Source organism: Rhincodon typus, chromosome 14 (assembly GCF_021869965.1).
Source record: "Rhincodon typus isolate 14 chromosome 14, sRhiTyp1.1, whole genome shotgun sequence".
Classification (NCBI taxonomy): domain Eukaryota; kingdom Metazoa; phylum Chordata; class Chondrichthyes; order Orectolobiformes; family Rhincodontidae; genus Rhincodon; species Rhincodon typus.
Window position 1 is genome coordinate 18,335,787 of NC_063345.1, and position 57,041 is coordinate 18,392,827.

General features: G+C 39.7%; 1 protein-coding gene and 1 long non-coding RNA gene across 5 annotated transcripts; one reads left to right on the forward strand and one right to left on the reverse strand.

Annotated features, from left to right (window-relative positions):
- The first annotated feature begins 14,866 nt into the window (after positions 1–14,866).
- Positions 14,867–18,367, forward strand: LOC125484805. Its single transcript, XR_007263625.1, has 3 exons — positions 14,867–14,957; positions 15,221–15,359; positions 18,246–18,367. It is a non-coding gene; the product is annotated as an uncharacterized LOC125484805 (long non-coding RNA).
- Positions 18,368–25,094: 6,727 nt separating this feature from the next.
- On the reverse strand, positions 25,095–51,066 carry LOC109914226 (tumor necrosis factor ligand superfamily member 13B-like). Of its 4 annotated transcripts, none has more exons than XM_020513808.2 (6): positions 50,741–51,066; positions 48,252–48,387; positions 44,324–44,380; positions 41,773–41,885; positions 34,302–34,452; positions 25,095–27,894 (listed from the first exon to the last, which is right to left on the reverse strand). In XM_020513808.2, exons 1-6 carry the CDS (start codon positions 50,984–50,986, stop codon positions 27,767–27,769), a joined length of 831 nt encoding a protein of 276 aa, XP_020369397.1. In that variant the 5' UTR covers positions 50,987–51,066; the 3' UTR covers positions 25,095–27,766. The 4 variants fall into 4 exon arrangements, with proteins under 4 accessions (XP_020369397.1, XP_048461385.1, XP_048461384.1 ...); XM_048605428.1 differs by having other exon boundaries at positions 41,773–41,888; XM_048605427.1 differs by lacking the exon at positions 25,095–27,894 and adding an exon at positions 31,283–31,847.
- Between the last annotated feature and the right edge of the window lie 5,975 nt (positions 51,067–57,041).

The following is a 57,041-nucleotide window of genomic DNA, read 5'->3' on the forward strand; positions in this document are numbered from 1 at the left end:
GTCAGCCTTCCTGCTCCTATGATGCTGCTTGGCCTGCTGTGTTCATCCAGCTCTACACCTTGTTATCTCAGTTGCTCCAGCATCTGCTGTTCCTACTATCTATGATAAAATTTTAACCTCCTGCAGTAGAAATAGTTTCTTCCTGCCTTTTTCAAGCAAAACCCCTCATATTTTCGAGCACATCACAAGGAGAACAATCCTAGTTTCTCTGGTTTGACCACACCATTTCTGGCACAATTCTAATAAATCTCCACCATCGCATCCAAGTCTTGCGATCCTTACAAAACTCTGGATTGGGACCTGATGTCACGACCAAGTGAGGAACTTTGCAACAACGTTGGCTCAGTATTCTTCTGGGAAACAATGTCATCCTGTTGTGGGCAGTGAGTATGCTTTTGGTGCTACAAGCCCGGTCGGATGTTGTAGACTGCAAAATTGAATCAATATGAAAGAATGCTTGGAGGCACACTTTTGATGTTAAAATTGTTAGTGCCTACACTGTTAGGCCCATTGGAACATAACAGAAACCACTGTTCTTGATCCACAGGAATGATACCATCATGGAATCTCTACAGTGTGGGAGCAGGCCATTTGGCCCATCAAGTCCACACCAACCCTCTGAAGACAATCCCACCTACATCCACATGCCCTTCCCTATCCCTCTAACCTTTCATCTCCCATGGAGAATCAACCCAGCCTAATCATCTCTAGGCAATTTAGCATGGCCAATCCACCTAATCTGCACATCTTTGGATTGTGGGAGGAAACCAAAGCATCGGGAAGAAATGTATGCAGACATGGAGAACATGCAAACTCCACACAGACAGTTGCCTGAGGCTAGAATTGAACCCAGGTCCCTGGGTACTGTGAGGTAGGAGTGCTAAGCACTGAGGCACAATTGCCATTAGGAGCAGAATGCTGGCAAGGCTACAAAACTGGAATCTAATTTGGTCCACAATTAACACAACCAACGATGTGCCTCTGTGATGCAGTCATTCAGTCAAAGCCCCACGATCCATGTGAAGCGTCTCTGGTTGGTGGAGTCTTTCTGAAAAGGCTCTGCCCTATTTTCCTCACTTCTGCCTCTGAACCTTGCTGTTACAGGGCTGGGAAAATTCAACCCACTACTCCAGCTGAAACCTCGCCAGTGACTTCTAAAGTTTTAACATAACTTCTTTGCTTTATGCATCTATGGATTCTTTGTGTTTTGATTTATCAGCCTTCTCAACTTGCCTTGCCCTAGCACCTTCAAAGACTTGTGTACAAAGGATACGGATTTATGTGTTACTGCACCTGTTTTAAAATTGTACCATTTAGTTTATATTGCCTCTCCTCACTTCTCCAACAAAATGAATCACTTCACACTTCTCTGTGATAAATTTCATCTGTCATGCCAGTGTCTATTTCACCCCATGGGAACAGCTGAATTAGCACAATTAGCAAAATAAAAGAGATCAGAGTTATTCCATAAATTGTATGCAATAAGTGACACATTTGGGCAAGTATTGAAATAGCTATAAAAAATTTTTATGGATCCTCAGATATTCAAGTTTATTTTTTGCAAAACTTGCCTTTAGCAGCGGCAGCAACAGCCAAATCCAAGGCGGCTTGTGTTATGGAGGGGAAATACTGTTTTAGCTCCTCATTGTTAATGAGAAAAGTAACATTGCAATGGCTCTGAAAATATCACATATTTAACAAGTGTAAAATTTAGTCCTGAATGTGTTCACCATCCTGGAATGAATAAAATGATAGGGAAAGGAATGTAAAATACAGCAATCAGAATGGAGAAAATGCAAGTACTCCCAAAGGAATGAACAGTGTGTAAAATGCAAAGAATATGACAGCTTAAAAGATTGACACTTTGAAGCATCGCTTGATGATCACTGTGAACTATTTGGCACTGAGCTTTTGACATTGAGAAAGCTATATAACAGGACCAGATGAACTCCCAATAATGATATAATGTGTGAAGTGATTTCAGTGACTGATGCTCTACACTGTCTCAATCAGAACACTTTGTACCTTACTGCTGTGCTCTTTTCAGCATTCTGTTCCACAGAGCCTGCTTCATTGTCCCTTTACAGTTTAAAAAAAAAACATTTAATTCTAGGAACATGCTGTGTCTGGTAAAGGTCAGGTTCAGGATGTGATTCTGCCAAGCAAAGCTTGGCAATAATACTGTGAATTAAGGGAGAACAGCAGAACTTTCAGTGCTAGAGTATTAGCTAATACGCCTGATATCTTTTCTTTGTTTAAATTTTCTTCCTCAGGTTCTTTCCTAGCTCTGCTGAATAGTGCTGTGAGATCACTCCATGGGTGCTGCTAGTCATCCAATAACTTCCTTAAGGGTTATTCATCATACGCGTATATTTCAGAGCAAATTCACTAGGTATCAGTCACGAGTAGAAAACTGGCAGAGATTTCCCTGTCAAGCGCTTAAGCACAGATGCCAATGCGAACTTACTTGTAAAACCAAAGGATCCAACTTGGAATTTTTTAGAAATGAACATAACAAGTGCTGGAAATATTCAGCAAAGTTTGGCAGCATCTGTGGAGAGAGAAAAACAGAGTTGATGTTTTGATTCAAATATGAGTCTTCCTCGGAATTGTGAATAAACACTTAAAGAAGTGCAAAAAGATTAGTTCCCGTTTTATCCTTTGTAACCAGGCCTTTTCAGGATATTCGAGGTCATTATGTCATTTGCCAGTATTGTCGCTTGCACTCTCAAAGGATTTCCTGTGATGTAATGAGTGTGCTGTATGATTCTAGCCCATTGACTAACCTCCATTACTTCTTATCTTAATATCAAAGGCACTCATCTTGAGACAACTGAAACATTTGTCTGCCACTCCATTTAACTATTCAGAAGGGGATACTGCAGTTATCATACTGTAGAGCCTTTAGAGGCATATTTATTTACTTAAAGCTGTCAGAAATATGACAACAATTGCCAATAATGAATATTGAAGCAACTCATCTGGACCATACCAACTGCATGCTTCTTTCTAACTTCTCCATATGATAATGTAGTGGGTAGCATTATTCCAGATCATACCAGGTGAAACTGAAATCAAGAAATTTTCGTTTTGTAAGCTTTTACCAGAAAAAAAATGTGAAAGCTGCTAGCTCTTTGTGATCAAAATCAGAAATTGGTGGAAAAACTCAGCCAATTCTGAAGGAGGGCCACTGGACCCGAAACATTAACTCTTCTTTCTCTCCACAGATGCTGCCAGATTGGTTGAGTATTTCCTGCAATTTCTGATTTTATTTCTGATTTCTGATTTAGTTGTTTGTAACCAACTGGTTCAACAATAAGTGAAGTCTGCCACACCTTTCTATACTTTACTGTATTCCCACACTAAAAAATTGGCACTTAATGACTCTGAAGTGATCTATCAAACCACTGTGTTGTGAGTAATTGCTGCAGAGTTCAACAGTAAGAAAAGATCTGACAGATATATTGACAATGACTCAGATGATATATCAGGAAAAGATTTTGGGAATCTCAGATCAGTTGCTCCATGAAAATGCTCCTCACTTATCAAGTTAGCAGAATTGTCCCAATAGAACAGGTTAATTACCAGTTTAATGTAGTGATGCTTAGCAGAACAAATGAAGTCAAACAAGATCAAGAAAACCCCCTGTGGATCCACTCAACAGATGAATCCATACTCCTCAATCTTGAACATAACTTAGAGCAGGCTTTGAGGAACACAAACACCTACAATGAGTTCTGGATGGTGGATTTTATCATTTACCGAAAACAATAGCTTGTTGGTTCTATCTCACATGAAGCTGATGGATGTGCTAAAGAAAAAGCTGCCAGATTTATTCTGCTTCTTATGATTAGGAAACCAAGATAAATTCCTCACTTGATCTCTTTTCTATCAAATTAACTGTCACATCAATCCGTTATAGTATTAATAGAGTGACAATTGCAAGGTCCTCCACAGTAAGTACAGCCTCCATAATTTGGCAATCATAATTGGAAATGGTCCTCGAGGTCTAACCCTAACCTTTTGTTCTTCAACTAGAAATGTTTTTGAGATGAATCTATCTGTTCCTTGGCAAGTTCAGCTTCAGTTTTTGACTCTTTTGGTCTTTCCTTTCTGTGCCTAAAGTGTTGTGAATTTGAAATATTAATTTGAATCTCCACTGTAATCAAATATATGTGGGAGACAAAGATACGGTTCATTTCTTTAAAAACGGAATCTCACTGCCATTTCAATCATCTTACAAATCCCGCATGTAAGAAGAATCTGTAACTTTGAAGGAAGTTTGGTGGAAATTGTGGATAGAATTGTAAGCAGAGTTACAGTGGCTGATCAGTAGAATCCCCAAGGAAATTTATGGCATTTGTTCAAATAGTAATATTGCTGAGGAAATTATTTGGAGGAGTTACTCAGCTGGAAATTAGTAATTTGCTATTTTTACAAAGAGTGTACATGTATCTACAGGAATAGAAACTGATGCAGGCACAAGCCATATGACACCAGGCATGAGAGAACTGTTACTTTTTGTCGGTATTTATGGGAATTGACACAGAAATACATGTGGATCATGCCATATGCAGGAGAAGTGAAATGTCTGCTGTTATTTGTTCAGATATAGGTCTTGAAACATGCAGCACAAAGTATGAGTGAATTGTCAGACTTTAGTCAATGTGCAATTTATACATGTGAAGTCATTAACACACACAAATGAATTGAAATTTTGGTTCAAAATTTCTGTGATTTTTCTTTGGCAAGTTCAATGCACAACTGACCAAGTAGCTGTAGCAATTAAACAAAGAACAACATTTGAATAAAATCTTAAGATTCCATTTTAGATTTGCATCAACTCACATGCAGTGGGTGACAGCCAATGAGGGAAGATGTTGCAGGCTGTAGTGGCATGAGCCTTGATACAGTAGCAGAGATAGACTGAGTGTGAGCTGATGGCACTTGCACTGGCAGACATTGACCTTCTTCCTACAGTGCCAGGTATTCCTCCAGACAGCTGCTACTGACCTAATCCAGGTGGCAACTTTACAAAAGGTTGGCATAGTCTGGTGCTGTAGTTTCTAGCGCTGGTCCTGGGAAAAGGAAGCCCTATCTCTGCACCACCCTACCCTTTAGGAGCTTTAAGACCCAGTCTGCAGAGCAGCACATTCAATTCCCCACCTCTGCCATGGCTAAGGCAAATGTCAGGAACTGTGCAGGGCATCTCCAGACTGACAGCTCTTGTCCAGGTGCTGAACCAGCTTTTAAAGGTGGCATGGATGTGACAGATGTCATTAATTCCAGTATATCCTGGTAGTGGAGAGCTGTTTCAGAGTTGTGGCTGGAATTCAATGTGAGGGATGTTATTGGGATACCTCACCCTAATACCATAACTCTGTAATTAATGAGACAAGTTTGGTAAGATATGCAAATGCCCTGGGACTTGTGGTAAAGTACACTTCAAAATACTTGTTGCAACTCACACCTAGGCAGAAAAACATAAGATATGGCCCATATCTCTGGCACACACAAGAGGACAGGTAATATTGTTGCCCTGTATACCACGAGCTTGGTTCTGGGTTTGAGATTTTGTCATCAAACATTCTGTTACTCAGCCAGCCAAAGGCTGCACTGGCATACTGGAGGTAATACATTTTATCAACAATTTCTGCCCTTTCTGAAAGCAGCTTCCCAGGGTAAAAGAATTGATTCATATTGTCGAGAGGTTCTCTGTGGATCTTGATAGTTAGGGGACTGTGTTGCAGTGTAGGCACAGGCTGGTAGAGGATGTTTGTCTTTTGAATGTTTAGCCAAAAGCCCATTTTGGGAAAAATATGGAGTTAACAGTAGATATTAGCACAAAGCCAAAAGGAGTTCATACGCTGGGTGAAAAATGTCTGTGTTATTAAAGAGACCTAAAGATAAAAACTTTACCCATAAATACTTTCACTGAATATTGTCCTTATCAAGTTAAGGAATGTTATTGCTGAATTTTTAAAAAGTGACTTTTGAACAAACTATGGTCAGCATCAAGAATTCTTAGGCCCAAGTTCAGGTACAAATCAAAGATATTTGTCTACTATGCCCAAACCCACCTCAATAAACAATTCCTCATAGCAACTGTGTGAATTTCTCACACCAACGATCCATTGAAACCCACCCCACCTCCACCCCAAGCTCAGATTGTGTGGTCAGTGCCAATTCACATCACATAAGGAGAGTGTCATCCTATGATCACAACACACAGGGACCTGGTATTGAAATTGCCCATCATTCATCACAGGGCTCCATCCAGCCATCAGTCATAATTAACTTTTGACCCCCTTAGTCTCTATAACAAGACATTATAGAGTGGACAAGAAACTTGAGTGTTGACACTGTGTTTCAAATTAACTTATAAAAGAACAACTTTGTCTCTACTTAACAATTAAGTCTGGACTGAATTATGAGCCCAGAGCATACAAGTGGAAGAAAAGGAGTATCAACCTCTACAATATCTCTCTGTATTCTCTGTCCAATTGTAAATATTAAAACTTCCCTTTATCTAAAAGGTCTCACAGACCACAAGCCCTCCCATGTTGATTGTCAGTAAGGTGCAACTTTGTGATATCATAATTCAAGATATCTTCTTAAACTGTCAGTCTTTCTATTGATGGTGCTTACACTACTACCTCATCTCAATACCACAGCTCTGTCCTTGAACAATGCACACTACATTTTCACTTGTTATTTCAATTGGCCCGCAATCCATCTTGAAAATTTCAACCCAGTGATCTTCTCAGCAATATCAAACCTTCAATCCTGTCTTAAAATCTCAGAACTCTTTTAAAGAAACTTAGGAACAAGCATTAAACTTCCTAAATTACATAAAAACAAGCAACATCAGCAGCATGAACTTATAATGGGGGAGCAAAAGGGAAATTCTGACAAGATATTTTCAGAAAAGACTGTCTTTCAAAAATTCCCCCATTTGTGTCACATCTTTCAGTAATATCTTGTGACTGCTTCTGCATGTTGCTAGGATGACAACAATTAAGGAAATTGTCACAGCTGAACCATGTTTAGCTGTCTAAACATTCTCCTCCTGCATCACCTCCTCCAGTCAAACCCTTTTCAGATCCTTGGTGTTGGTGAAGTTGCCAACTTTATCACTTGTGGTTCACACTTCAACACATTTTGAGTGGCAAAGCCAGCAAACTGCGGCAGGATCACAGTCTGATTTGGCAAGTCCTCGTTTATTTGCAAGGGGAATTAAAGTCTAGAGTAGTTTGAGGTGCTGCTTAACTAGTTTATTGACAACAATAGCTACTTCAACACATTGGTGTCACTCTAATGATAACTCCAGTGGTTTGTCGATCTGATTCAATCAGATGATTTCACCTAAACCTTAGTCCCAGCAACCAACATCAGGAGGCTGCTAGAATTATTTCGGTAATCATTGCATAGCAACAATATCAAGAAATGCAAATATAAATGACTTTGGATTGAGATTTTTAAGAATTTTCAGTCTAAATGAAACAAAAATATAAATACAAGCAGGAACAATATAGAAGACTATGTAAATCGAAATCTCAGTTGAAGTTTAAAGCTAGTGATTGACCATATCTCAAAAAGAATATACAATTAACTCTTTCATTATCGTGCCCAAAAGCAAAGCCCTTGAACACAATTTGCATTTTTAGTTGACTACCTCTATTGGTCATGTGATATATGAGACAGCATTGTTTTCCGTTTTCAAGGAGATAGGTACTAAACATAGTCTTCCAGCTAATGAAAATATACAGAATATATTTCTTTCTACTGTTCTATGAGAATGTATATATAAAATCGAAACTGTTAGGAGAATATGGCTTGGTAGTGACTGGTCCCTGGGGCATGTCACCAGTCTACGTGATAACGATTTTAAGGAGCTGATAATTACAATTCTCTCTCACAAACCTCTGAGCATAAAAGATGGAGGCTCAGGAGAAGGTTACACATCTGCTCCATCACGTGGAGATGCGGCGTAAGTCAAAAAATAAGATACTTTATAAAAGAAGGTACTTTATAAACAAAAGTAAACAAGGTGCTATGTTCATAAAGCATTAATTAAAGATGCATGTTATCAATAATACTGATAAAATTATGAAAACCCAATTGATCCTAACCATTACAGAACATTTTGACGAAGATTCTATCCTTGCTTATGTTCCTGTGTTTGTTTAATATTATGAGCCCAGCTGATGTTATTATGGAATAAGCCACTGACTGAAATCTGACTTGCTAGATCATATTTTGATTTTTTTTGGATTTAACAAGGTGGTCTCTCAGTGAAACATAAGCATACAATATTGCAGGGTTTAGTTTAACAATAAAACAGAATCTTATCACAGAAAAGAAATGAAGATTAAAATAGGAAAAAAAAATTACATGCAAACAGACTTCTGAAGATTTCAAAACACGCAATAAAAATATAAGAGCATTAATCCCAAATATACTTCCTGACAGTACTCACACCAGAGAGAATTCTATTCTATATCACAACTATGAGGGTTAATTTAACTGTGGCTTCAACTCCAAGTCTTGAGAATCTGACAATCTTTTCCCATAACCTCATACAACTGAGGTTAAATTTTCTCAGCTTCAAATAAAGCCATTAAGGGTTTTAACCAAATATTTCTCACCTGGAACCTTTTCTGAACTCCGTACCTTTAGGTACATTTTAAAAATCTAAACTATCTTCTGCTTTTCTTAGGAGTAATTGTTTTACACATTCAAATTCAGCAAAGAACTCTGCAAAACCATCCAAACTGAAACTAAAAAAAAATTTTTCATGCTGTGCGTGTTTCCCCAGGTCACAAAAATTCTAGAATCTTATATCTGAAAGGTTAATGCAGTGCATTATTTACTTTGTTCACTCATAAACTCGCTTGTAAATGTAAACAAAACACCATAACTCTCCAGAAAATCTTTCTTTTACACTGTATTTTAAAATAAATCACCATGGCTACAGAACTACTTACAAGTTAACTATAAAATCCCTTCAGGCACATGGAAAATCCATATGCCACTAGTTCAAATTCAAAAATCCAAACTCAAAAATAAATTATATATATATATATATATATAAAAATGGTACATTTTGCATCACAATTGATATCTGAATGGCTTAGATTATACATTGTTCATGCTTCATATTGCAATAGGCAAAGAGCATCATAATCTAAAACTGATACCATTATCAATATTTGTTTTTAATATTAAAAGTTTGTACAACTCAGGAGACTCAATAATCATTGAAGAAGAGAATTAAAAATGATTTTTTGTTGGTATTTATTAAAGGAGTTCCATAATATACATTAGAGATTTTTTTTGCCTTCCTTTGACAGGAAGAGGCATGTTTGTTGCAAGTCAAAAGCCAGCAAATACAATTTTGCAGAGTGCTTTAGCTTCAGTGAAATCTCTCAGAAAGCAGTAAATAAAAACTCTCTATTGTAGTCCCAGTGGCACTGAAGTAATTGAAGAATTTAATAGAGGAAGTTGTAATGTTGGCCAATTTTATCTTCAGGAAATAGAAAGGAAGCTATTAATTCCTGCTAAAGCTAATTTGTTGACCTGCAGACTGGATCAATCTCTATTACAGGGTCAGCAATAAAAATTTAAATGTAATCCTGTGCGAGGCAAAGAATTCCAATGCATTTCCCATTTATTTCCAAAATGTTCCCAATTAAACATTCCAAAACACATCCCCAGATAGGCAAGTGGCTATTATTAAAGACAAATCAGGATCCTGTGGTTAAATGAGAACTCCGAAGTAACTTTAGCTGGCTGACTCAGAAGACCTACAATGTTGGCCCACTGAGTAACACCTTTCAGGATTGGCTTTCAATACTGATTGGCACCATTGAAAGCTATTTTTAAAGGGGCACTCAGATCACAATTCCCAAGCATCCATGAGCATACAGATTAAATTTTTTAAACCTTGCTCATTCCAAATCAACAGTCACAGTTTCTCATGGGTGCCACTTTTCTTCCTTTGCTTAGGATGCAGGAATAGCTGAAAGAGGAAGAGCGTGAACAGCTGCTATTGCCTCAGCACCCGAGCTGGTAACAGGGTTTGATGGAAAAGGCTTTGTATTTCACCCACAGGATTTGTGGGTCATCATTTTCTTGGATAGGATTGAGTGGATACTGCCATCGGAAGATCCGTTTAACCAGGCAAATGTTGCTGATCTATGCAACATTCTGCAAAAGGATTTGCTACCTGCTGCTCCCTGTCGAATTGTTTCTCCGGTGTTATCAAAAGCATATGTAGTGAATAGAGTTGGTTGAAGATGGCATCTGTGATGCTGAAAACCTCAGGAGAAATTGGAGATGGATCATCTACCCAGCACTTCTGTTTGAATATGGAGGCAAATACTTCAGCCTTGTCTTTTCCACTGATGTCTGGACTCCCCCGTGTTTAATCATGGGAATATTTGTGAAGCCTCCACTTGATGTGAACTGTTTAAATGTCTGCCATTAATCTGATATGTTGGTTGTGGGAATGTTTAGACCTATCCATTACACACGGCTCCTTCTGTTTAGTAGTTAAGTAGCCCTATGTTGTAGCTTCACCAGGTTGACATCTTAATGTTAGATATGTCTGGTGCTGCTTTTGGCATGACTTTCTACACTTTTCATTGATCCAGGGTAGTCTTGCAATAGTAGAGTGCAGGATATGCTAGGCCATGGAGTTACAGATTGTAGCAGAATACAATTCTACTGCTGCTGATGGTCCACAGTGCTTTATAGTGTTTTGAGTTGCTAGATTTGTTCAAAGTCTGTCCCATTTGGTAAGGTGGTAGTGCCACACAACATGATGGAGTGTATCTTAAGAAGAGTTTTCATCTCCACTAGGACCATGTAGTGGTCACTCCTGCTGACCCTGATGTGGACAGATGTCTCTGTGACAGGTAAATTAATGAGAGCAAGGTCAAGGAGATTTCTCCCTCTTGTTCATTGCTGCAGGACCAGTCTAGCAGCAATTTCCTTTATGACTTAGCCAGCTTAGACAGTAGCAGCACTAACAAGCCATTCTTGGTGATGGACATTGAGGTTCCCCATTCAGAGTGCATTCTGTGTGCCATTATCACTCTCCATGCTTCATCCAAGTGGTGTTCAATAGAAGGACACATCCATCACATAAGGGAGGGGCAATATTGGGTAATCAGCGCGAGATTTCCTTGCTAGTGTTTGACGTGGTGCCATGAGATTCATAGGTCTGGATTGAACTAGCTTTATTGTCATTTACTCAAATGATTGTACCCATCTTAGGTACAATCCTTAGGTACAGATATTAGAGAAGTGAAGAAAAATTTACATTAAAGCTATACACAATATAACCATAAGTCAGAAAAACAAGAAGACTCACCAGACCCAAAATGTTAACTCTGTTTTTTCCTTCACAGATGCTACCAGACCTGCTGGGCTTTTCCAGCAACTTTGTTTTTGTTCCTGATTTACAGCATCCACAGTTCTTTCGGTTTTTATTTGATAACAAGTAAAAGCTTATTACCTACACACTACCTGTTGTTGGTCACTAATAGCCCCATTAACGACTATTCACCCTCCCAGCCTGATCGTTATCAACTCCTTTGTCTCTCCAATTGTCCTTCTCTCTCGGCTCTATCCTATTGTTTACTCCCTACCCCACCCACCTCCTTATTTTCTGCATACCATCAGTTCTGAGGAAGTGTCACCAGACTCGAAACGTTAATTCTGTTTTTTTCCTTCACAGATGCTGCTAGACCTGCTGAGCTTTTCCAGCAACTTTGTTTTTGTTGCTGATTCACAGCATCCGCAGTTCTTTCGGTTTTTATTGGAGGTTGGGAATTAGAGGGAAGGGAGAGAAGGGAGGAGAGAGGGAGGAAACAAAAAGAAAAAGACTAGGCAGAGGGTAGGAGCTCGGGCTGGAACATCCTACTCCACCACCATCTTACCAGAATGTCTGGAGTCAATGTTGAGGATTTCCAAGGAAACTCCTTCCCAACTGTATACCACCTCTAGAGGGTCTGTTCTGCTGGTTGAACAGGACATGCTCACCAGGATCGTGATAATGGTGTCTGAAGCATAATCAGGCTCATGGAGTCATATTTTACAATGTCAGACTGAGGCTTGACTAGTCTCTTGGACAGTTCTCGCAAACATTGGATTGACCGTGCTGTTTGTCATTGTTGTTTCTGGTCCTTAGGTTGATGCCAGGTGGTGTGTCCCATTTTATTCCTTTCTTTATGGTGATTTGATACAATTGAGCAGCTTGCTAGGCCTTTTCAGAAGGCAGTTAAACGTTAATCATATTGCTGTGTGTCTGGAGTCACCTATAGGCCAGATCAGGTAATGATGGCAGATTTCCTTCCCTTAAGGACATAAGTGAACCAAATAGTTCTTTTATTTCAATCAACAGTGATTACATGGTTATCATTAGGGTAGCTTTTATTTCCACATTTTGTTTTCCTTTTTATATGTTGCTGTATAAAATCATCTTCAATCACTCTGTAATACAGTCAATGTGGTGTCTTTAGTAAATCACTTCTGTATATCTAATGCATAGTAACATCAGTTAGCACAGAGCCCAGGTTATGTAGGTAAATCTGTGATATTGTAGTTGTGTTCATGGTTAGTATTGTTAATAAACTTAAAGACATCTGTCACAACAAAAATCTGATTCTCTGTTGTATGGGTTATATGGAAACAGATGGAGCAGCTTATTACCATGCTGCCAACATGCCCAGATCTACATATGATCATGATCCATAGTGATTAAATTCACTAATTACTACACCAAAGATTCTAGACTGCAACATTGAATCTATCCATCACCTGACTACCTTTTGCCTTGATCAATTTGATGCTAACTGCAACTCCATCAGCAATGAAGTGTTACATGTGAAAGGCAGTGCCTGATGAGTCTCCTTGTAAGTGCAGTATTCACATTCAAGAAAAGCTTAAACTGAAATTGGATTCCATAGTGCAAAATATCACCTTCAGGAAAATAAAGCATTATTCTGATTGGTGCTTGGTTATAATTTCGATGTCTAACACAGACCAGGTTCCCAAATTACCATTTTGAGTGCTCTATAGCAAGCTTCCAAGACCTGCAATGCCAGAGATATTCCTTTACACCTACGAGTGGATGTTATTGAATCTGAACTGGAAAACAGTCTCATGAATCTCATACATTTTGATCATAGCTGAGCAGAGAAGGTTCAGAAAGTTCAGAAAATCATCATTAATGTGTGGCCTGAATGCATCCAACAAGTCCTGAACCACTTTGTTTTTAGAAACAAACAAGTTCTATATCAAGGCATACTGAACCATAGGTTGTCAGGGTGCAGAAAAAAAAACAAGAGATTGGTGCATGATGCTGCCAGACCTCCTCAGTTTTTCCAGCAATTTCTGTTTCTGTTTCTGATTAGTTCTTCCGTTTTCTTTTCACAAACAAGACAAGGCCATGTAGGGGTGGTGGGTTTTGGGGGGTGGGGATGTGGGAGTGAGAGAGGGTGAAAGGATGTAAGTAAAATGGAGACCAGACATCATGATGTCAGGCTCTGAAGTTGTAGAATTCATTATTGAGTCCTAGAGGCTATAAATTGCCTAAGTGGAACATGAGGTGTTGTTCTTCACTTTTGTATTGTGCTTTGTTGGAACATTGTAGCAGGGCCAAAACATTAGCATGAGAGAAAGCTGATTTACTGAAACGGCAAGCAACTAGAAGATCAGGGTCATTCCAATGGACAGAGCAGAGAAATTCTGCAAAGTGGTCACCTAGTCTGCATTAAGTCTTGCCAATATATTGGAGACCACACTGAGCAGCAACTACAGTAGACTAGACTGAAAGAAGTGAAGTGAAATGCTGCTTCACCTGGAAAGCATACTTGGGACCTTGGGCAAATGAGGATTAGGGTTAGGGTGCAAAATGCAGTCTCCTTTACATTGACCCTCACCCAGTTCTTTCAAATGCACAGAAACACGATCAGAATCAGAATAATTATATAATAACACTCTTGTAAAGGAGTTGTGCATTCTTATTAGTAAGAGGGAGGACGAAGTAACTGATAAGCAGAGGAAATGGTTATGTTACTAAGCTGGCAATCTAAAGGCCCAGACTAAGGCACTGGTTATACGGGTTCAAATCCACTCATGGCAGTTGGTGGGATTTAAATTTAATTTTAAAAAATCAGGAATTTAAAAATGGTCTTTGCTTTGGTGACCTTGAAACTATCATCACTTATTGTTGAAAACCCACCTGACTCACTAATGACCTTTAGGAATAGAAATAAGCAATGCAATGTGACTCCAGGCCCAGAGCAATGTGGTTGACTGTTAATTGCTCTCAAGAGCAATTGCAGGTGAGCAACAAGTTCTGGGCTTTCCGTCAATACCCACATCCAATGGACAAAAAAATAAAAAGATTATGTTTGGGAAGTTCTGCTCTGCTAGCGTAACTTTGCCTTAAGTTAACAGGAATCCCATTAAATCGAGCGTAATACTGGTTTTCCTAATCAGTCTTCTTGCTTTACAAATTATTGAAACTGCTATGGTGAACAAATCCTGGAATTACTCTGCTCTCTGTATTAGTCTTCACTGAGTATCCACATACCTTTGAATCAACTTAAAATCCTCATCCTAGTCCCTCCACGGTTTAACATTTTTATCCTAAACTTGCAATCCTTCTAGACATTTGCCCAGTCTACACACTCCGCCTCACTGAGATTGCTGTCACATCTTCTTCCCCATTTCCTATATGCCGTCATTAGAAGCTACTTTTACAGCCACATGCTTCCACTTCCTGGTACTGGCTTCCTAGAATCCTCCATTTTGACATCCCCATCCCTGCTTTGAAAGACTTCCCAATCCTGACTTGAGCTTCCCCGTGCCCCCAGAATTTCTCTGTAATCCCTTTTCTCCCCTTGTGTTCAATATTTGTTTTCAAGACCTCTGAATGTCTAGAAGTACGTGTTAATGTTGTTGCAGGAAACTTGTGACTCGCTTGTTGGTACCACAGTACAATTTGCCACGTGTTCAAATTTTTCTCTGATCAACAATCAGTAGTTTTGTCAGATATCTATTTTGTTACGTTGTCTCTGGTTCTGATATCACTTAAGTCCCATTTTTTCTTTCATTTAGACTTAATTTACACCATTAGTATTGTATTACTGCCATCTTATGGTGACATCTGGAAAACATATTCATTCATAATGTTGATTCTTTACAGGCCAGCAGAGGCATATTGGGATGTATGCTCAATCTCCTAAAATGGATATCAAGTTTACATCCTCCATTATCCCACCTACTTCTGGGTTCCACAGGCTGGTTTGGATGCTGGCACAAAACTACATGGAGCTGGTAGGCAGGTAATTTAAAAATTCTACTAGGCAATCAGGTACTACCTTAACCAAGCAATTGGGCTTTAGTAACCTGTTTATCTATTTCCCAAGGTGTCAGCAACTTGCCAGAGTCAAACCGGGCACAATGGGGACTGCTTCTTCAGTGAATCTAATTTTAATCAGGGGAACTGAAGAGTTCCAAACAAGGTCAAGTGGGAGAAGGTGTTGTGCACAACACTTCCTAATGTGAGCTTTCACTGCTTGAGCGATTACTCCCAAATACCTGTGAGCCACCTCACCCATCTTCCACTTCACTCGTTGCATTTCCTATTCCAGTCTTCTCCCCACATCCACATGCCACTCCACCGTTCAGAGGATTTGGATAAACTGGAAGGAAACATGATTCCCAATACATGGTGGCCAGGCAAATAATACCCCTTGACATATGTGCACACTCGTGCCTAAGGATCTCAAGATTTCAGAGCAGGTTATTGCTGACATCTGACATTTCAGGTCGGGACCCTTCGTCAGAAATTGGGGAGGGTAAAGGGGGCTCTGAAATAACTAGAGAGAGGGGGGTTGGGCTGGGGAAGGTAGGTGAGTGCAGGTAGGCAGTGTTGGGGATTGGTCAGTGAGGTGGGAGGAACGGATAGGTGGGACAGAAGATGGACAGGTGCACCACTCCCTACCTGCACTCACCTATTACCATCCCACCTACCTTCCCCAGCCCCAACCCCCTCCTCTATTTATTTCAGAGCCCCCTTCACCCTCCCCCATTTCTGAAGAAGGGTTCCGACCCGAAACGTTAGCTTTCCTGCTCCTCTGATGATGCCTGGCCTGCTGTGTTCCTCCAGCTCCACATTTTGTTATCTCTGACTCCGGCATCAGCAGTTCTTACTATCTCTGTTGCTGACATCTACAGCCTTCTGAAACAAGACATCCTTCCCAGTGTAGTTGGTGGGCACAGACTGGCAAAGTGCCAATCACTAGAAGCACCCACTGCCACACCCCTCATCCTGAGCCTCAGGAGGTTGTGTGCTGTTTTTAAGGAGAGAAAGTAAAGAGTTGTGCGTGTTTAAAATGGCTTGTTTGGATAAGGAGGGAAGGATGGTGTTTGAAGAGAGTGAATCTGAGTCTGTGGTTGTGAGAAAGCAGTAGGCTGAGGCTAAATGTAAGTGAGAGCTCATTATTCAGCTGGGGTTGTAAGATGCCTGGAAAGGTAGAAATAAGTAGAGCTGTAAGATGTGTTGTCCTGAGCATTGCTGTGCAAGAGAGCACTGGGAAAATCAGAGTAAGAGGCTTGACACATCAAAGTGTTATGCCCTTCACCTGTTAAACCCTCCTGAGATTCTGGATTCTTTTGGCGCATTGTTTTCAGGTCAAACCGATGACATTTCCGTTGTTAATTTCTTCAGTCATTCCCACCCTTGCCTGCCTAATTGGAGAAGCTAGCCTCTTTCTCACATCCTTAACAAACACCAATCCATTGCTGTTTCTCAAAACTCCCTGCAGCTAAAAGTGGGAGGCCCCGGTTAGGAAAGCTTTTCCAGGTCTCCTCTTCAGTCTTGCACAGTCTCAGTTAAAGAGCTGCTGCAAACTATGCTGGAAATCCACTGGATCCCAAGCTGCCAATGGATCTGCCAGTTGGCTGGGATGACCTTTTAGAAATTTCTGCCATTTATATAAATAATGGCCAGAAAATATTATGAGTATAAATGCAGTTTTCAGTTATCTGGCGAAATACAAGTAAAAAAATGTGACTATCTCTGAAGAATTCCCTACTGAGTCTTTTATCTCATTTCTCCAATTTTTACCTTTCTTCTCTTGAAGGAAGCCAATTGTCTTTCAGTGGGTGCTAGGCCTGCTCTAGGACCTCTTCAATTGCCATTCATGTCTGAGCTTAACTAAATGTTGGCAAGTTACTGTATCACAGAAGGGAGACCAATTGAGCATTAACTTATTCGTCCAGCAAAGGACACTTAATGGTGACTAAATCAGCAATCATATCTGAATTTTCTCTCTCTAATCTTAGAGTGCTAAGCTCTGTTATCAAAACCCGAGATCAGCTCACTAAACAGATGCTTGAACCTGAGACTCTTATTTGCTTGGCATGTGTTGTCATAGTGCCACACATGCCATTTCATTTACTAACCAGCGTATGAGGAGGAAATCTTTAGACTAGCATATTTAAAGGTCAGAAAGTCCTAAAAATAGCTAGTTCTAAGAATTGCTCTCAAACTCTGCACCATCAGCATTTTTACATATATGCTGCATAAATATTACAGATTCATTTTCTGAGGGCCTTTTGTCCTGTACACAATATCACAGGATGAAGAATAACACAAAACCTGTTCTAATGCTTCCCAAATATTTACTTGTTCCTGGATATTAGATGGTGAGTGAGAGCACCTTTGATAGTGGCTCGCTTATCCTGAAAGGAAATGCAGTGCTCAGTATCAACCTTGTGGAGACTAGGAACTGGCTGTTGCTTACTTGTACAGAACTCAGACACAATGTTCCACTCTGCAGCCTTGTCCTGTTATCAGAATGGTCAGGGGAGACAAAGGAATCAAGGTGAAGAACAGGTTGAGGGTGGATAGACAAAGAGAATGATGGATCAATCAACTGGCTGTATTTACAGATTGGGTGAATTCGGAGGGTAGAGAAATTGAGGGTTGAATTTGTTGAAGGGATCGATGAACTAAAGAGTTAGTTTGAATGTTTGTTAGACAGAATGTGTGAATAGACTGAAGGTGTGGATGAATCAATGATAGGAATGGATTGAGGTTTAGTGGGGGGATGGATAACCCCTATAGCTGTGTTAAGGGTAGAGCTTGAGTACAATGCTCCGTTCGGTGCTCCTCTGCTTGCCAGTCGCTTTACCTTTCCCTTCTTTTTCTTTCTCCCCTTCAGAGATTTTCTTTTTCTTGCCCTGCCGCCCAACCCCAACCATGCTCTACCTGGAGAGTGGAGTTGAGGAGCAGAGTGAGGGGCCATGTCTCGCGGCAGAGCAGAGCACGGGCCGTGTCCCGTGGCAGAGCAGAGCGAGCACGGGCCGTGTTCCGCGATGGAACAAACGGGCAATTCCAGGATTGGCGGCAAAGCGATTCCTGGATGGAGGCCAGCACATGGAGGTGGCATAGCCTCATGCTCTGGGGCCTGCAGGCATAGACTGGAACTTAAGTACTTATGGTCACTTATTATCACTCTGGACTTTTTCACTGTTTCATGCTAATCTATATTCTTTTTTACTCTGTAACAACACTGTATTTTCTACTCTGTAAAATTTGTGTTTAGGTACTTGTGCCTAAGATGGCACCATTAAAGGCAGCCATTGTAAAAACTTTACTCCGTACTCCTGCACTTCTGTATTGGAGTATATGTGACAAATAAAGGATACTCTTCTATTTGCTGTTGGGACTCAAAGTTGTGGTCACAAACAGCTCTGATTACACTGCCAAGTCAGTAAGGGATTTAAAACAAAAAGTTTGCAAAATAAACTGTACCCCTCAACCTCGTTTCTTGTCATTTGTGGGGCTGGTCAGATAGTTCTTGCCAAAGTAGATGTTGATTCACTTCTGCTTGTTTCAATGTAACACATATAACAGAAACTGACAGAATGCAGCCAAGCTGTATGCAAGCCCAAGGGACAAAAATAGACTTTTCTATTTATTTCTTTGACAGTAAACCATGTGAGGGCTATGTAGGTATGTGAGTGCGAACATTTGCATCAACACTCCTCTGAGTCACAACGCAGCTTAGGACTCTGCCACTGACAGATCTCATGCACCCTGAACATTGTGATAAAATAGGAATGTTAACCATTTGATGTTCTTCATTATCAAATGTTTTAATTATTTTATTTCACAGTTTAATTTTCTATCTAGGTTGATAATCTTTGAGTGTGCGTCATCGGATGAATAATCATGTTATTCTATTTTGCATCCTAATTTGTTAGGGAATGCACAAATTTATGTGGCTATCAAAATGAGGAATTTCAGTACACGGAGCTCTCAGGTCAAGTGCAATACAGCAGAATGTTCCATAAAACTCCCTTTGATCTTCCCCAAACATATGCCTCTAATATTATTCAGAAAAATACAACTTCCATTTGTCACAATTGTTCTAGATAAAACAAAAACAATGTGAGCAGTACAGTGGCTCAGTGGTTAGCACTGCTACCTCACAGTGTGAGGGACCTGAGATTGATTCCAGTCTTGGGTGACTGTCTGTATGGAGTTTGCATGTTCTCCCTGTGTTTGTGTGGGTTTCTGCTGGGTGCTCTAGTTTCCTCCAACAGTCCAAAACTGTGTAGTTTAGTTGGGTTGGCCATGGTAAATTACCCCATATTGCCCAGGGATGTATAGGCTAGGTGGATTAACTGTGGAAAATGTGGGGCTATGGGAATTGGGGCAGGGGGTGTCCTGAGTGGAATGCTCTTGGGAGGTTTGGTGTAGATTGATGGGCCAAATAGCCTTTTCCTGCACTCTATGAAAGGATTGAAACATATGCCACTATATTGTTTTGGATTATGAGAGTCAAGATTTCAGCATATTCTGTGGCAATAGAAATGTGACTGGACAGCTTTTATTCAATTGAAGTTAAGACATTAGCAACAAAAATGTTTATTGAAATGTGAATGTTGAAGTTTATGATGATTACATCTCAGTGATACTTTCTGTCTGAGATGATGGTCTACTTTGATTAAGGTCAATTGTTGCTTTCTAAATATGAACCCAGATCAAATCCCTTAACAAGAATACCACATCTTCTAATGACACAGCTTTACAAATGATATAAATCTTTGCAGAATTTACTCCAGTTGTTTCATCTTCTTCCCTTACTCATGTGTTCTCAGATCTTTGTCCATGCCTCACTGCATTCAGGATCACGTATGAGAGGCTGTTGCTTCATTTCCCTTCTTTTGGAATCAGCCTAAATGCTGCTTGGTTGCATCTTCTTGTATATGGCCCAACTGATATGAAGTGGTTGGCATACTGATGAATAGGATAGAATTGTGGATGGATACATCGGTTTTACTGAAGGCATAGTATTGAACATAGCATTGAACATCAGCACACTGCACTGTTAGAGTGCGTAATAGTTTGATAAGTTCACATAATAACTTGTGTGCATGATTTACCTTTTATAACAGTAATGTAGTCTATCCTTGGCATTCAATGCAACACAGTAAGACTGATCTTTTGACGGACCAGTACTTCCCAAGTATATATTGATAGTTGTGCTCCAGCTAATATATGATTCTACTTTGACTCATCTATTATATTACAGATTGTATGTGAACTGAAAGCAAAGCATTCCTGCTCCCCAGAAAAGAGAGAGTGGACACCACATAAAACAATGCGAGGAAAAGAGGAAGACGTCTAAGAGTTGACATCGCAGTAAAATCATGAGCTGATTGTTTGTTGAGCAGCCGCCATTGGTGATTAGGTTTCAACTAAATTTCTAATTAAATTTCTAATTCTAGTCTAGTAAAACTAGGATTCATAGGAGAGAACTAGCTTGTGAGCAAAGGTGTAGAATTTCTACTTCCTACTATTCACCAGTTTTAGTTAATAGTGCAAGAGTAAGGTTAAAGTAAGTAAAGTTATAAAGTACAAAATGTAAGCCCCAGTATTTCAGAGCAGCCAAGCGGAATGCCTGTCTTGCAGCATGCAAGGAGTCTTAGTAACCTCTTGTGACCTAGACATGTGCAAAAAGTGTCACAGTCTGCACAAACCTGAGCTCCAGAGCTCAAGCTGTGTGTGGCTAAAGTCACTGATATGCATCCACGAGATGGAAAACTGCGCGGATAGCACATTCAGAGGGGCAGTTTAGGGGGAAGCAAAAAGATTGAGAATGGCTGACTGTCAGACAGTCCAAGAGAAGCAGACAGGTAGTCCAGAGGAAGTCTTTAGAAACCTTTCTCACTAACCGGTTTCCAATTCTGTACGTTGGTGAGGGCGATGGATCTTCAAAGGACTGCAGCAAGTGCCAAACCCATGGAGCCACCGTAGCCAAGCTTTACAGGAGGGGAGAAACAACAACAGAAGGATAGTACCGAAAGGGGATTCTTTAATTTGGGGAACAGACAGGCATTTCTGTGGCCATCAATGTAACTCCAGGATGGTTTGTTGCCTCCTTGGTGCTAGGGTCAAGGATGCTATAGAACAGTTCAGGAAATCCGAGTGAAGCATGGTGAAGAGATCAAGGTTGTGGTATACACAGGTACTAATGACATAGATAGGAAGGAGCATTTTTTCTGAAGTAGGGTCCAGACCCGAAATGTCAGCTTTCCTGCTCCTCTGGTGCTGCCTGGCCTGCTGTGTTTATCCAGCTCTACACCTTGTTATCTCTTTATCATTGATAGGAAGTAGATGTGTTCCTGCAATCACAATTTAAACCGCTAATTAATTAGTAAGTAAGACCTCTAAAGTAGTAATCCCCAGATTACTCCCAGTGCCATGTGCAAGTCAGTAGAGAAATAGAAAGGTAAGACACATGAATGTGTGGCTGGTAAGATGTTGCAGGAAGGTGGGCTTTAGATTCTTGAGACTCTGTGATTGTCCCTGAGGGAGATGGTACCTGCACAAGCTGATGGGTTGCATCTGAACAGAACCAGAATTGATTTCCTTTTGGAACGCTTTGCTAGTGCTGTCGGGGAGGGTTTAAACTAGCTTAGGCAGACCTGGGTGTTAACTTTTCTGACTGCAACAGTTTCAGAAAAGTTAAGGAAGGAATTAAAGGTGGAGGTGTGGCATTTTCACTTACAGACAGCATTACAGTACTATGGAAGAGGATGCTTCAGAATATTCGAAGACAGATTGATTTGGCTAAAGCTAAAAAATAAGAAGGCTGCAATTACATTGTTCAGTAGAATATGTAGACCATCAGCTAGTTGGAAGAATATCGAGGATCAAACCCGCAAGGAAATTACAAGGAGGTTTAAACATCATAGAGTAGTTATGAGGGACTTTAATTGCCTGTATATTAGACTAAGATAGTAGTAGCATAAGGGTCAGTGATGGACAAGTATTCCTGAATTGTGTTCAGGAAAGTTTTGTACGTAGCAATATGTGTCCAGTCTAACAAGAAAGAGGGCACTGCTGGACTTGGTACTTGGAAATGAGGTGGTAAATCAAATAACAAGAGAGGAATATTTAGGGTCTAGTGAGCATTGTATCATTAGGATTAGGATGATGGTAGAAACTGACATCCATCAATCTGGAGTTGGATAAATCAACTGGTAGATATTTGATGTCAGTGGGGCAAGAACAAAATGGGCTGAATAGATTGGAACCAGGAAAAATAGTACCTGACCAATGAACTACCTTCAAAGAGGAGATGGTTTGGGGACAATCAAGGTATATTCCTTCAAATGCAAAAGGTAAGATAAACACTTCTAGAGCTCCCTGGGTGATAAAAGGACATAGAAATTAAAGAAGAGTATGAATTATGTCAGGTATCGTGTAGTAATACATTTGAATGCAAATGTAGGAGGTGGTAAAGGAGAAGTTGAGCCATTTAGGGGTCAAACAAGGGATCTACACTCAAAGGCAAGAGACCTGGCTGAAATGTTAAATTAATACTTTGCAACTGTCTTTATTTATGCGGAAGATGCTGCCCAGGCCATCATGACAGAGAAGGAACTCAGTCACTAGAAGGATTTATAATTGACAAGGAAGGGGTGTTGGTTGAGCTTTCAGTACCAGGACCAGAAAAGATGAATTCAAGGGTGTTGAAGAAAGTGAGGAGGGACATCGGTAATTATTTTTTAATCTTTCCTGAATTTGGGGATGGCCCCAGTTGATTGAGGAATTGCAAACATTAGGCTCTTGTTCAAAAAAAAGTTGTAAAAGTCACCCTCACAATTACAGAACAGTCAGTTTAAATTCAATGGTGGTGAAACTTCTCGCAAACAAAATGGGATTCAGTTATTGGAAAAACGTGGTTTGATTTGGGTGAGTCAGCATAGATTTGAAAAGAGAAAATCATACCTAACTTGCTGAAGTTTATTGAAAAGGTAACACAGAGGATTGATGAGGGGAAGGCTATTGATATGATGTACATGGACTTCCAAAAGGTGTTCAATACTGCATCACATAACGGATTTGTGAGGGAAGTTATAGGTCATGGAATGTTAGAGGAGTAGCAATGTAGAAATGAAATTGGCTGTAACATGTGTAACAGAAGTAACAGAAAGTAATGGCTAATGGGCAGTTTTCAGGCTGGAAGAAGGTTTGTAGTGGAACTCCTCAGTGGTTGTTATTGGGACTCCTGTGTTTCCTGCGAGATATCAAGACCTTGGCATGTAGGAGATAATTTAAAAGTTTTGCAGATGATACAAAACTTGGGAGAATTGTACTCTGTGAGGAGGACAGTATAGAAGTTTGAGAGGCCATTAAATTGTTGGTGATGTGGTTGGGTAGCTGGCAAATAAAGTTCAGTATGGAAGTGATGCAGTTTGGTAACAAGACCATAGAGTGAAATCTAAAGTAATAAAATATAAAATACATATTTTAAAGGTGTGCAGGAATTTATTAAAGGTGGCAGGACAAATGAAGAGAGTAATTAATAAAGCATGAAATATTTATTAATAGGGGCATAGAGTACAAGAGAAACAATAATTTTGAACTTGTATTAGGCACTTGTTAGATGTCAGCTGGACTTTTGTGTACAGTTTTGAATACCACACTATACGAAGAATGCTAATACATTGGACAGAGTACAGAAGAGGTGTATGAGAATGATTGGTTCCAGCAATGAGACACTTCAGTTATGAGGAATGTGTGCAGATGTTGAGGCTGTTTTCCTTAAAGACAAAAAGGCTAAAAGGAGATTTGGTAGAAGGTTTCAAACCATAAGGGGTCCAGATAGAATGCATAGGAAGAAACTGTTCCCACTCATAAATGAATTGAGAAACAGAAGGCACAGTGTTGGTGCTTTACAAAAGAAGCAAAAGCATGGCGAAAGAAAGTCTTTCTCACACAGTGAGTAGTTAGGGTCTGAATGAGGGGTCTGGAGGTAGGTTCAGTTGAGGTATTTAAGAGAATATTGGATGATTATTTAAATAGAAACAACATGCAGGGTTACAGGGAATAGGTAAGAGATTGGCACAAAGTTAAAATGCTCAGAGAGCCAGTGCAGATATGATGGACCAAATGGCCCCTTTCTGCACCAGAATGATACTGTGACTGTGTTGTTTAGTACACTCACTATTATTGACCAAACTGTGCTAACAATCATGTTACATGTTTCTTTGCAAAACAATGGTTCCTTTCACCTGATGATGTATAGAGTAGATAACAATGTAGATTCACTTTGTATCTGATTACAAAATGACACAGAGGGTAAATAATTGGTTGTATTGAAGATATTTTGCAATGTCATGAATTTACAAAAGTAAACTTATGAAATATATATCCATTTCATAATAAAGATACAAAACTCATGTTGAAAATGTTTCATAAAAAGGCAGAAAAATAATTTATTTACAAGCAACAAGAATGACTAATGTTTGCATTTATTTAACACCTGTAATGTAGTAAAATGCACAGTCTTCACAGGAGCATGACAAAATGAGATTTGACACTGAGCCACATAGGAGAAATTAGGTCAGTTGCTTACAAGCTTGGTTAAAGCAGTAGGTTTAATTGAAGAATGGTTACAACACAGAAGAATGCCATTCAGCCCATCATGTCTGTGCAGTTCACCTAGAATCACTCCCCTGCCTTTTCTCCATAGCCATATCTTGTTTCTTCCTTTTTGGATAATTCTCCAATTTCGTTTGGAAAGTAGATCCTAACCATTAGCTGCATGGAAAATATTTCCTCATGTCACCGATACTTCTTTTGGCAATTACCTTCAGTCTATGCCCTGTGGTTTTCAATTCTTCCATCAGTGGGAACAATTTCTCCCTATTGACCTGACCCGGACCCTTCATGATTTTGAATATCTCTGTTGAATTTCTTCTCAAGTGTTCTTCTCCAAGATAAACAATCTCAATTTTGCCACCTTTTCTATGTAACATCATCTCTGGAACCATTCTCATGTTCTTTTCTGCATTCTCTTTAATGCCTTCACATCCTTTCAGAAGCATGGTACCCAAACTAGAGTCAATACTCCAGCCAATGTTGGACCACTGTTTAACATAACTACCTTGTACTTGTACTATATGGCCCTATTGATAAAGCCCAGGCTCCCGAATGCTTCATTGACTACTGTTCCAACCTGCTTTACCATCTTCAATGATCTATATGTATATATATTAAGATCCTCCTGATCCTGTACGCCCTTTAGAATTGCATCTTTACTTTTATGCAGTCTATCTGCTATTTCCGACCAAAATGAATTACTTCACTTTTCTGCGCATTAAATTTTATCTGCCACTTTTCTGCCCATTTCACCAACCTGTGCACATCCTTTTAAAATTCTATACTATCTTCCCAGTTCTTAATGCTTACAAATATTTGTCATCTGCACATTTTATCATCTTGCCTGGTACATTAAGGTCGAGGTCATGAATATATATCAGGAAAGCAAGGATCTGACACTGATACCCATGGACCTCTACAATAAATCTTCCTCCAGTCCAAAAAAAACTATCCACACTACTGTTTGTTTACTATCATTTAGCTAATTTTGTATCAAATGTTGCTGCTGTCCATTTTATTGCATGACTCCTACCCTTGCTCACAAGTCTGAAGATTATGGTCAGTGCTTCTGCAACTTCTACTTTAACTTCCTGCAGTATTTTTGGATGCAATTCAACCAGTCTTTAAGCCTATCCAATACCACTTCCTTACCAAATTCATGTGTCTGAGCTGCATCCTCATTCAGTATCAGCTGAGTGCTTCTTCATCCTTGCTAAAAATAGGTATCAAATATTCACTTAATACTTCAGTGTTACCTCCCACCTCCATTCATAAATCCCATGGTTAGTCCCTAATTGGATCCATTCCTCCTCTTACTCCCCTTTCACTATTTATATGCCTACAATAGAGCATCTTAAAGAAGCGTGAGAGATACAGCAATATAGAGTGTGAATTTGCAGATCATAGAGCATTGATAGTTGAAGGCATGATCAACAATGGTGGACTGATTAAAATTATGAATGCATCAGTGGTACAATTGGAAGAATGTAGATATTGTGGAGAATTGTGAGTGACGTGTGAACTGAACACAATGTAAGTTAGGACGTGGACAACAGACTTTTGGATGAGCTCAAAGTTATATGAAGATGAGAGGTCAGCCACAAAATTATTGGAATAAATAGAGTGAAGAGTAACAGTGCCGTAGATGAAGGTAAGATGGGGCAACAGCAGATTTTGGAAATGTTACAAAGATGGAAGTGGGCTGTCTGGGTTCTGAAGAAGAATCATTGAACTCGAAACATTAACTCTATTTTTCCCTACAAAGATACTGCCAGATCTGTTGAATTTCTCTAGAACTTCCTGCTTTATTTCAGATCTCCAGCAGAGGCTGTATTTTGATTTTATATTAGCCTTAATGGTGATGCAGATATTTGATGAGAAGCATATACTCAGATCAAATGTGACAAATCCAGCACAGACAGTTTCTGGGGAGAGGGATAGAGTCAGTGGCCAGGAAAAAGAGATTATCAACAACTTTTGTCTACCCAATCCTTACTTGGTAATTCTGTACATCCCATACTGGATATTGGATGCACAGCTGATTGATGTTGCTGATGTAAATTGTATCAAAACTCATTGTCATGTTGCATGTGACAGACAGTTTTTGATTCACATGATGAAGAGATTTTCTAGATCCTCGCTTTTGCCGTGCCTAAAATATTTGCAATATTTTCCATTTTATCCATGCAACATGTTACACATGCAAAATGTACAGTATGTTTTCTCAGAACACTGTAAGAGAGAGCCACTGAAATGTTTAACCTGAGGAACAGTCTGTATCTCCTTAAAGATCCCATTAACTCTCTCAGCCCTCACAGCCATGTGAAATATTGGAGAAATCCCAGGATGATTACCTGTTTTGTCCATGATGTACTTGACTTGTAGTTCATTAGAACAATATTGCCTTGACTTTACAAAGGCCTTGCAAGAAATCACATGCAAGAGAAACTGGTGGCATTGGGAAGATAGGTTTATGAAAGCAAGCAACAATTTATTTTCCAGACAGTGAAAAATATAAAACACGAGGGCCTGAACAGGATTAGATTTCATCCAAAGCAATATGCAATTAAATTGATTGTGAAATAACTTAGAAAGTGAGGGACAACGGCAGATCCTAGTATCATAAATATATCACAACCTGCGATGATAGCAGATAAATCCAACTGCTTGATTAATGATGCTGGTGTCTTTTGATTATAAGGTTAATCTTGAAGATCAGGGGAAATATACAAGCATGCATCTCATGTAAAATTATCCCACTCTTGGGCAGTCAATTCACTCTCAGACATTGCTTCGTAATAATTGAATGGCACCAAAAAATGTTGAATCTTTCTCCATGGAGATGTTGGCATTGGGTCGGGATGGTAACAGGAGTTCCAGCTCATCCCCTTGGTCAAGATTCACAATTCCTAAACCAGAAAGGCATAGTTAGCAACAGAACAAAACAGAATCTAGTTAGCTCATAGCAATGATGTTGAAAATGGTTTTTAGAATGGACTATTCTTCCAGTTTAGTCTTGGCTGAGTTTTCATAAATGTATTGGCAAAGTGCAATCATCACGTAGGTAAAATGAGTCACATGTAATCGGAACAAGGAATTGGATTTTCATGATCTCAGTTGGGACCCATTGGAGGTGGGACTGGAAAACACATGGCTGCTAAGCAAGGTAACTGGAAGTCCTACCTCCATTCCTACCCTAGGCTACTTTCATGTCCCAGAAGATACACGTTCCTGTTAACAAGGCAATTGGCAGCATAGTGAGCCGACTGAGAGCCCGATTCCTTTAAGATCTTTCATTTTCATGGAGGTCACCAAACTTTTATCAGCTATCAGGTTTTATGCCAGCTGCATGTAAGAATAAACCATGGAATGAAGGCAGGAAGAGTTTAAAAGATAAGTAAAATGATTTTGCCTCCCTTCACGTCCATCATGAAATGCTGTAGCATGAATTATTTACAAGCATATATCATGTGTTTAATAAAGCAAGTTCTGTCAATGCCATGATTGGATGATGTAACTACTTATTAAACAATTTGTCTGCTGGATTGTTCCTTCTATCAACCGGCAAGTTGTCAAATAAAAGATCAATATTGAAAATGTGAAAAAGTCTTCAGAATTTCCATCCACGGAATGCAGATGTCAGTTCCATTCTCATTAGCAACAGTACTTGTGGATGGCAGTGTCAACAGAGGTGCCCGGGCCACTATAATTATTAGAAAGCACTGACGTGAAAACTGGAGCCAAAATTTCTCAACAGTCAGTAAATTCTGAAGTTCAGCAGCTAAACAATAATTCTAAAGTTTTTGAGAAGATTTGTAGCTCAGGTTATGGATGAGGTTGTAGCCAAGCCGGTGTGTTTGATTGCAGTCATTTCATCACACTGCTAGGTAACATCGTTAGTGCGCCTCTGGTGAAGGTTCACGATGTTGCCTAGCAGGATGATGAAACATCTGCAACCAAATGCATTGGCTCAGCGAGCAAGTCTACAACCTCAAACAATAATTCTAATGGAATGTCCCAGACCTGAAATGTTAACTCTTGTCTTTGTCTCCAGATGCTGCCAGACCTGCTGAGTATTTCCAGAATTTTCTGTTTATTTTATCTTGCAGTTTAATTAATAAAGTTGGTCAGGACTAAACCTAAGATAGCAAGAAAGAAAGATTGGATTGACTGGGCTTGTGTTCAGTGGAATTTAGAAGAATGAAACATACAATATAGAAACATACAAAATCCTGTTGGGACTGGACAGGCGAGATGCAGGAAGAATATTCCTGATGTTGGGGAAGTCCAGAACTAGGTGTCGCATGCTAAAAATAAGGGGTAAGCCATTCAGGACTGAGATGAGGAAGAATTTCTTCACTCAAAGAGTTGTGAACCTGTGAAATTCTCTCCCACAGAAAGCTGATTGGGTCTGTTTGTTAGATATATTCAAGAGGGAGCTGGATGTGGCCCTTGTGGCTAAAGAGTTCAAGGGGTATGGAGAGAAAGTAGGAGAGGGATATTGAAACTGTGTGATCAGTCATGATCATGTTGAATAATGGTATAGGCTCAGAGGGCTGAATGGCCTACTCCTGCACCTATTTTCTATGTTTCTATGTTTTTAATCTCATTATAGGAGTCAATGCCATCATCTGCAAAAAGGAAGTTGAAAATGTTCAGGAACACTGACTGAATTCCATTTATTTTATAGGGTGTATTGCAAAGAAGCAGGACTCTTGGCTAATAAGTTCAGGATAGCTTTAAAACTCCACTCAAACCAATGACTGTAAAGACAATATAGTTTTAGTTTTCTTTATCTTGGATTGTGGACCAAACTAGGAAAAGAACTTACTTAAACCAAGGACTGTGAAAGGAGTTTCTGCATTTTATTTAAAAGCAAGTTACTGGAAATCATTGTGTGTTGTGTTTACCCTGTTTCTTTTTTCAAGCAATGGGGATGATATTTGACACCAAAAGCACTGTGATTATGAATTGAGGGTAAGTTTCCCCCAGAGACAGACTGTTGATTGGGTTTCAGTTGTGGAGGTTAGAAGTCATCAGCTGGTGGGCAGATTGTGCTTGAACAATACAGAGGCAGAAGGTCTCCAGAATGTCGGACACAGCAGCTCTCCTTTTCTTTCTGTGCAATCAAGTAAACAAGAACTGAAAAATAGCTAATTTCTCCCATTATTTGCTATAAGTTGTTGCCTCTAACCAGTGACGGATCGGTGTCTTCACAAAGAACTGAAAGCATCAGAAAAAAGATCGGAGATCTGAGGATTAAAAGAAACAAAATGTTTCCCTAATACTTTTCTCCCCGCCCATAATATTTATGTTTATTTGATTGTTTGTGTATTTCTACATAGAAGTTTACGAAGTGGATAGAGCTTAAGAGTCAGTATTATCAGTTAATAATTCACATTTTGTTTTTCTGTGTTTAGAACCAATTTCTTAGTTATAAATAGTAATTTCTTGCTTAATACAGAAACTTGGACAAAATATTATGCTGGGTCTATCATAAAAGAAATCTTGGGGCTTTGAGTAAGTTGATTAAATCTTTAACTTTTGTGGTGACTCCCTGTATAATGGCAATAGAATATCAGTATACTTTCCCTTTCTTCTTCTAACCCTATCAGCGTAACCCTCTGTTCCCCTCTCCCTGATATAATTACCTAACTATTCTGTAAACACATCCCAACCATGTCATTGGACTCGGAATCCACAGGCCCAGGCCAATACACTGGGCTCGTATACAAATCCCACCATATCAGAATGTGGAATTTAAGTTCAATTAGCAAATCTGGGATGTAAAACTACTTTCAATAATCATGACCATGGAAATATAATTGATTGTTATAAAACCCCACATGGTTCACAAATGTCCTTTAAGAAACAAGATCTGTCATCCTTGCCTGCTCTGACCTACACTTGAATCCAATCCGCACTAATGTGTTTGACTGTTGACTGCCCTTTGAGGTTGTTTGGCAGGCAGCTCACTTCAAGGGAAATAAAGATGGGCAACAAATGTTGACCTCATCAGCAACACCCAGATCCTAAAAAAGCATAAAAAGCTCCCTGTGCTGGCAAATTCCACATTCTTTCTGAAACTCAAAACATATATGCTAGAAGCACAGTCTTTAAGACTTGATTCTACCGTTATTCTTCAATCATTTAAGTGGTTTTTTCACCTCATACCAATGTATCAAGTTAAAAAGACTAAATGCAGTGGACTCATTAGGAACATTCAAAAGGACAAGTAATAACAAAGAAATTCCTTTATCCCAATTAGAACATTTCTGGCAATAAACACAAATCATGATCTTCAAAATTTGATGCCTTTTTTTATTGCTTCTTGAGATTATGGGGGAGTAAACAGAAGATGTAAATTGTTTTATTCCTAAGTTAGTCATTGATTCTTTTACTTTATTTCATTCATGCCCATTTCCAGTTGTCCTTGAGAAGGTGGTGGTAAGCTGTCTTCTCAAACCACTGCAGTCCATTTTCTGTGGGTAGACCCAGAATGGGAGTTTGATCTAGCAGTGCTGAAGGAACAGTAATGTAATTCCAAATCAGAACGGTGAGTCACTTCATGCGAAACTTGCTACATATCTGCAGCTTTTGTCCTTCTAAATGACAGTGATTATTGGTTTGGATAATGCTGTCAATGAAGCCTGGGTCTGTACTGCATCTTGTAGATGGTACACACTGCTACTACTGAGCGTTAACAGTGGAGGGAGAAAATGTTTAAAGATGTGATGCCAATCAAGTGGTTTGTCCCGGATGGAGTCAAGATTCTGGAGCGTTGTTGGAGTTGCACTCATGTAGACAAGTGTGGTGTATTTAATCATACTTCTGACTTGTTCCTTGTAGATGGTGGATAAGCCTTTTGAGACAAGAGGTGAGTTACTTGTTGCACGTTTCCTAGCTTCTGATCTGCTCTTTTAGCAAAAGTATTTATATGGCTATTTAGTTGAGTGTCTAGTCAATGGTAATTGTTAGTGACATTTCATTTGAACTTTGATCTGATTGTATTTGTTTTGGTAATCCATTGTAAATATTTGAACTTAATTTTCCACAACAATTTTTGCAGCAATCTTTCCTAAAACCACTAGTTCAGGGAATCTTGTCGACACATTAATAATTGTTAAAAGATACTGATTCCCTAAGGAATGGTGGCCCTCAGATTAAATCACCATCAGTTGCCTCTCTCTAATGAGAGAGCAGCCCTATGATCTGGTAAGACTATGGCAACTTGACTTGACTTGAATCACAATCTGTAACACTATGGCTTTCAATTCCCTCACACCTTCTGAAGAAGGGTCCTGACCCGAAATGTCAGCTTTCCCGCTCCTCTGATGCTGCTTGGCCTGCTGCGTTCCTCCAGCTCCACACCTTGTTATCTCAGACTCCAGCATCAGCAGTTCCTACTATGTCTTCATAGCAATCAAGTTTGGAGATGGAACTATTATTGAATGTGGAAAAGTGGAAAGTAGAATGATGCACCAGCACCGGCACCAGCACCAGCAATTTAATGAGGCAACTTGTGAAATTCAGTGCAAGGCTATCTACATTCAAACAACAAAAAGCAGCAGACTACTGACAGTAGTCCCACAACCGATGGAACGATTACACTATGTTTACTTCAGAATGACAGTGGGTAATTAGACAAGCAAAGAGAGCGGTTTCTATGAACATTCCACCTTCAACCATAAGTGCAACATGTGAGTGACTAAGATGAACTAAAGTGTGTGCAAATGTCTTCAGCTAAAAATGCGAGGTTAATAACCCACTTGCCTCCTGCCAAAGTCTCCACTATCATAAAGTCCAGTCAAATTTCCTTACTCTTCATGACACTATAGAGCAAGAAGATATGCAATGATATAACAAAGCATGTGGACCTTGATGTTGTTTTGGCTGTTTTATTGAATATCTGTTTCTCAGATCTAAGCTCCTCTCCTAGCAAAACTATAATATGAAATGTCCTACCCACAAAAAAAGTGGAAATCTTACCAATTCAATCCCTTTCCTATCAGCAAAAGCAATATACTGCAGATGCTAAAAATGCTGGAAATTCTCAGCAGGTCAGGCAGCACCTGTAGAGAGAGGAACAGTTAACACTTCAGGCCACTGGTAATTGGTAATGTTAGAAACGTACCAGGTTTCAAGCAAGTAAAGAGGCTTGGCGAGAAAGGCAGGAGAAAAGTACAAAAGGGAAAGTCTGAGATAACGCAGTAGGACAAAAAACAAAATGGCAAAAGGGATACGGGTGGAAGGCAAAATGAAATAACAAGAGAGACAAACTAGAGGAAATGTAAACAGGATTTGCTGAATCACCACCAACAGAATTTATCCGAATGATTTTGGGTAGAAGTTACAATCTGAAATTGTGGAATTCAGTGATGAGTGGAGGCTGTAAACTGCCTATAAACTGTTCTTTAAGCTTATGTTGAGCTTCATTGGACCATTTGTAGGAAGCTGTGAACAGAGGGTTCAGAACACAATTGAGGCACAGAATTAAAATGACAGACAGTCAGAAGGTTGGAATCGTACTTATGAGTTAAACAGACATTTCTGCAAAGTGCTTATTCACTGTATGTACACTAACCCCCAAAGCTACCATGCACTTTTTCCTACTGTCCTGTAAAGACTTTATTCCATTTGCCCAGGTCCTCTTTTTCTGTCATATCTGTTCTGACTATGCCTCCTTTTTCCACCAGGACATCCATCATGTCTTCCTTTTTCACGAAATGAGTGTTATCCCAACATGGTTGATAGCTAGGGTCCTTGAATGTATTGTTCTATTTTCCACACTTCCTTCCTATATCTCCCAGAGCCATTGCAATGGCCTCTACATACATTGGCATGAAATGTTGACTTTGTTTCTGTCACCACGGATACTACATGACCTCCTGAGTATTTCCAGCATTTTGTTTTCATATGCCTATTCACCTCCTTGACTATCATATCAACTAGGAGGCAAGGTTGCAGAATGAGGATACACATGTAAAACAGATGCCAGTGGATTTCATCTCCCAGAGGGTAATAAAAGTCTGGAATTTTCTACCCCAAAGAGTTGTGATGGCTAGATCACTGAAAAGACTGTAGATAGAATTTGAAATATTGAGGATTTGAGGGCTATGATGACCTGGCAAGAAAGAGGATTCAAAGTCTGGGCAGATCAGCCATGAAATTGTTGAACAGTGGGTCAGGCATGAGGCGCCAAATGCTCTACTCCTGCTCTTACTTCTTGTATTCTTTTGCACTCAGCATTCCGAAAAGTAATATTTAGCTTTCATGGATACATTTTATGATATATTGTGTATGGTTCTAGTCTTACCAGCGGTGAAACAGGTATTACTGGCTGAGCTGTTTGGCATGTTTTGAATGCAGCGAAATAGCGTCAGCACAGATTGTTCATTCCCAACAACATTAGCCTTCCTCTTCTGGACTACATGACCCATGGCCATGCAGTTATCATAGTAAAGAACCTGTGAAATGAACAGCAATTACAGAGTCAGAATGCAGACACTAAATACATATGGAGTACCAAACTTAGGGATACTCACATATGGCTGGCATTAGAACATGTTAAATACAGTCTTGGATGTTCATGTACAGAAAAGTGCTAACACTTTGTTGTCAGGCAAGAACACGTTGAAGTAATTTGTAACATGTGAAACATTAAAGAATTTGATTTAAAAATTCTCCTACAGAATTAACTGTTAGGCAAATTAGGATTCTTTTTTTCTTGTTGGTAACTCTGGCAATACTGATACTCTGTGCTTCAAGGCACTGTTTGCTAATTAGATATGTTGGGGTTGCTAATTACAATGGGTGAAATTATACTTTGTTAATTACCGTAGGCAGGGTTAGGAATTACTAATTACAATAAGTAGAGCTATTGATTGCTAATTATAATTAGGGTGGTTGAAAGGTTGCTATCATATTATTGATTGAATTGTTAATTTGAATAAACATGAATACAGTTGGTTAATTAGAGCAAGGGAGGTGAGGGTTTTGTTAATGATTGGAATGTGGATGAGTTACTAATTAGGGTAAATGTAGTTGGTAGTTGTTAATTTGAGTAGGAGGAGTTGGTGATTAAAGTATCTGAAGATCAGGGTTAATTGAAGTAGATGGGGAATGGCATTGGTTGGAGTAGGAAGTTTGGGAGTTGTTAATTAGAATAAGTGCTGCTGAATTTGCTAATTGAACACATTATTAATTGAAGGTATTATTCAGAGCCAGTCAAATGATATAAAGCAGTATCATTACTGTAACTGTGAAGTCATAGGCTATATGTCATTATTATTGAACCAAACAAGTAACATGACTGAATGTGAGATAGTAGGAACTGCAGATGCTGGAGAATCCGAGACAACAACGTGCAGAGCTGGATGAACACAGCAGGCCAAGCAGCATCATAGCTTGGCCTGCTGTGTTCATCCAGCCCTGCACCTTGTTGTCTAACATGACTGAATGTGTATGTTTTTGGTTTGCTTTGTTCGTCAGAGTAATTACAGTTCTCTAAATAGATGTTGTAAGTTCTTGCTAAGAGAAAAATTAGAATCCACCATATCACATACTGACATTGCAGATCACATCCATATTAATCTAAAAACAAGAGCTGTCTTATTCTGAGTAGATGGGAGCTGGGTTAAGGTATACCTCTTCTCCGTTTCGTGTTTCTTCAAAAATAACAACAACTTCATCCAGCTCTACATCTTGTTGTCCCAACAACTTCAAATATGGTTTAGAGGAGAATAACCGTGATTTCATAGGAGGAACTTTCATGAAAAAATTCAAAACATACACATAATGTAAACTACCTACTGATAATTATACTTCCTCAAACTATCTGACTTTTACATTTTACATCCTTTGTTAATTACTGTATCTTAGTTGTTGTTAGCCAGTTACGTTGTGTAGCTGGTCTCAGTCAATCCATAAGCCATTTAGCTGATACCATTTCTATTCACAGAAGAAAGGAAATAGCAAGCCAAAACGCATTTAATTAACCGTAATCTTTTTCTGTTCTGTTTCTAACAGCATAACTACATTTTAGAATAGTAATAGTGAATTCCTTTAAAAAATGACAACCTGAAAAGAAAGTTTAATTCACAGTTTGTTTTTAAAACACTGCTGAATGGGGGAGCTCCAGTTGATACTCTTTGCCAATCTGTTTCTATTTGTAAAGCTCTAATGTTTCTTTTGGCGATTTAAAATGTAATAAATATTATTGTATGGTCATTGCAAACCAATTTGTCACATACCCTGTAGATGTTTAGCCATTCTTCTACCTTATAGGTTTCATCTGTCATATCAGTTTTGCATGTTTTTCTTTCTGGTTATCATTAGTTTTATTAGCTAATTACACTGTTCAAATCTTTCACCTAATTTCAATTCCCTCATCACTTTTCACCCCAAACCACAATCCCATTTGATTAAAATTCACATTCTATCTATAGGGAGCTATGATAATGGACCAGTTATTCCGATGGCAGAATCAGAACAGTGCAAGACTGGAGTTGTATGCCGGGACCATGAAGAACCCTAGCCACAGGACACCCCATGGGACTTTTCTGGGATATTGAATTGCTAATGGGCAATGGCCCTATGTCTGAAGCCCTCCAAAAGAGTCCATATAGTCAAAGAATTTGAATAGTTCTGACTAATAATTACTTGTGAAAAATTAGCCAATTAGAAACTTACTCTTAATCACAGGTAACTATTAAACTAAATGCCTGGCTCAATATTGAAACATGCCTCCCCACTCCCCATTCCTCTACACATCCCCAGCCTCTGACATCATCACACCAACCACCAACCACCCAACATGATTCCAACACTCTCCTAGGACCCAATGCCCCACTAACGGCCTGACTCCCTGTCAACTGGCCTAACTCCTCCCCACTTGCCTCCTTGGGAACTGACACACATTTTGCTTCCAGAATGATCACAAATCCCCCACTCCTCCCTCAGATTCTTTGACCCCTTTAGCCTTTAGAGGTATATCTAATTCTTGAAAGCATACAATATTCTGGCCTCAACTGCTTTCTATGGCAGAGAATTCCACAGGCTTACCTATCTGTGGGTGAAGAAATTTCTCCTCATGTTAGTCCTAAATGGCCTATCCCCTAAGCTTGAACTGTGACACCTGGTTCTGGACTCCCTGACCATCAGGAACATGCTTCCTGCATTTACCCTGTCTAGTCCTGCTAGAATTTTATCAGTTTCCATGAGATCCCCTCTCTTTCTTCAAATCTCCCTAATAAAGCCCTAATTGATCCAATCTTTCTACATACATCAGTTCTGTCATCCCAGACTTCAGTCTGGTAAGCCTTTGTTGCATTCCTTCATAGCCAGAATATCCTGCCTCAGATAAGGAGACCAAAACCAAACATCACACTCCAGATGTTGTCTCATCAAGGTCCTGCATATATGCAGCAAAACATACCTGCTCCTGTACTTGAATCCTTGCAATATGAAGGCAACATACCATTCGTCTTCTTCACTGTTTGCTGCACCTGCATTGCTTTCTTTCAGCGACTGCTCTACAAGGACACCCAGGTATCTTTGCACCTCTCCCTTTCCCAAGCTATCACCATTCAGAGAAAATCTGGTTCCTGTTTTTGCTACCAAATGGATAACCTCACATTTATCTCATTATATTTCATCTATCTATTGTGGATAGATAGACGATGGAAGATAGCATTCAGAGATTAGTTTCTTAATTTAACAGATTAGGCCTAATATATCTCATACTATCATGTATTTGCAATAAGCAGAGTTCTAATGAACCCTAAGTCTGAAGACACTTCTTCATCTGACCTTTTCCTTGACCAGTCTGCCGTGAACCTAAACTCATGGTTGCGGGTATAAATCATGAGACAAAAACTACTGATGGGATGGGATCCACTGCCTAGAAAATTATGGCAGCACTGATGATTAAAAAACACATCTGAAACTGTTTGGAGTAGGGAAGAACTAAAAAGAAAAATTGCCTTTTCAAAAAATTGTTGGTACAGTTTTAGAACTAGCTTGCAACTGAAGAGCCACAAAGCTGAAAACCACACTGAAGGAATAATCTCTGAACAGAAATCTCCAGCTGAGAAATCATCAAAGACAACAGTTAGCATTTTATAGCCAGTAATAGGGGAAAACAAGCTTTTCAGAAATTGGTGGGGAGTGGGGCCGGGGTGGAGTCAGTAGGGCGTGGGGGAGTAAGATAAAGAGTGTCAGCAATAAAAGCCATGTTGCAGCAAAGAGAGTAATTTCTGATTGAGCACCCATGAAAAAGAGCCAGACTTTACACTGAATTTAGCATTTAGAATGCCAAAACATAAATAGCTTTCAGCTTTAGTACAACATCAATCTTTACAACAACAAAGCAACAAGAACTTTAATCAACTCAGATTGTAACTAGACATCAAAGTGAGTGTAATACAAGGGCATTGGAATCCTAACAGACATCATCCAAGTGTCATCAAGTGCCTTTTGCAAAACCAGCCAAGGCAGCAAAATTGAAAAGTATCGATCTTTCTACCAGAGAAAGAATCAAGCTAGTGGATTCATTTGTAGGTCAGTAAATTGACAAATATAGAAAGCACACAATCCCTAACATTTCAAACGTTTCAAATGATTGGACATAGATCAATTGCAGAACAGGTCAGCACACTTCTGTACTGTGTGGGAAGAACATAAGAGCATATGTTATACAGAAAACAGATCAACGACAAACAAATTATGTTGACACCCTCATAAGAGCCATTTGATTAATATTTCACTTCAACAACAAATGAAACACTGGTTAGCTCATGTTTCAATAGCATATGCCAATTCCCAGGAGAGTCTGTAGACAGCTTCATTAACAACCTGTGTGTGCTATCTGAACCTTGCAACTATGGAAATTTACAACAGGAACTCATTTGTGACAGCATTATACTAGGGTGAGCTACGTGGTGCATGCTGAGATGTTGCTATATGATTTGGCTGAGAAAGTGGGCAAATGAATGGCAGATGCAGTATAAATGTGAGGTTATCCATGTTGGTAGCAAAAATAGAAAGGGAGATTAACTTTTGAATAGTTGTAAATTGAGAGAGGGGAATGTTCAACGAGACCTGGCTGTCCTCCTGCACCAGTCACTTAATGTGACTGTGCAGGTGCAGCAGGCAGTGAAGGAGGCAAATGTATGCTGGCTTTCATAGTGAGTGTATTCAAGTACAAGAACAAGGATGTCTTACTATAATTGTACAGGGCATTGGTGAGGCCACACCTGATATACTGTGTACAGTTTTGGTCTCTTTGTCTGTGGAAGGATGCTCTTGTTATGGATAGAGTGCAGCAAAGGTTTACCAAATTGATCCCTGGGATGGCAGAACTGACAAATGAAGTGAGATTGAGTCGGTTAGGATTATGTTCACTGGAATTTCGAAGAAAGAGAGGATCTCTTAGAAACCTCTAAAATTCTAACAGGACTGTACAGGTTTGAAGCAGGAAGGATATTCCTGATGGTAGGGAAATCCAAAACCAGGGGTGATGGTTTAAGGATAAGGAGGAAACCTTTTGGGACTGAGATGAGGGGAAATTTCTTTACCCAGACAGTGGTGAGCCTGTGGAATTCACAACCACAGAAAGTGGTTGAAGCCAAAACACTATGCATCTTCATGAAGGAGGTAGATATAACTCTTTTCGCTGAAGAGATCCAGGGATATGGTGGGAGGGCGGAACTAGGGAATTGAGTTTGATGATCAGCCATGATCATAATGAATGGTGGAGCAGGATTGATGAGTCATATGGCCTGCTTTTGCTCCTATCTTCTTTGTTTCTATGTCATTATCATCAAATCAATATTGAATATCCTTAATCAAAAGAGGACCTAGCTCGAGAACAAGCAGTCCAAATAGCTGTGCATACAGAGTTCAGATAATTGTTTAAGAACCATTATACACCAAATGTAGAACACACTACGGAGAGTAGTACTCTTCCTACTAAATAGTACTACTTAAAACAAAATAGTGCATTGAACCAGGGAAGACAGACCTATAATTTAAAAATATACCATATGTGACTTCAGTGGGAACTCCTAAGCAATTTAATGTGACAGCATCTTGTAACAGGTATAGTTTCAAATCTCCACATCAGCAAAGAAAATATTGTCTGGTCTTATCCCATTAATGTATTCAGTGTAGGAAAAGAGGTCATTTCTTGAAGAGGCACTACAATCTAAAGAACAAACCAAATTGTTTCCAAGGCAACATGTATATTCAGATCTTGGAATAGAGCCTGGAAAAACATCTCAATTATGCAATGGAGTAAACTTCTCCATATGAGGAACAACTGTCTGTGGAAAACTAACTTTACTCTTCCTTAGGAGAAATTAAACTGTCGCCGGGTGTACACCTGACAAATGCATCTACATAAATGGTTATCCAAGTTTTAGCTGGATGCTGGTGCCAGCATCAAAGTGATCTCAGATGACACAGATCATTAGTTAGGGTGAATGTATTATAACCTGTTTGAAAGCTGTGTGCAGATGCAGGCACCATACCTACAGATAAGGGGCTGTTGCATGTTGTACTGACATTCAAAAATCACACATATCTGAAGAAAGTATATATCATCAGTGCTGCGATCTTCCCCATTGAATAAGAAGGCACCTTTTTTCTTCAACCTCCTCGGTCGGGTATAAGAACTCTCAAAAACTGCAAAAAATCTTAGCGTGCCAGTATACAGGACTGGGAAAGCTTGAAACTCCTTGTAAAGTTACTTTGAAAGGTGATGACAAGCCAGCCTTTGTCTTTACACCCAGGAAGATCTGGGTGATTAGTCTGTCCTGAACCCAAACTTATGTATGTGTGCAGAAAACCGGATGTGTTCTGATGAAGGTTCACCGGACTTGAAATGTTAACTCTGTTTTTCTCTCCACAGCGGCTGCTAGATCTGAGTTTCTCCAGCACTTTCTGTTTTCGTTTCAGGTCTCCAACATCAACAGTTCTTTGTTGTATTTTGTTACAGAAGAGAATACTGTGTTAACTGTTCATTCATTATGGTGCATTCCTATCCAGTTGGGAATGCTCAATAGAGCTGTTTGACCATGTCATGCTTTTCAGTTATAAACAACATTGTAAAACTGACATTCTAACCTCTTATTGCTTTTCAATATTGTACCCACGAGGTTTTGCATTGATGTGCTTAAGTATTATTTAACCTCAAATTACGTCAATTAGGTTTATTCTGTAAACACAAGTATTAAACATTTATTGCAATTTAAATAAAGAGAAATAAGAATACTGAGACTATCTCACATGTTCTCCAATGTTTGCCATTTCAATTAAAAGGTACTGATTAATCCTGGGCAAACTATCCCAGAGAGATCCTAGCGAGTGGTTGCCAACTTAAGTTGGATATACTCCCAAAGGTTTTATCACATGACCGCCTGCCTACAACTATCTTGCACATCCAAACAGACTTTTTTTATCTGCAAAATTTTTATAGCCATTTTTTAAAAACAGTACTTAAAAGAAGTGAAAAAAACTTTTTTATGACCCTGTAATTTTTCTGTCAGTTCTCTGAGTTGTTGGCATTATCTATGTTGTTCTTATGGAAACAGGTTTTCACTATGACCTGAGCGGAAAAGTACTGGAAGAATGCCCAAACTGTAACATTCCACTAAGGTAAACACAGCTTATGGTTAGCAACCACACTTATGATTCCAGTACATGGCAAGTTATGAGAAAACTGACATTCCAAATTTGTCCTGTGATGCCAGCTCTACAACTTGTTAGTTATTTAAGGTTACGCTTACCTGACTGTACACAGTGTAATAACCACTCTCTCTCACAACTATTTTGTTGGAAATTGCCTTCAGTGCCTCACCCTTCTTTGAAGCCACAATCCAAGGAATAAAGGTTGAATCTTCTGCTGGTATAAGATTGATGTAGCAATGAAGAATACTTCAACAAAGCAAGGATATTATTGCAGTTGCATGGATATTACAAGCTATTATAATTTGATTTGCAAAGGCAATACATACTGGCTGAGTTAATTCAATGCTAATGTTAAAAGAAAGCACATCATGAATACAAATCTCTTTTCTAAGAATTTACATTCATGTTTTATTAATTGCTTACTTAAACAGTTTGAAATATCTGATTTCATTAACTGACCTTCAATAATTTGTATTTTACTCAATTTTAATGTTTTCATCTTATTTTTAAATAATGAATACAGCTGTTACTTGTGAAATGAGAAAACATGAACTTCCAGAGGAAGTGGTGGATGTGGGTACAGTTATAATTTTTAAAAGACAGTTAGATAAGTACATGAATAAGAAATGTTTGGAGGGATATGGGCCAAGTGCTGCCAGGTGGGATTAGCTAAGTATGGGATTATGGTCAGCATGGACCGAAGGGTCTGTTTCTGTGCTTTATGACTCTATGACTATAAGTGTTTTATCTCTGGCAAACATTGTTACTATAAAGAAAAGATAAAGAAGACTGGTAGGGCATTTGAGGCTTTTTTAGTGCTTGAGATATAAGGATTGGCAATTTTAAATTTCCACTTACCCTGCCCCACCCTATTCCACATAACTTTCTGGGACATTTTGGAAAATATAATTAGATCTCACCATCTACTCTCTGATCTGTAATGCTGGGATATTAACGCATTGGACTGAATTTTGCTGGCCACTGAACAATGTGAGTGTTGTAGAGAAAGTGGCAAAATCACATGAGAATGACACTAAAAAGATTCCACGTATTGAGAGAAAAATATGCCATTTTCCAACCAAGTGTTGAATGGGAAGATGGGATTCTCAGTAGTGAGCAGCAAGAAGCACCACATCAAGGCATAGTTCAGGGTCAGTAACTGCATGTATTCCCCTTCTACCAGGACTTCCAGGTCCGTGTCAGCAAAGTTGGATGCTAATTTCTCTTTGTTCAACATGTCTGGGGTAATTGACAGAAACCATGCAGGGCAGCTCCAGATTGACAGATCTTAACCTGGTGTAGAGCTGGGCTTTAAAGATGGCATTAGCATTGGTGAGTATTTCCACCTCTGTCAAGTGAGCAGAGTGAGCACCACCAAGGTGTCGTACATAGATAAGACATTGAGTTTCAGATAACAGTATAAGAAATCTTACTAGCGCTCATGAACAGAAATCCTCCATGAAAAGCACCAAAATTGACACAGCTGATTTCCAGTAAAATTCAGGCCATCATATCATTGTGTGCCAGTTCTGGCAACAAAGTGCAAAATAGGTCACAGAACTTTCTTTTAATTGCAATGTTAACCGAAAGTAAAACTTTGGAAATCATTTGACAGGTAAAGTCCATATCATAAATATTTTTTGCTGATAAACAAGTTTTGCAGCAAGAGGAAGGTTAGTCACAGAAAATGCGTTTATAATTTTAAGCCACTGCATCATTGGTAGTGTGATGGATTGTCAATAAATAGTCATCAAGGACAGGGATATATGTTCACACCTTTGTCTTTGACACCTTGTGTTGCTGATCTTGAATAAATTAGTGTGGAAAAAACTTGGACTTATTTAAAAAATGAAACTGGCTGAAGATGAGTGAAAGTAGGAGGAGAAATTTGAAACAAATAAATAAAATTATGACACGATTCAGAGAAATCCTAGTTACTTTAGAGAGAAAAGTCCCTTATGAGCTGCAAGTGTAGAAAATGCTCAGCTGGAATCTTCCACTCTAATAACACTCGAACATCTTGGAAAACTATGTCATGTTCTACAAACTCTCCCTAAACCCTTTGTTAGGGCACTTTAAAACTCTGTAATCAGGTTTGTCATCCTTCTTAGTTTTTCTTTGTCTTAGCCTCCATTATTTTTCCTTCTGAAACTGTGAGGTGTGTTGGGGGATTTTCCTATCTTAAATGTGCCTGATAAATGCAAGTTATTTTGATTGCACTTTGCCACCATAATAAAGGTCATCCCCAAGATTTTATCTTATGTATCTAATGTATACTGTTTCATATCAATCTTGCTCAGTATTCCTGACTGTTAGGTGTGAAGTGGAACTTCTGAGAAGGGAGGAAAGTAAGTTGCTAGAAAACAAGCAGAATCTGACATAAAATCATAAGAATTTCTTTGCTTCACTGTTTGCAGAAGAACTTGGCACTGAGGAAGAATTAACACCCAAAATGCTTAAAACAAGATGAGTTAAAGGAAAAGTATTAGAGGATGTAATTAAGCTAAAGAAGCTCAAAATGTCAGGGTTTCACATACGATATCCAAGGATCCAAGAGGAAATGGGGTGTAAAAAACAGTAGAGACCCCAAAAATTGTATTTCAGGGTATTACGCAGTATTTACAGCACAGAAAAACCCTGTTGAATTACCTTGCAAAATTATGCTTTTCCTAGCATTAGGAATCAGCTGGAGGAATGATATCTGTCCTGCAAAGAAAATATTGGTTAATATTTCATTAATTGCAATTATTATCACCTTCTTCACTGATAAATAATGACCCTGAATGCTTTGCATTAAATTGGGTGTTGCAGTTCCCCTTTTTGTAATCACTATAATGTAATGTAGCCTTGATCCAACCATTCCACACAGTGAAATATGGAATCCAAACGTGGCCTTAACAAAACCTCCTCCTTGGTTACAATCAAGCATGGATCGATACGGCCTTCAAACAATGCATTTAAATGTTAACATGAATCTAATTGTGGATTTAAGTATAGATGTTCTTCATTATCGTGCTTGGCACTATGCCCTCCAACAATAGAAAGTGAGTCTTTCTCTCCCCACCTTTCCCTAAAATGCTCTCCTCTTTAATCAGGTCTCTCTCAGGCTTCACATTCAGTAGATCGTCTCCCCTCCCCAGAAGACCCGAGATCCCATTCTCAACTCCCATGGTATATACCATGCATAGGTGGACTATTGTGCCATATTGGTGTGCTGGAGACCAAGCATGTATGTTAATGAAAAAATTTCTGAAAAAGTTTAATAGTAGCTCTTAGCATCTGCATTGTTCATCAGCAAAATGATGTTCAGGATGGCTTTTACAAAGGAATTAAGTGCTTTTAATTCTTCTTTATTTTTGTTCCTATCTGTTTTGTGTCATCTTGTGATGATGAAATTAGCCACTGCCAGTACTGCAACATATGAACTAAGAATGAATTGACAACTGAATTTCCAACTAAACCTTTGGAGATGAATAGTGACATGTATAAAATAAGTTGCTTAATTGCTAGTAGTCTGATTTGCAGTACTGAGCAGAGAATAAAATGGAATATTAACTTCTGAGGGAGTGACAGTGAGGGAAGGTATGTGTACAAGAGGTTGGCTAGCCAATGGGCAGGTAGATTTGGCATTAGGCTGAAGATGTAGAGATGAGAGAAAGGAAAGAAGGATGGAAAGGCCAGGGTTCTTTTAGTGGCACCCTGAAGGATTAGGAGAACTTTAAACGTCAGTAAAGGGTTACTAAAAATGAAATCAAAAGAGCGAAGAGGAGCTACGAAACGAAACTAGCAGAAACATAAATGCTGATACCAAAAGTATGGAAAAAGGATGAGAATAGTGAAAGTAAATGTTGGTCCTTTAGAGAATGAAAATGGTGAGGTAACAATGAAAACTCAGAAATAGTAGAGGTACCAAAGCAATATTTTGTCTCTGTTTTCACAGTGGAAGATAATAGTTTCTTCCCTAAACTACAAAGGAACTTGATGAAATTACTATAACTAGGGTGAAGTTACTAAGTAAACTGATGGGATTAAAGGCTGATAAGTCCCCGGGGCCTGATGGCCTACACCCTACGGTAGTAAAGGAGATGGCAGCAGAGATAATTGATGCATTAGTTACGATTTTCCAAAATTCCATGGATTCTGGAAATGTACCTGTGGAATGGTACATGCTAATGTGACACCCTTACTCAAAAAAAGGTGATTGGCAAAAAGTGGGAAACGATGGACTGGTTAGTTTAATCTCTGTAGTGGAAAAGTTGCCGGAGTCAATCATGAAGGAGGAAATAACTGAACACTTGGAAAAACAAAACTTAATTCACCAGTGTCATGGTTTCCTGAAGGGCAAGTTGTGTTTGAGAACATTGCTGGAGTTCTTTGAGGATGTAACCAGCAAGCTAGACAATGGGGATCTGGTGGATGTGGTACATCTAGACTTCCAGAAGGCATTTGATGGGGGGCCACATTCAAGACTCATCCAGAAGGTTAGATCCAGGGGGTTAAGGGTAGAGTATTGGCTTAGATAGAAGATTGGATAACTGACAGAAAGCAAGGTGTCAGGATAAATGGATCTTTCTCTGGGTGGAGAACGATAACTAACGGAGTGCTGTAGTTCAGTTCTCGTACCTGAACTATTTACAATCTATATAAATGATCTGCAAGCAGGGACAGAGTATAACATAGCAAAGTTCGCAGATGGTACTAAAATAGGTGTGAAAGCAGGCAGTTACCAGATGACTCTGGATAGGCTAGGAGAATGAGCCAGAATCTGGAATTTAATGTGGATAACTGCAAAGTTGTCCATTTTGGATGGAAAAATAAAAGGGCAAATTATTATTTAAATGGGAAGCAGATTTAAAGTGCGTCAGTGCAGAGGGATCTGGGTGTCCTTGTGCATGAATCACAGAAAGTGGGTATGCAGGTGCAGCATATAATAAGAAAGGCAAGTGGAATCCTGGCAAAAGGACTGGATTATAAAAGGAAAGAACTGTTGTTACAGTTATATAAGGCACTGGTGAGACCACACCTGGAGTATTGTGTTCAGTTTTGGTCTCCTTACTTGAAGAAGGATGTGGTGGCAGTTCAGAGGAAGTTGACCAGAATAATTTGTAGGGAGTGCAGATTCCAGGGATGAAAGGGCTGTCATACCAGGAACGGTTGAACAGTTTGGGATTGTACTCGCTGGAGTTCAGAAGAATGAGAGGGAATCTGATTGAGGTATATAAAATAAGATAGACATTGAACGGATGTACTCCCTTGTGTGACAGTATCGAACAAGAGGTCATAGCTATAGAGTCAGAGGAGATCGGTTCAAAACTGAGATCAGGAGACACTGTTTCTCTCAGAGGACTTTGAATCTGTGGAACTCACTGCATTAGAGTGCAGTGGAGGCAGAATCAATCAACAGATTCAAGAAAGAAATAGACATATTTCTGATTAAGAGTGGGATAAAGGGCTATGGAGCAGGCAGGAAAGTGGAGTTGAGTCAAGGATAAGATCATCCATGATCGTGTTAAATGGAGTAGCGGGCTCAAAGGGCTGAATTGCCTATCCCTGCTCCTATCTCTATGTTCCTATGGTCATCTGGGATGGGGGTGTAATATCAGAGGAATTATTGTGGTATGGGTCAGGCATGACATTGGAAGCCAGGAGGGGATGGAGATGGGAAGATTAATGGGAAGATTCTGGATGACAGCAGCCTTGCCTGTTTTCCTTTCTTGTGATAAGCGCCTAGATTCTGCTAGGCATCGCTCACCCAAAAAATCTCAAGATTCCAACTGAATCAGGAACTTTGCCTGCAGTAGAAATTGTGCAGCAGTGGAGTTTTTGCAAATATTCAATCATTTCATCACATCAAAGAGCTAAAGCATCATTCTCCACAGGGCCAGGGATCAGAGGCAGGAGATGATCATATCTGCACAGCCAGAATGACAGTTCTACCCTTTTACCCTCCTTGGCTATTCTTGGAGAGACACAGTGGGTGGCAGCAGGGTGAGATTTCCAGGTGACCTCCAGATCCCCACCATGGCAGGTGCTAGTTTAAGTGCCTGGAATCTTCTACCAGTGAGAGACTGAGCTGGTTGGCAAGGGTTTAGGGAAAGGGCATGTTACACAGGGGTGGAGAGACCTTCCCTGCTGACCTTGGTGCAGGACCAGCCACAGTCCACCATCTCCAGGGTTTCCTCCACACAGTGATGGTGTTGCTATAAGATCCATATTTTTAGTTTTTTTTTTAGAAAGGTTATAGAGAGAGTATCTGCATTTCAAATCAGCTGGTCCCTTTTATTACCCTATTGCAGCTTACTGTTTCTTCCAAGCCTCTGATTGGCCCCTCCAGCTTTGAATGTTTGCCTGCCAGTATTAAGAGAAGGGACAAGACACTCTCCAAAGCAATTAAAGTTGTTTTGTCAGTGAAAATCAGCACCGATGAGTACTTTCACCAAGGGACATGTAAACAATCCAGACCTTTGTTTTCTGCACCCAAAGAGAAAATCCTACCCTTTGTATCAGAGTTCCAGTATGTTGAAACCCACAATACTTTTGAGTTCATTTTGAATGTAATTTATAATCAGTCACTTACTTTCACAGGATCTTACATCCCTCCTTTTCCTTGAAATGCTCCTGAGATCATAGCTCTTCTCATTCAGTCCAGTTAACTGCTCTTTTATTTGGGATTTGGCATTATAGCTATTTTTCAAATTTTCGGACAGATCTTCCTATGGACAATTATAAACAAAATGTGTCTTGAAACATTTTACCCATTGTTTTCTCATCTCCCCTGAAGCTCTGATTCTCACTGTGTTGTTCAACAGATTGTGGCATTTCTCTAAAGCCTTATCCCATCAGCCATTCTGCATGTGGTAAATTGATACTAACTGAATGCCAACACAATAATCTACAATGGGATTCCTGGCGCTGCTCCTAATCTGGTCAATGCCTAACATATGCATTTGCCAAAAAGTCACAATGAAAAACAGATTGAGGAAACTTAGGTGACATTTTCCATTGCAATTTTAGGTTGCAGAGCCCAGTTGTAGCCCAAATTATTAAATCAGCACATCCAATGTGACCCAGCTGCACAATGGCATTGTACTTAGAATCATAGAATCCCCACAGAGTGGAAGCAGGCCATTTGGCCGATTGACTCCTCACCAACCCTGCAAAGAGCATCCAACTCAGACCCACCCCCATACCCTGTCCCTCTAACCCTGTATTTCTCATGGCTAATCCACCTAGCCTGCACATCCCTGAACACTACGGGCAATTTAGCATGACTAATCCATCTAACCTACACATCTTTGGATTATGTGAGGAAATACATGCAGACACAGGGAGAATGTGCAAACTCCACACAGAAGTCGCCTGAGGATGGAATCAAACCTGGGTCCTTGGTGCTGTGAGGTAGCAGTGCTAACCAATGAGCCACCATACTGCCCCAAATCTTAGCTACTTAGCTACAACACCTGAAGCTCTGAGGAATGTATTTAATTTTCTCTTTTTCATCTCTTCCCACAGCTTGCAATGTTCTCTCTCAGAAGGACTTATGATGTACCAATTACAATAGCAGTGGATGTTCACTAGAACAGGCTTCCAGCCCTCTGCCAATGCTCCTTTTCAGCTGTATGCTAAAAGCTGCACAAAAATGACAAGGCTCAATGTTTCCTCTCAGCATCTGGAGAGATTCCTCAATAAGAAGAGAGAGAAATCTTTTCCCAGCATGGGCCATCTTACTACTCCATAAAAATATTAATGCTGCCATGTTTACAGGTGACAGAGCATTTGGAGCATTGATATTTATCTCTTGAATTTTGATTTCACTTTTGTCTACAATAATGGAACAAAATAGTTTTTTTTTTAATTGATTCATGAGATGCGAGCATTGCTGACTGGGCCAATACTTATTATCCATCCTTAATTGCTCTGGAAAAGGTGGTGTTCACTGTCATCTTGAACTATTGCAGTCCATTTAACTGACTCATCCAATTCTACTTCTGGCCAATAGTAACTCCCAGGATGTTAATAATGTGGCATTAAGTGATGGTCATGCCATCAAATGTCAGTGGGTAGATTGTTGTTGGAGATAGTCATTCCCTGGCACTTGTTTGTAGCGACTGTTATTTGCCATTTGTCAGCCTAAACCTGGACATTTTCCAGGTCTTGCCGCATTCAGATATAGACTGCTTCAGTGTCTGAGGAGTCACGAATAGCACAAATATTATATTGTCATCAGTGAATGTCCCTACTTCTGACATTATGATGTACGGAAGATCATTGATCAAACAGTTGAAAATCACTGGACCTAGGACTGTATCTATACTCAGAAGTTTCAATTCACTCTATTTTGGTTTGAGTCCATGATACTAAACATTTGAACTAAACTGGCAGATCCTCTCATAAATTGAACACCCTTCAAGGTATTCTTCTGATATTGGTGGGCTTTTTTACAAGCTCGCCAATTGCCCTGCTTCCTGTAATGATTTAATTCCGTTCTATCAGCTACTCAATCTCCGTCACATCTGTACTAACAATACCACCCTTGCAACATGTCTTGCTTTTTCCACAAGTGATGATACCCCCCATCTGTTGCAGACAGAACCCTCCATTATGTACAAACCATTTCCTGCACCTCTGCTCTCAACCCTTCCCCTCCCTCCCAGAACCTTGATAGGGCTCCTCTTGTCCTCATTTTCCACAGCATCAGCCTTTGTCTTCAAAGGATTAGCATCTGATCTTTCAGCTACCTACAGCATGACATCATCACCAAAAACATCTTGCCCTTCTCTCTCTGTCAGGATTGTGAAGTGACCATCCCCTCTGCAACACCTTCTCTATTACTGCAAATGAAAACAACATGAGAAATACAGAGACAACAAGGTGTAGAGCTGGATGAATACAGCAGACCAAGCAGCATCAGAGGAGCAGGACCTAGGCCCGAAACGTCAGCTTTCCTGCTCCTCTGATGCTGCTTGGCCTGCTGTGTTCATCCAGCTCTACACCTTGTTATCTTAGATTCTCCAGCATCTGCAGTTCCTACTAACTTTGAGAAATACAGTCAGAATGTTTCCTTACCATTTCTTGTTCATGTTCCACTGAATCATCCTCAAGATTTACCCTTGCCCTCTTGCTAAAAACATTAAGTTGTTTGTGGACTTTTGCCAGTTCACTCCGTAGATCTCTTATTTGCTGCAGTAACATGACCAGAAGTGACAAGCAGCATAACACAGCGAAAAAGAGAACAACAATAGTTCCAATCAGACCTCTCGAGGTAGATCTGGTCCTTGTGTCTGGTAATTTAATCCAACATTTGGCTTGCATAGTTACTTAAATAAATAAAGTTTTTTAGTCCAAGTCACTCAGATACATAAAATGCTTTTACTCAACAGAGGAAGTTCACATGACAGAAGACGCTATTTTGAAATCGCCACAGGAAATTGCATGTCTGCACAAATATTTGCATATTTACATTTTTTTGTTAAAAGGGCATTGTCGCCTATAATTTCTAGTCCTAATTCAAACTTAAGCAATCAAACAATAATAAATCTTTTACTTAACAATAAACCTGCACCACAAAATTTTCCTTCAATGATTTTAAATAGCAGTAAATTTTCAAATTTCTATACCTCCCTTTCAATGACATTCCTTCAGAGTTAATGCACAGTATATAGCAACAAAGCTTTGATTGCTTGTTGACTACTTCATAGACTGTAAAGTACTGTTAGAAAAATGACACTAAGGAATATAAAATTTTGAAAGTTTACTCTCAGGATTCGGATGTTGTTGGCAATTATTGTCCATTCATAGGAAGATGGTTGTGGTTGTGGTTGTTGGAGGCCAGTCATCGCAGCTCCAGGACATCTCTGCAGGAATTCCTCAGGATAGTGTCCCAGACCCAAACATCTTCAGCTGCTTTTTCAATGACCTTCCCTCCACCATGAGGTCAGAAGTGGGCTATTTGCTGATGATTGTGCAATGTTCAGCACCATTCACAACTCCCCAGATGCTGAAGCAGTCCATGTGCAAATGCAACAAGACAGATCCAGGTTTGAGCTGACAAGCAGCAAGTAACATTCACACCACACAAATGCCACAACCCCTTAATATTCAATGGTGTTATCACTGAATCCCCTTCTGCCAACATCCTGGGGGTTACCATTGATTAGGAACTCGATTAGACTTGCCACAGAAACACAAAGACTACAAGACCAGGTCAGAGGCTAGGAATACTGTGGCAAGTAACTCATCTCATGACTTCCCAAAGCCTGTCCACCATCTACAAAGCACAAATCAGGAGTGGGATGGAATACTCTTTACTTGCCTGGATGGGTGCAAATCCAACAACACTCAAGAAATTGACACCACTGACAAAGCAGCCCAGCTGATTGGCACCACATCCACAAGCATCCACTCTCTCCACTACCAATACTCAGTAGCAGTGGTATTTACTATCCACAGTATGCACTGCAGAAATTCAGTAAAGAATCTAAAACAGCACCTTCCAAACCCACGACCACTTCCAGCTAGAAGGATGTGGACAGCAGATATATGGAAACACCACCACCTGCAAGTTCCTTTCCAAGCCACTCAGCTTGAAAATATATCTCCATTCTTCAGGGTTTGAGTGAAGATTTGTAGTGCGGGTGCTGGTTGTAGATGTTGGTGTGCTCGCTGAGCTAGGAGGTTTGATAGCATTTGATAGCTCGGCGAACACACCAACATCTATATCTCCATTCTTTCACCGTCACTGGGTCAAAAACATGGAATTCCCTCCCTAAAGGCACTGTGGGTCTACCCACAGCATGTGGATTACAGCGGTTCAGGAATAGCAGCTCAATAGCACCTTCTCAAGGGCAACAAGGGACAGGTAATAAATGATGGCCAGCCAACAATGCCCATATCCCATGAATGAATAAAACAAAATTCAACTCATCCTTGGCAAGAATTAATCTTCAGCCCTGGGATCCCTGCGGCAACTGTTCTCACACCAGTTGTGGCCTTTGAAAGAGCTAAATGAAATCCTACTTTAAAGGACCTTCAGATAGGTTTAACACCTTGGTCTGTTTATTTTAAAGTAATGCAGACTTATTGGCAACAAATTAGAGGTGTATAAAACAGTTAAAAGACTGGGTAGCATCTCTTCTGACAAATTATTCCCCTTGAATGTGTTGGGTAAGCTACGTAAGAGTCTGGATGTTAGACAGTTCCTTTTCTACAGAGTACTGAGCCTCTGGAAAATGTTGTCAGCTAGGATGGCAGGTGTTGGCTCTCTGTATGCCTGCAAAAAGGAGCTAGTGTGCTTGAATATGGGAGAGGTTGCATTGTATGGAAGGCAAGTAACAATTGGTTCTGGACTTGCTTTGATCACTTTAGGGTTTGGAGAGGGATTTTAAAGGCTATTTTTCCTCCTATTAACATATTTTTGCCTCTGTTCTCTTGTCTCTCCTAGGTGAAAAGGCTGAGTGCAAAGCAGAGATGAGGTAGGGGAGCGGTGGTGTGAGGGATGTAGGGCAGGAAGAATTGTTTAACAATGATGAAAAAGTCATAGGTAGTGTGGCTTTTCCTTGCCAGTCATTTTTGCATGCTGTTAAGAAGAGTATTCCAGGATACTGACCATGACAGAAGAATAATGCATGCTCAGATCTGGTGATATCCAACGTAAAGATAAACTGACTGCAAATTTGGTCCAACAGTGTCTGTTTGTCAGACAGTAACAGGTCTACCAAGCGTTCAATATGTAGAACAGGGAGTGTTCACACTTTTCACACCAGGATAATTGTACTGCCAGCCATATTTAGAAAGGTAAAAACGTATTGTCTTTCATCCATTCAGGGATGTGGGCATCACTGGCTGGACCAGCATTTATGACCCTTCCTTAGTGCCCTTGCAAAGGAGGTAACGAGTTGCCTGCTTGAACTGATAAGTCCGGTTTGTGTAAGTACTCCCACAAAGCCATTAGGAAGGGATTTCCAGGATTTTGACCCAATAACACTGAGGAAATGGTGACAGAATTCCAAATCAAATGGGGAATGGCTTGGAGAAGAAGTTGCAGGTGATGGTTTCCCATGTATCTGCTTCCCTTGTCCTTCTGGATGGTAGTGATCCTGGGTTTAGAAGTTGCTGTCTAAGAAAACTTGGCGAATTGCTGCAGTGCATTGTATAGATGGTACATACTGCTGCTACAAGTGTCAGTTACAAGGGAGTGCATTTTTGTGGATTTCATGCCAATCAAGTAGACTGCTTTCTCTTAGTTGGTGTCAAGCTTCTTAAACAATATTGGAGCTGCACTCATCCAGACAAGTGGAGATATCCCATCACACTCCTGACTTACGCCTTATAAATGATGATCAGGCTTTCGAAAATCAAGTGAATTCCTTCCTGCAGGATTCCCAGCCTCTGACCTGCTCTTGTAGCCAGAGCATTTATATTCCCTAGTCCAGTTCAGTTGCTGGTCAAAGGTAATCCCAGGATCTTGATGGTGGGGCACTCAGTGAGGGTTAACGACAACGGATAGATGTTACTTTCGCAATCCAAGACTTAATACTTTTCACGTCTTAGTGCATTTGAGCGTAGATTGCTTCAACATCTGAGGAATTGTGAATGGAACCGAACATTATGTAGTCATCAATGAACCTCCACTTCTAAGCTTATGATGGAGTGAAGGTCATTGAAGCAGCTGAAGGTGGTTGGGCCTAGGGCATTACCCTGAGGAACTCCTGCAGAGATGCCCTGGGACTAAGATGACTGAGTTCCAACAACTGCAACTATTTTCCCATGAGTTTTCCCCAGATTCCCATTGACCAGTTTAGCTTGTGTTTCTTGATGCTACACTCAGTCAACTGTGTCTTTGATATCAAGGGCAATCACTTTCACCTCCCCACTGAAGTTTAGCCCTTTTGCCCATGTTTGATAGAAGGCTATAAAAAGGTTAGGAGCTGAATGGCCTTGGCAGAAGCCAAACGAGTATCGGTGAGTAGATTATTGCTAAATGTCATGACCATGAATCATAAACCTGGATCATCTATGGACATAATGAACTTTTAATTCCAACATGTGGAATGTTACACCTGATGATGTGTCAAGGAAGCTTCAGACAGAATGGACTTAAAAGAGAGAAATGCACTACAAACGGAATTGCAAATCTCCTGGGATTTATCTCAGACTGTTACTATGATGAGAGAAAAAAAATGTCAGTCTGAGCAAGAGACATGTTTTGTCTCATCAGGAGTACACAATAAAAATGATTAAAAACCTGATTAAATTGGCTCTTTTTATCACAAAAATTCATTTCGTCTGGGGTAAAGGGAGGGATCCTTTTAAAAATAAACTTGTTGCGTCCCACCTAGGGGGCACGTGAGTAAAGAAGGGAAGCTAGTTTATCCCTTCTCACAAATTGTAGGTATCTGGTCTGAAAATGTAATTAAATGGGGAACCTTACCTACAACAGTAGGTTATGGTGTGTTCCACCCAACCCCTCTAGTTGTGAAGTCCAATTTTTAAATGACGTGCAACAAACTTCTCAGTAAAACAAATATGGTTTATTCATGCTTTCAAACCCAGGGAATGAAGGTCATAACACAGCCACAGCCACATACACAAGGAACTAACGAGAAAATAAGTAAAATAAAAGTTTACAATTAGGAATAAGTTAAAAGAATATGCACATTTGTTCGCATGATTTCTTTTAACTGAGTCCAGAAGGTCAGTATCCAGTGAAGGTTCTTTTCCGTGGGCGTTTGGATTCATGTGGGTGTAGTTGGCTGAATTTTCTGAATTTGTTTAAAAGATGATGAAAGGCACAGAAGGTTAAGGTAGGTGTTCCCTATTCCAGGGGGAACAGGATTTCTTCTGGAAACGTGGTTTTGAAGAGGTTAAGACCTAAGGCAGTCTTAACTCAGTCTGAAGCCTGATCTTTGGTACAGGTTTAATGAAAGACAGAGTTTATTAGTTATGAAAAGGGAGAAGCAATAGTAACACAACACACATACAGCCTAACCCTATTGCTGATTAGAAATGAGAAGGCAGTCCAAAAAAAGATAAAAGTTAAAAGAAATACAGGTCAGTTGCCGGGTCATTAGTGAAGAGTGTATAATGTGACTCTGGTAGTTGAGCAATCGATTTTGAGATACCTGACTTTGCAAGATAGCTGAAATTCTTTTGCCCTGTTTCCCTAGAAACTGACTGGCTTCTCACATTCAGAGTAAGGGTCCTTTACCTCAACGTGGGGATAATTCATGGATGGTTGTTTGATGATACCTTTCACAGCACACAATCACTTAAGTGCAGACTAATAATACATGAGCATTTCAGCCAACTAACACACACAGCTAAGGGCTGAGATTGGCTTTTAGGCCCGATCTATGTGTATTCTTGAAAGGATAAAACACAAAGTGTCTCTCACTCAGGCTGTTGTCTTTCCTCCCATCATGTTCACAGACTCAGATATTCATAGGAGATTGTCGTTCAGTTTGGAGAGCATTTCTCCTTTTCTGATTCCTTGATACCTATATGTAAGGGACCACATACCTGTTTTCCTTTTTGGATTATAAACTGAAAAGTAAGTTAAGCTGCTTTATAGCTAAACACCAGCAAAGTTTTGCAACTTAGAAAAATCAAGTAATGCACATTTTTAGCTGTTTAAGGCTATTTAAATTTTCAAAGCTGTGTGATTGTTATTTTAAGCCCAGTGACACCAAGAGTCTTTGTGTTAAGGAAAGACTGTTTGATGACAGCCCTCAGATTAGTTGAACTGTAGTTTGGTACATATTTGTAGGTACAAGGCAGTCAGAAGCATCCAAAACTTGTGAAATGAATATCTCTCTCCTTCTCTATCTCTCTGTCTGGGTGAAAAGACAGAGAAGTTAGGAAATAAAAGAAAGGATTCTACCAAGAAAAGACCTAGGTCCACTGGATCAACTACTGCATTGAAGAATGACCATTACTTTATAGAGGACAGCATGCCATCATTGCTGAAAGCAAAAGAAACTGAGCAAGGACAATGTAGGGTTGAAAGTGGAGTAATAGTAAGTGGGAAAGGATAAAAGGATAGTAACAAGTTTCTCCAAATAAACTAGGATGGCATCGGAAGTGGCTAAAGATGTCCTACAGTTAGAAGAGGTATCCCTGATGGATTTACAGGCATTACCAAAAGCGTGACTGATTTAATTGGCAAAATAGCTTAAAGTTGGAATTGCCTGTCAGAAGCAAGAAGGAAAAGGTAATTAAAATATTGTCAGTGCATCTGAAACTGGTAGAAATACAAGAGGTACACAAGTACGCAGAGCGGTGACTCGTTTGAGTTGGCAAGGATCAACTTACAGTGAAAGCAACTTGGACATAATAAAAGACAACAAGGTGCAGGGCTGGATGAACACAG

Bases quoted from the DNA above. Each gene is read 5' to 3' on its own strand.
- LOC109914226 (XM_048605426.1), bottom strand. From the start codon at position 50,986: ATGCAAGCCAAATGTTGGATTAAATTACCAGACACAAGGACCAGATCT. The intron at 48,388-50,740 runs GTAAGGAAACAT...AATTGTCCATAG, and splicing joins TGGAACATGAACAAGAAATG to GAAGATCTGTCCGAAAATTT. The intron at 41,889-44,323 runs GTAATTCAACAG...ATCTTATACCAG, and splicing joins GAAAAGCATAATTTTGCAAG to CAGAAGATTCAACCTTTATT.